A 72,089-nucleotide genomic window follows, 5' to 3' on the forward strand; every position below is an offset into this window, starting at 1 on the left:
TAAACTTAAACATTGTGTCCCACTAATATTATATTTCTGTGAAATCACTAAACTATTATAAAGTCTAACAGACAACATTTTAATGAAAATCATGAAGATAAAGTGTTCAGTATTTGGTATGTCTTCCTTTGGCAGCAATCAAATCTTTAATTCTCCTTGGCATACTCGTAATGCATTTCTTTGATTGTTCTCCAATGAAGGTATCCTGTGTCATGCTCTGGCAGTTTTTTCAGCAACCTGATGTTATTTTTCGGCACATCTCCCTTTCAGGTTTTCCTCTCCCCTTATTGTCAGACAATTTGGCTCATCTTTGAGGAGTTCCCTGACCAGTCCAAAATGAATTCCAGACTCACTCAAATATTTTAGTCACAAATTTTGCCTTGTGGCATGGCACAGCGTTGTGCTTAAAGATGTAATTATTGTCAGGAAAACATTCCTTCACCTGGGTAAATTGATGGTGTGTACTGATCTTGATATATCAACCCTTCCACAATATAAAGGCATCAATTTACTTTGCTGTTGATTACATACCAAACCATTACTGGTGGAGGGCGCTTGACTCACTGAACTATGCAGTCTACTGAATTTTTTCATGGCTACTGCATCTCATAAATTCTGTTTTTGCTTGAAGAACTTTGATACTTGTTTCATTAGAGAAGCAAACCTGAAATGAAATCACACATCGCATTGGCAGGTCTATATTATTATGAAAGGAGGAGTAGAATGGTGTTACATTTTATTTACCTTATTCCAATCATCCACAGTCCAGTTTGTGTACCTTTTGGCCCATATAATCAATATTGTTTTATCACTGGGCTGTTTCTGTTTCTTAGTAGGACGACAGCATCAGAGGTCCATTTCATGGAACCTTTGCTGCAGATTATGGATAGATACAGGCACTCCAACATCCTGCAACATGTTCTTTATCACACATACCAGTTTTCACCTCATTTATTTTTCTGCTATATTTTGAGACTTTCATTATTTTTCAGTTTGTTGTTTGTATTTTGGACAGTGGACTGTGAAATTTCTTCCATATGTGAACATCTCAGTGACTACATTGACAGTGTGAAAAAGTGTCAATATTCTACTCTCTTTCCCATGGGGTGAGGTCAATATCTTTATTCATATCTGAAAACGGTCACAACGAAATCATATTCAGAATTAAGAAATGGATTAAGCAACACATAAGGGTTGAAGCACAGAATACAGTGTACAAAAATTTTTTTACTGAAAATTATATTGAGCTTCTCGATACAATATGCTATACTTCACTTCAGTTGCTGCGAGAGCCACAGCTATTCAATGTTGTTGTTGTTGTTGTCTTCAGCCCTAAGACTGGTTTGATGCAGCTCTCCATGCTACTCTATCCTGTGCAAGCTTCTTCATCTCCCAGTAACTACTGCAACCTACATCCTTCTGAATCTGTTTAGTGTATTCATCTCTTGGTCTCCCTCTACGATTTTTACCCTCCACGCTGCCCTCCAATGCTAACTTTGTGATCCCTTGATTCCTCAGGACATGTCTTACCAACTGATCCCTTCTTCTAGTCAAGTTGTGCCACAAACTTCTCTTCTCTTCAATCCTATTCAACACCTCCTCATTAGTTACGTGATCTACCCACCTAATCTTCTACATTCTTCTGTAGCACAACATTTCGAAAGCTTCTATTCTCTTCTTGTCCAAACTATTTATTGTCCATGTTTCACTTCCTACATAGCTACACTCCATACAAATACTTTCAGAAACGACTTCCTGACACTTAAATCTATACTCGATGTTAACAAATTTCTCTTCTTCAGAAACGATTTCCTTGCCATTGCCAGTCTACATTTTATATCCTCTCTACTTTGACCATCATCAGTTAGTTTGCTCCCCAAATAGCAAAACTCCTTTACTACTTTAAGTGTCTCATTTCCTAATCTAATTCCCTCATCATCACCTGACTTAATTCGACTACATCCCAATATCCTTGTTTTGCTTTTGTTGATGTTCACCTTATATCCTCCTTTCAAGACACTGTCCATTCCATTCAACTGCTCTTCCAAGTCCTTTGCTGTCTCTGACAGAATTACAATGTCATCGCCAAACAACAAAGTTTTTATTTCTTCTCCATGGATTTCAATACCTACTCCAAACTTTTCTTTTGTTTCCATTACTGCTTGCTCAATATACAGATTGAATAGCATCAGGGAGAGGCTACAACCCTGTCTCACTCCCTTCCCAAATACTGCTTCCCTTTCATGTCCCTTGACTCTTATAACTGCCATCTGGTTTCTGTACAAATTGTAAATAGCCTTTCGCTCCCTGTATTTTACCCCTGCCACCTTCAGAATTTGAAAAAGAGTATTCCAGTCAACATTGTCAAAAGCTTTCTCTAAGTCTACAAATGTTAGAAACATAGGTTTCCCCTTTCTTAATCTAGCTTGTAAGATAAGACGTAGGGTCAGTATTGCCTCACATGTTCCAACATTTCTACGGAAACCAAACTGATCTTCCCCCGAGGAGAGCTTCTACCAGTTTTCCCATTCGTCTGTAAAGAATTCGCGTTAGTATTTTGCAGCTGTGACTTATTAAACTGATAGTTCAGTAATTTCACACCTGTCAACACCTGCTTTCTTTGGGATTGGAATTATTATATTCTTCTTGAAGTCTGAGGGTATTTCGCCTGTCTCATACATTTTGCTCAGCAGATGGTAGAGTTTTGTCAGGAATGGCTATCCCAAGGCTATCAGTAGTTCTAATGGAATGTTGTCTACTCCCAGGGCCTTGTTTCGACTTAGGTCTTTCAGTGCTCTGTTGAACTCTTCACGCAGTATTATATGTCCCATTTCATCTTCATCTACATCCTCTTCCATTTCCGTAATATTGTCCACAAGAACATCACCCCTGTATAGACCCTCTATATACTCCTTCCACCTTTCTACTTTCCCTTCTTTGCTTAGAATTGGGTTTCCATCTGAGCTCTTAATATTCGTGCAAGTGGTTCTCTTTTCTCCAAAGGTCTCTTTAATTTTCCTGTAGGCAGTATCTATCTTACCCGTAGTGAGATAAGCCTCTACATCCTTACATTTGTCCTCTAGCCATCCCTGCTTAGCCATTTTGCACTTCCTGTCGATCTCATTTTTGAGATGTTTGTATTCCTTTTTGCCTGCATCATTTTCTGCATTATTGTATTTTCTCCTTTCATCAATTAAATTCAGCTTCTCTTCTGTTACCCAAGGATTTTTACTAGCCCCCATCATTTTACCTACTTGATCCTCTACTGCCCTCACTATTTCATCCCTCAAAGTTACCCATTCTTCTTCTATTGTAATTCTTTCCCCCATTCCTGTCAATTGTTCCCTTATGCTCTCCCTGAAACTCTGTACAACCTCTGGTTCTTTCATTTTATCCAGGTCCCATCTCCTTAAATTCCCACCTTTTTGCATTTTCTTCAGTTTTAATCTACAGTTAATAACAAATAGATTGTGGTCAGAGTCCACATATGCCCCTGGAAATGTCTTACAATTTAAAACCTGGTTCCTAAATCTCTGTCTTATCATTATATAATCTATCTAAAACCTGCTAGTATCTCCAGGCTTCTTCCATGTATACAACCTTCCTTCATGATTCTTGAACCAAGTGTTAGCTATGATTAAGTTATGCTCTGCGCAAAATTCTACCAGGCAGCTTTCTCTTTCATTTCTTTGCCCTAATCTATATTCTCCTACTACGTTTCCTTCTCTTCCTTTTCCTACTGTTGAATTCCAGTCACCCATGACTATTAAATTTTCGTCCCCCTTCACTACCAGAAGAATTTCTTTTATCTCATCATATATTTCATCAATTTCTTCATCATCTGCAGAGCTAGTTGGCATATAAACTTGTACTACTGTAGTAGGTGTGAGCTTCGTGTCTATCTTGGCCACAATAATGCTAGTCAATATCTCAGCAAATATTGGAGTAACAGTCTGAATACACTACTGAATGGACATACATTGTTGTCAAACAAACAATTTAAGTTCATTTAATATTCTACAATGCTGTAGAGACAATACAATTCATGAATCATTGTTTACCTTCTGAACTACATGTGAACATATTAATTGGATCCGCAGTGTAAATGGAGATGGTGGAAGAACACTGTGACACGAAACCGTTATCCACATTGCCAACCATAGTACCCCCTTGCTAACTGGTGTGCTGTGGAGCTGATTGATATGCCTGCGTTAGAGTAATAAGTGTGTGTTTATTCACTGTGAACTAAGTCAGCACCGTCTTGAAGCTTTAAGGTCCATACACAATTGCAAGTAATACGTGCTTCAGTAATGATGCACAGCAGAGGCCACTACGATGAAACCCACAATCATCGTTCATGGTGATGAGATAAGGAAGTGAGCCTTCCAGAGTGGCTGTAGGACAGCAGCAGCTGTGATCTCAGTGAAGGCCACAGGTCCAGTGCAACAGGACCTGGCAGAGTGGCTGACTTATGACCAGCAGTTGCAGTCTTGGCAAAGGTGCTGGACAGCTTGGCTGATGGGTAGCAGCAGTAGCAGGCATTGCGGCCTGATAAGTAGACTCGAGGGCAGCTGGCAGTCAGTTTGGAGCCTGGAGATGAAGTGGCCATCGAGGGTCTGAGCAGTGACCTAAGTACCCACCAGCAGTGTGGTTTCACACGGACATTCGGCTGTGTGGATGCAAGTAGGTGTCTGCAACTGCAGTGCTGTTTACTATGATCTGCAAACTACATACTGGCTTCATTTGCACGACTGGGCACTGTGGTGTCTGCAGGCAGCTTGGCGGTAAACAGCCCAGCAACTGTTCGGTCGATAAACAACTTACGGGGGCTGTGCCTGACCTACAAAGCATATCCACAAGTGTGGTGGCCCAGTCCTGCATTTACTACAGTTTGAGTTCTATGACCATGGTATACTGATCAACAAAATCAGGTATTTCATAATAAAACAATTCCACCATAATGGGATTAAGTTCTACTAGGACCAAACCGATAACTAACTTTTGTAATGAGGTTAGTGAGAGCTGTAGCTATCTGTCTGATGGCAATATACATGGTACGCCTGATATAAAGGTTTTTAGGTATTCCCCTCACCAATATTCCAGACATGTATGGAAGCAAACACTTATGGATACTGTTTCCTCAAATCTACCAAAACAGACAGAGCTATAAGGATCCAACACAAAAGCAGACCTACAGGTATTAACCTTGGATCAGATTCCATTATTTGTGGAGACAGATTCCATCCCTACTACTTGAAAGGCACTGAATTATTCTAAATTTTCATCCATCTACAATATGAGAAAACAATGTTTAATTTTTTTAAATAAATTTTTCTACAGCCCTATTTTACACTGATGATGTGGATGAAGAAACTGCAAAAAGGTGGGAATTTAAGGAGATGGGACCTGGATAAACTGAAAGAACCAGAGGTTGTACAGAGTTTCAGGGAGAGCATAAGGGAATAATTGACAGGAATGGGGGAAAAGGAATACAGTAGAAGAAGAATGGGTAGCTCTGAGGGATGAAGTAGTGAAGGTAGCAGATGATCAAATAGGTAAAAAGACGAGGGCTAATAGACATCCTTGGGTAACAGAATAAATATTGAATTTAATTGATGAAAGGAGAAAATATAAAAATGCAGTAAATGAAGCAGGCAAAAAGGAATACAAACGTCTCAAAAATGAGATCGACAGGAAGTGCAAAATTGCTAAGCAGGGATGGCTAGAGGACAAATGTAAGAATGTAGAGGCTTGTCTCACTAGGGGTAAGATAGATACTGCCTACAGGAAAATTAGAGAGACCTTTGGAGAGAAGAGAACCTCTTGTATGAATGTCAAGAGCTCAGATGGCAACCCAGTTCTAAGCAAACAAGGGAAGGCAGAAAGGTGGAAGGAGTATATAGAGGGTTTATACAAGGGCGATGTACTTGAGGACAATATTATAGAAATGGAAGCGGATGTAGATGAAGACGAAATGGGAGATATGATACTGCGTGAAGAGTTTGACAGCGCACTGAAAAACCCAAGTCGAAACAAGGCCCCAGGAGTAGACAACATTCTATTAGAACTACTGACAGCCTTGGGAGAGCCAGTCATGACAAAACTCTACCATCTGGTGAACAAGATGCATGAGACAGGCAAAATACCCTCAGACTTGAAGAAGAATATAATAATTCCAATCCCAAAGAAAGCAGGTGTTGAAAGATGTGAAAATTACCGAACTATCAGTTTAATAAGTCACAGCTGCAAAATACTAACGCGAATTCTTTACAGACAAATGGAAAAACTGGTAGAAGCGAACCTCGGGGAAGATCAGTTTGGATTCCGTAGAAATGTTGGAACACATGAGGCAATACTAATCTTACGACTTATCTTAGAAGAAAGATTAAGAAAAGGCAAACTTACCTTTCTAGCATTTGTAGACTTAGAGGAAGCTTTCGACAATGTTAACTGGAATACTCTCTTTCAAATTCTGATGGTGGCAGGGGTAAAATACAGGGAGCGAAAGGCTATTTACAATTTGTACAGAAACCAGATGGCAGTTATAAGAGTCGAGGGGCATGAAAGGGAAGCAGTGGTTGGGAAATGCGTGAGACAGGGTTGTAGCCTCTCCCCAATGTTATTCAATCTGTATATTGAGCAAGCAGTAAAGGAAACTAAAGAAAAATTCGGAGTAGGTATTACAATTCATGGAGAAGAAGTAAAAACTTTGAGGTTCGCCGATGACATTGTAATTCTGTCAGAGACAGCAAAGGACTTGGAAGAGCAGTTGAACGGAATGGACAGTGTCTTGAAAGGAGGGTATAAGATGAACATGAACAAAAGCAAAATGAGGATAATGGAATGTAGTCAAACTAAATCGGGTGATGCTGAGGGAATTAGATTAGGAAATGAGACACTTAAAGTAGTAAAGGAGTTTTGCTATTTAGGGAGTAAAATAACTGATGATGGTCGAAGTAGAGAGGATATAAAATGTAGACTGGCAATGGCAAGGAAATCGTTTCTGAAGAAGAGAAATTTGTTAACATCGAGTATAGATTTAAGTGTCAGGAAGTCGTTTCTGAAAGTATTTGTATGGAGTGTAGCCATTTATGGAAGTGAAACATGGACGATAACTAGTTTGGACAAGAAGAGAATAGAAGCTTTCGAAATGTGGTGCTACAGAAGAATGCTGAAGATAAGGTGGGTAGATCATGTAACTAATGAGGAGGTACTGAATAGGATTGGGGAGACGAGAAGTTTGTGGCACAACTTGACTAGAAGAAGGGATCGGTTGGTAGGACATGTTTTGAGGCATCAAGGAATCACAAATTTAGCATTGGAGGGCAGCGTTGAGGGTAAAAATTGTAGAGGGAGACCAAGAGATGAATACACTAAGCAGATTCAGAAGGATGTAGGTTGCAGTAAGTACTGGGAGATGAAGAAGCTTGCACAGGATAGCGTAGCATGGAGAGCTGCATCAAACCAGTCTCAGGACTGAAGACCACAACAACAACATGTGGACTGGGATACAACACTAGCTTATCTGTTTAGTAATACAGTAAACAGCCTCAGTTTTGCAGAAAAAAGATTATTATATGACCAGTTATGACTGTCAAACACTTATTTTGAAGTTTCTTGCAACAATACAAAATCTGATGTTACTGACATTAATGTGGAATCTCTACAAGGAATCTAGTTACACAATCTAACTGGAAAAACCTTTTATTAGTGATGGTTTCACTACTTTATCACAAGCTGGATACCACCATGTTCAGTGATAGCATGTATCTGGTTTGCAGTTGTAGGGCTTTAAAATTACACACAATTTTAAAAGGTTTCCAGTGTAAACTGTGTCTAAAATTATAAGTTGGCACATGGAGTTAAAATTGCTCATGAAGCAATAAGAATATGGTAATCTTAATAAGAAAACCAGCAATAGTGCTGGCATCCTCTTCTTTTGACAGCATTAATATGCAGGCACATTCCTTAATGGCTGTGATTTAAGGTGAATACCAGCTCTTCCTAGCTAAGTCACTGCACTTTGCTAAAGTGTCCACATTTGGTTGGAGATAGAATGTCGGCACATTCTACATGTCCCAACTACAGTCATTCTAAATGATGAAAGAGAAACTATTTATTGGCCGATTAGCAATTCAGGGTTCTTCCTTTTGGCAACAAATATCTCCACTTCCGCAAGTGCATGAATTATTCTATATTGATAATTTTTATTCTATATTCTATATTGATAATTTTTACTTATGGACCATCTGACAGCAACTGAATAAAACACAATTTTAGTGCCATATGCGTTTCGCCTTTATTTTCTGCAAGGCATCATCAGTGGCCTGAAATATGTACTTATGTTAGCTATTTAATTTACATTTTTGTCACTGTGCCTATGTCCATATTCCAGGCCACTGATGATGCCTTACAGAAAATAAAGGCGAAACGCGTATGGCACTAAAATTGTGTTTTATTCAGTTGCTGTCAGACGGTCCATAAGCAAAGATTATCAGTATACCGTAGTATGACACACAACCGAGGAAGACAGGACCAAAAACGTTGAAGTATTCTACATCTCCCTACCATTTGTAGCCTTAAAAACTATTCTGTATGCCTCCACATTTGTGGTCTAGGATTTTGAGATGAGCATCTTAGTGTAGACTGTTAGACTTAAGTAACCTCCATGTGTCCCTTGTATCATACAAAAAGCTCTTCTAGTCTAGCCAACATATATCTTGTAGCATGTCCTACATTTTACAGTATAAACCTCTGTTAAGGTTTGTCATTTCCTTTCCGTACAGCATTGTGTAGCTGACCTGGTGCCTAACTTCTTTGATACAGAAAATGAAATATTTTAATTTCTGTTTCTATGGAGTTTGTCTGAGTCATTAAATGTCATATCTCTCTAAGTTAACAAAAAATACCTCTGTTTTACCAACATCCTTAAGGCAATGTTTTAGGTTTAACAATTGGCCAAGAGCAAGAACAAAAATTTGTAAATATTGGCCCAGCTGATGACAAACCCACCCACAAAAGCTGCAAAAGTATGTTTCGTTCTGCTAGGTACCCTATTGTTTTGGACTGGTGCCCAGTAATATGTAGGAATGTCTTGGTGGGAAATATTTTTTATTCCATATTTATGATACTTTTCAAAATCATGCCTCAGTATGTAACCCTCCTGTTATTTAGTCATTCAGTTCATCATACTACTGATGCTTAATTGGCATATGGTTTCCATGCTGTGCAAAAGCTTTGAGAATCTTAGTTAAGCTGTGAGATCTATGTGTACTTTGATACATTTATTTGGATATGATTTTGAAATGTGCCATGAATATGGAATTAAAAAAAATTGCTCTCCCATTTGCCACAGAATGCCAATCCCCCATGTGTAGATTTATGTGCTTAGCAATGTAATAGCAGTAAAATCATGTCCACCAAAATGTAATTTTTTTACTGATGTAAACATCTTTCGTTTATCTATGCAGAAACCTTGAAAAAGCACCAGAAGAGGGTCCAGTACATAATAGTGGAGAGTGAAGATTCAAATGAGATCTGACCAGTAAGTGTCTCCATCTGCAGCACAGAGAAAGCAGCATAAGAATAAGAATCTTTATTAGCCGTTCAGTATTTTCTTAAACAATGGGATTCGTCAATAAGTTCCATTACAGTATAAAGATGCCTATATTCTCATAATAATGTATATATAAATCATATGAATGTTAGCGTAGTACAATAGCACACATTTGGAATTTTATATATTGTTAATTTTACAATAAAAAAGAAAACATTATACAAATTTATATTAAGCAGGGAGTATTCATAATGATGACATTATGTCATTATCACATACATGTTGATAACACTATGTCATTATCCTAAGATATTGATACAAATATAGAGCACTCAAAATAGGTCTATAATGCCTATATGTTAGATATTGTTTTTCCAAATTTAGGTCCTACTACAGGCAGAGGTACCTTTCTCTATGTTAAAACAGCAAATCTGCCATATTACAACCTTTATATTCATCAACTGAGTAAAATGCTTTCCCTTTGAGCCATTGACCCAATGTTGTCTTAAATTTATTTTTAGATACTGTTTGTACAATTTTAGGGAGGATATTAAACAGTTTGAGGCCGATATATTTATAACTATTATGTATCTTGGACAATCTAGAGTATGGCAAATCGATTGTGTGGTTTCGTCTTGTATTATGGGTGTAGACAGATGACCTAAGGGGATATTGAGCTATGTTTTCTTAAATGTGTAATAAGCAATAATAGATGTACAAACAAGAAATTGTCATGAAGTTTTTTGAAATATTCCCTGCATGTATCCCTAGGAGATAAAACCACTATACATCTAAGAATTTTCTTTTTTTTTTTTTTTTTTTGCCATCTGAAAATTGATACCGAATTGGGAGAATTTCCCCAGAGCTGAATACCATATGAAAGATGGGGGTGGATATAAGCAAAATATGAATGCAGCAGTAATTTTTGGCTGACATTATTCCTAAGCTTATAAAGTAGGAACATAGCACATACAAGTTTAGAATAGATGTATGTGATATGTTTATCCCAGCTAAGTTTCTGGTCAATCATCATTCCTAACAGTTTAACAGGCTTATTTTCTTTGTTTGGTACCTTCAAATTAAAGAATATTTCCTCAGTTTTTGTTTCATTTATGTATAGGGAGTTTGCACTAAACAAATGAACCGATTTTTCAAATATATATTTTTTTTTCTTGTACAGATTCAAGAGTCTGTCCTGAATTGATAAAAGTTGTATCGTCCACATAGAGGACTGTTTTACAGGGTAAATACTGTGTCATATCATTAACATTCATTACAAACAGGAAGGGCCCAAGTATGGAGCCCTGTGGCACACCTCTATTGTTTGTGGGTTTGACAGCTGCCCATTTACGCTAACAAATTGTACTGTGTTGCTTAAGTAGGATTCTAGTAATTTCAGGGTGTCCTCTTCCATGCCGTAGTGTCTTAATTTCATGATCAAAGTACTACGAGATACAGTGTCACATGCTTTACTCAGGTCTAGGAAAGTAGCACAAGAGATTAATTTATTTTCAAAGCCATCATATATATCACTAACAATATTTACAACCGCTTTAACTGTGGACAGTTTAGACCTGAATCCATACTGTGAGTTACTTAACAAGTTATTCCTCTCAAAATAGTGATTCATTTGTTGGTGAACACAGACTTTCATTATTTTAGATATTATTGGAATTAATGAGATAGGGTGATAGTTACTTGGATTTGATTTATCTCCTTTCTTAAATAGGGGAATAGTTACTGCTAGTTTCAAACAGTCAGGGAAAAATCCCTTGCTGTAATATACGGTTAATGAGAGTGGTTAGAGGGGACAGAAGATCACTTGATATCTTCTTTATGACAAAGTTTGACAGACCATATAAGTCCTCTGCTCTGGAACTACTTAGTTTGCCTATTGCTTTGCTAACATTATTTTCAGTAACTGTTGCCCAGCAGAATTTATGAACTATCATTCTTATTTGAACCTAAACGAGTTTTAGCATCAAGCATGGCGTTGGGGGGGGGAAGACAAATCTTGTTGTAAACTGAAGTTAATAAAGGGTGAGTTTAAGATATCTCGGGCTATGGGCATAGCTAGTTAAGTTGTTGGTCTATTTATTTCACTTTTAATTACTTCCCAGGCAGCTTTACAGCTGTTTCTGGATTTAAGAATATAGTTATCATTCGCCCTATGGTTTGCCAAGCTTATTTCAGATCTATACATTTTTCTTATTCTAATGTACATCTCTTGGTACTCGCTGCTGTTATGAGATCTGTCCTTAAACATAAGGAGCATAATCCTGATACTATTGAGATATGGTGTAAATCAATTATTTAGTCTCTGGTTTATGAGCATGGTTATTACTGTCTTTTTACTAATCTGGGACGACACTCCTCAAATATTCTTGCAATTTCCTCTATAAATAATTTGCATGTGTTATTCACACACACATCTTTGTATAAGGTGTCATTCCAGTTAGCTGACCTTAATCTATTTCTAAACTCTCTTATGTTGCACTCATTCATAGGTCTAACAGTTTTGTGTTGTTCATCTGGATTGCTGACTGGAACTGTAATCCATAGGCCATCATGGTCAGCTAGGCCTAACTTGACTACTCCAATTTCAACATCATTTTCATGGATATTACTTATTATATTGTTTAAGCATGCATTATATCTTGTAGGCTTATCATTTAGACAATAGCAATCAAAAGCTCTTAGGCTATCCAAGAATTCCAGTATGATATGACTCTGTACCCTGATATCCATATTAACATCACCAAAAATTAAGATTCTTTGGTACTTATATTTAGGCTTAGTTAGTAAGACTAACAGTTTTTTTTTTTTTTTTTTTTTTTTAAATTTACTATAAATTCATGTTCACTAGAAGATGGTGTGCGATACACAGATGCAATAATAATATTATGTTTAGGTATATGTACAACCTAAACATAATATTATTGTTGCATCTGTGTATCACACACCATCTTCTAGTGAATATGAATTTATGTACAACTATCTTAGAAGAAAGATTAAGGAAAGGCAAACCTACGTTTATAGCATTTGTAGATTTAGAGAAAGCTTTTGACAATGTTGACTGGAATACTCTCTTTCAAATTCTAAAGGTGGCATGGGGTAAAATAAAGGGAGCGAAAGGCTATTTACAATTTGTACAGAAACCAGATGGCAGTTATAAGAGTCAAGGGACATGAAAGGGAAGCAGCGGTTGGGAAGGGAGTGAGACAGGGTTGTAGCCTCTCCCCAATGTTATTCAATCTGTATATTGAGCAAGCAGTAAAGGAAACAAAAGAAAAATTCAGAGTAGGTATTAAAATCCACGGAGAAGAAATAAAAAGTTTGAGGTTCACCGATGACATTGTAATTCTGTCAGAGACAGCAAAGAACTTGGAAGAGCAGTTGAATGGAATGGACAGTGTCTTGAAAGAAGGATATAAGATGAACATCAACAAAAGCAAAATGAGGATAATGGAATGTAGTCAAATCAAGTTGGGTGATGGTGAGGGATTTAGATTAGGAAATGAGACACTTAAAGTAGTAAAGGAGTTTTGCTGTTTGGGGAGCAAAATAATTGATGATGGTCGAAGTAGAGAGGATATAAAATGTAGACAGGCAATGGCAAGAAAAGCGTTTCTGAAGAAGAGAAATTTGTTAACATCGAGTATAGATTTAAGTGTCAGGAAGTCGTTTCTGAAAGTATTTGTATGGAGTGTAGCCATGTATGGAAGTGAAACATGGACAATAAATAGTTTGGACAAGAAGAGAATAGAAGCTTTCGAAATGTGGTGCTACAGAAGAATGCTGAAGACTAGATGGGTAGATCACATAACTAATGAGGAGGTATTGAATAGAATTGGAGGGAAGAGGAGTTTTTGGCACAACTTGACAAGAAGAAGGGAGCGGTTGGTAGGATATGTTCTGAGGCATCAAGGGATCACAAATTTAGCATTGGAGGCCAGTGTGGAGGGTAAAAATCATAGAGGGAGACCAAGAGATGAATACACTAAGTAGATTCAGAAGGATGTAGGTTGCAGTAAGTACTGGGAGATGAAGCTTGCACAGGATAGAGTAGCATGGAGAGCTGCATCAAACCAGTCTCAAGACTGAAGACCACAACAACAACAACAACAACAACATATGTACAACTGCAGCCTCAAAGGTTGTGTCTATACACAGGTCTGTGACATCAATAGTAAAGTATTGTAGATTTTGTCAATTCTTAATATAAATATATATTTTTTGCAACACCCCCATGTCCAATTGTTGATCTGCAGTAGCCACTAGCTAAGGAGTAACCAAATGGAATATTGAGGTCAATTTCGGATGAATATAGCCAGTACTCATTTACGCTAAGTAGACCACAACTGGAAGTTTCTAACCAGTACTGCAATTCAGCCAACTTCGTTCTTAAAGACTTATATTAATATGTAAGAACAGAAGACTATTTTTGCTAACCCTGAGCAGTAGGCAAGTAGATGACACCAAGCAGATGCTTCCCCCATCATAAAGTGAACACTCATGTTTCTAACCCGAAAATCACTTTGAGGGGCATGACAAAGGGTACTTCCAATTCGACCAGTTATTAGGGATTTCTCCCACTTCATACAGTAGGCAGGGCATTAAGAATGATTACTTTATTGCCTCTGTGCACACTGTAATTCGTCTAATCCTGTCTCTGCAGTCTCTGTGGGACCAATGCATAGTTTGTTGTAGTATATGCCTAGATCCATGGCTGAAAGTTGTTTCTAGAAATTTTCTAAGTAGGCTGCTGTGGGATAGTTAGCACCTGTCACCAAACATCTGCCAGCTCAGTTTTATCAGCATCAATGTGACACTTCAATTTGGAGATGGGTTGCATGAATTGGCTGACTGCAGGTGTTGACATTGTGGTCATAAGGTACCACATTCTTTTCTTGTTTTGTGAAGGGGAAAATTTTACATATTTTATGGAAGGATGGGGTGATGGAAGGATGGATGGCTCATCACTCTCCTGACTGGTCTTATACAGCCCACCATGAATTCTTCTCCTGTGCCAGCCTCTTCATCTCAGAGTAGCACTTGCAACCTATGTCCCCAATTATTTGCTGGATGTATTCCAATCTCTTCTTCCTCCCCTAGAGTTTTTACCCTCTACAGCTCCCTCTAGTACTGTGGAAGTTATTCTGTGACATCTTAACAGATGTCCTACCATCCTGTTACTTCTTCCTGTCAGTGTTTTCCATATTTTCCTTTCCTTGTCAATTCTCCTCATTCCTTGCCTTATTAGTCCCTCATTTTCAACATTCTTCTGTACCACCACTTTTCAAATGCTTAGAGCATCTTCTTTTCTGATTTTCCCAAAGTGCATGTTTCACTACCATACAATGCTGTGCTCTTAAACACACATTCTCAGAAATTTCTTCTTCAAATTAAGGCCTATGTTTGATACTAGTAGCCTTCTCTTAGCCAAGAATGCCCTTTATGCCAGTGCTAGTCTGCTTTTTATGTCCTCCCTGCTCTGTACGTCATGGGTCATTTTACTGCCTAGGTAGGAGAATTCTTCAACTTCATCTTCTGTCTGATGTTAAGCTTCTTGCTATTGTCATTTCTGCCACTTATCATTACTTTTGTCTTTCTTTGATTAACTCTCAAACCATATTCTGTACTCGTTAGACTGTTCATTTTACTCAGGAAATCCTGTAACTCTCCTTCACTTTCACTACAATCCAATGTCATCAGAGAATATTATCATTGCATGTTGAGGAATTTGGAGATTGTAACAAGATAAATAAAATAATTTCTTTTTATGGATTATAATAATACATCATATACAAAAACATGTGAAATTCTTGTAGATAAACAGCTGAGATAATATTAACCTATTTAAAAGGCAGAGAGTATTTTGGTATTGATAACTTCTCTTGAATAAAGGTAATGTTAGAGGAGAGTGTCCCTTTATAATATCACCCTCACAAAATTTTTGTACAATATTTTGTGACAGACAATAAGGTTTGCCAATCAGTGTACAACATGATGGCAAAACATATAATATATAATATAGATCTGATACATAACATATTACAGAAAACATAAGAAAAATATCTACTATACAAGTCATAATCTATACATACATCAGGACATGGCATTCACATTTTCAGATCTGTGGAACATACTGTCACAAGACTGTTGATACAAAATCAAAACAACAACATTGAAACACTGAACTATAGAAATAAATACAGAGAAAAGGTAAATTACTAGAATTACAAATGGTAATTTATATCCATACAGTCACATCTTAAAAATCTTCAAAAGAGAAGAGAAAAAGTTCAGAACCTAACTGAAGATGAATAAGCCGACAAACTCATGACGGGTACCATAAAATGAAGTGAATCTGATCAGGTGGTGTCAATCTGATCATTTACCAGTTTTTCCACGTTTGGATAACTGAGCGTAGCATTTTAACAATTAAATTGCAGCTTACTATTTCGTGAACTCTTGACTAATCTATCAACAACAATGGCATGTTGGAGTGCACGAAACCAACAAATTGCATTGTCTGTACGTGTACAATTCTTGTGCCACACTCGTGTAGTCAACACAACAGCACAAAAACTTCTGCAGGTGCCTGTTATTTCCAAAGTGTAACTGGTAAGTTGCAATATTATTGCTTGCATACGATCATCATAAGTGATACAGTTCCATTTTTTTTGTTCATTGCTATTACTGCTTAGTCACTATGCAGGCCTAATTACAAAATTTCATTTTTGTAGCGTGAATCCGATCATGCGAATATACCAAAAGGTTCTGGGACCAACACAAAAATCTAACTACTAACCAGAATTTCTTCTAAATGTGGTGAAAGCTGACGTATCAGGAAAATGAAGTATCCAGTAAAGGCAGCAGTTACTTGAGATACAGTGATTGATTATTTTAAAAATCTTGAGTGATGTCCCTCCCTCCAACATTATAAACTATGCCTATACAAACTTTTGTGATGATCCTGGACAAGTGAAAGTAATAGTGAAGTGAGGCACAAGACATACTGAAAGTATAGTGAATAGTAGTAAGTCAAGTATCAGTGTGATAATAGCAGCAGCTGCCGACAGCTCAGTCCTCCCAGCACACACAGTTTATAGGGCAAAACACCTCTATGATACTTGGGCTGAAGGGGGGGGGGGGGGGGGGGGCATAACTGGTGCAGGTTATAACACGAATCAAAGTGGTTGGTTTGACCTAACAATGTTTGAATCATGGTTTGTTGAAATTCTTTTGCCTTATGCCTGGCAATTAGAGGGACCTAAAGTGATTATAGGTGACACTCTGAAGACATCTGTCGTAGAAGGTGATTAAACTGTGCCAGGAACAGGATATTAAATTTGTGCTTGTACCACCTAATTCTACTCATTTGTGTCAGCCACTTGATGTGGCCTTTTTAGACCTTTAAAACTTGCTTGAACAAATGTGCTAGATGACTGGAAAAGGAAGAATAGAGTTAGTGGTGCCAAAATTCGAATCTCCTAGGATGTTGAAAAAAACTTTTGAAAATATAGCTATCATGTCCAAATAAAATGTTGGGTTCATAAAAGTAGGAATTTTTCCTTTCTGTCCCGATAAAGTCATTCCACAGATTCCAGAAGCAACCAATAACAATGCACATGGCACCAGCTCATTGTAAGTTTCTTTGGCTGCAGCCTTTGAAATGCAATTGAAACATGTTTGCTCTAATAAAACAAAAGGAAAGCCATGCCAAGTAAAGCATTCAGCATTAACTCCAGGAAAAGGGAGTGTTATCAGTGACTTCAGTGAAAATGATAGTGACTGGGCTGCAAACTGAGTCCCTATCTGGAACATCTATCAGTGATCTAGAACAGCATGAGTCAAATGAAAATGAATAAATTTACAAGGAGAAGGATAAAGATTGGCATGAATTTAAAGAATTTGATTTCACCACAGTAACATTTTCTATGAAATATATTTTTTAAAGATCACTCCACTGGAAGTCTGATTCTGTTCCTGCATACAAAATTTGATGATGATTGGTTTCGCCCCAATTGAGGAGGTGAAACTGCTCAACAATTAACTTAAAATAACAACTGCAATTATAAACTAAAAATAATGTAAATATCATTATCAAGGTTGTGAAATTAACATACTGAATTTGTACTCCAATATCACAACACTAAATGGACAACAAAAAAAATTCACCTCATTTTACAGTACATACTAAAAGAATATTGTCAATCATTTGTAGGAATATAGCAAAAAAACAAGAAGCCACATAAACCAGAGTATTTAAGGATATGGTGACTCATGAAAGGACAAAATAATGAAAACCTATGGGGACCAACCCATGGATCCAAACCACATTGGGTAGAAAAAAGCAAAAAGTAAAGGTCATAATCATGTCATTAAGTTCAGTCATGTATAAAGAGAAATTATAAGAAGCATCTAGCATCAATCAGTAGTTGTATGCAAGCAAGCAAACACACACACACACACACACACACACACACACACACACACACACACAAAACTGCAGTCTCATGACACTGTGTGCAGCAGTACCAGTGCATGATGGAAGTGGCAGCTGGGTGGGGGTAAGGAGGAATCTGGAGGGGGAAGGGGAGGAGGGATAGTATGGTGGGGGTGGTGAACAGTAAAGTGTTGTAGGTTAGACAGAGGGCAGGAGTGAGGTGGGGAGGGGTGTGGGGAAGTAGCGGAAAATGAGAGAAATAAAAAGACTGAGTGTAGTGATGGAATGACAGCTGTGTAGTGCTGGACTGGGAACAGGGAAGGGGCTGAATGGGTGAGGACAGTGACAAACGTAGGTTAAGGACAGGAAGGTTATGAGAATGTAGGATGTATTGCAGGGAAAATTCCTACCTGTGCAGTTAAGCTGGTGTTGGTGGGAAGAATCCATATGGCACAGGCTGTGAAGCAGTCATTGAAATGAAGGATACAGTGTTTGGCAGCGTGCTCAACAACAGGGTAGTGCAATTGTTTCTTGGCCACAGTTTGCTGGTGGCCATTCATGCAGACAGTTTGTTGGTGGTCATGCCTGCAGATAATGCAGCACAGTGGTTGCAGCTTAGCTTTTAGACCACGACTGGTTTCACGGGTTGCTCTGCCTTTGATAGGATAGGTGATGTTAGTGGCTGGACCAGTTTAGGTGGTGGAGGGAGGATTTATGGGACAAGTCTTGCATCTACATCTATTACAGGGATGTGAGCCATGGGATTAGGGACTGGGAGCAGGGGTTGTGTAAGGATGGATAAGTATATTGTGTAGGTTCAGTAGACAATGGAATACCACTGTTGGAGGGGTGGGAAGGGTAGTGGGCAGGACATTTCTCATTTCAGGGCATGATGAGAGGTAACTGAAACGCTGGCGGAAAGCTTAATTCAATTGCTCCAGTCCTGGGTAGTACTGAGCTACGAGGGGAATGCTCCTCTGTGGCCAGATGGTGGGATGTTGGGAGGTGGTGGGAGACTGGAAAGATAAGGTATGAAGATTTGTTTTTGTGCAAGGTTGGGATGATAATTATGGTCAGTAAAGGCTTCATTGAGACCTTCAGTATATTTAGAGAGGGAGTGCTTGTCACTGCAGATGTGATGACCATGGGTGGCTAGGCAGTATGGAAAGGACTTCTTGGTATAGAACAGGTGGCAGCTATCAAAGTGGAAGTATTGCTGGTGGTTAGTAGGTTTGATATGGACAGATGTACTGATGTAGCAACATTTGAGGTGGAGATAAATTTCTAGGTAAGTGGCTTGTTGGGATAAGTAGGACCAGGTGAAGCAAATGGGGGAGAAGTTGTTGAGGATCTGGAGGAATGTGGATAGTCAAAGTCCACTGTCAACCCAAATAGCAAAGATGTCATCAATGAATCTGAACCAGGTGAGGGGTTGAGGATCCTGTGTTTGTTTTTCTAGGAAGGATTCCTCTGGATGGCCCATGAATAGGTCGGTATAGGTGGTGGCATGCAGGTGCCCATTGCCATATCGCGGATTTGTTTGCCTTCAAAGGAGACATAATTGTGGGTGAACATATAGTTGGTCATGGCAACTAGGTGCGAGGTTGTTGGTTTGGAATCTTTTGGGCATTGGGAAAAGTAGTATTCAATAGTGGTAAGGCCATGGGCATTAGAAATGTTAGTGTACAGGGAGGCTGCATCAATAGTGATGAGCAGCACACCGTGTGGTAAAGGAACAGGAACTGTGGAGAGTCGGTGGAGGAAATGGTTGGTATCTTTTATATAGGACAGTAGGTTCCGTGTAATAGCTTGAAGGTGATGGTCTAAGAGAGCAGAGATTCTCTCAGTTGGGCACACTAACCGGCCACAATGGGGTGTCCTGGGTGGTTAGGTTTATGGACTTCAGGAGAAGCATGTAGAGGGTACGGGAGTGTGGGGAGTGGTGGGGGTGAGCAAACAGATGGACTCCAGGGAGAGGTTCTGGGATGGGCCTAAGGATTTTAGTAGTGACTGGAGATCCTGCTGGTTCACTGGAATGGGGTCACTGTAGCAAGGTTTGTAGGTGGAAGTACAGGGCAGCTGGCGGAGTACTTCTGCCGGGTAATCCTTACAGTTCAAAACAGCAGTGGTGGATCCTTTGTCCGCAGGTAGGAATATAAGGTTGGGATCAGTCTTTAGATGGTGGGCAGTGGTTCTTTCTGTGGATGTAAGGTCTTGACATCATTCCCCAAATTCCTCAACATTCAAACTAACCTTACATCTGCAGAAAGAACCACAGTCCGCCATCTAAAAACTGATATCAATCATATAATTCTACCCGTGGACAAATGCTCCACCACTGCTGTTTTGAATGTTTAAGTTTATAACAGTGAAGACAATTTGTGACAATATAATTCAATTGTATATATAAAAAATCTACTCACAATGTGGTGGCAGAACACGCATAAAAGTAGGTTATAATTTGGCAAGTTTTTGGAGCCAGCGGCTCCTTCTTCAGGCAGAAGTGTTAAAAGGGAAGGAAAAGAGGTGAAGGAAAAGGACTTGAGAGGTTTAGGAAAAGAGGTAGATTTTGGAAAAGTCACCCAGAAACTGCAGGTCAGGGGAGACTTACCGAACAAGATGAGAGGAGAGAACTGATTGTTGGGGATTGCACCAGACAAGATTTGAAAACCTGAGAGCTTAAAGATGGCAGACATGGTAACATGCAAGACAGATTACTGCTGAAACATCGTGTATGCACTACACCCCGTGGTCTAGGGGTAGCGTCTTTGATTCGTAATGAAAAACGCCTTCGGTCCCGGGTTCGATCCCCGCCACTGCCTAAATTTTGATAAATAGTCAGCATTGGCGGCCGAAGACTTCCGGCATAAGAAATCAGTCTCATTCTGCCAATGGCCTTGTCAAAGAGGGCGGAGGAGCGGATAGAGGTTCAGGGCACTCTCTTCTCCTAGGGGTGGGAAATTGCCCCTAAAGGCGGAAGAATCAGCAATGATCAACGACATGAGGATGCATAAGGTAATGGAAACCACTGCATTAAAGACACGTAACGTGTATCCACAGGACATGTGGCCTGTAATTGAAGAAGTGTCGTGATTGGCAAAAGATTCCGGAATAGTCCCCCATTCGGATCTCCGGGAGGGGACTGCCAAGGGGGAGGTTACCATGAGAAAAAGATTGAATAATCAACGAAAGGATAACGTTCTATGAGTCGGGGCGTGGAATTCAGAAACTTGAACATGGTAGGGAAACCGGAAAATCTGAAAAGGGAAATGCAAAGGCTCAGTCTAGATATAGTAGGGGTCAGTGAAGTGAAGTGGAAGGAAGACAAGGATTTCTGGTCAGATGAGTATCGGGTAATATCAACAGCAGCAGAAAATGGTATAACAGGTGTAGGATTTGTTATGAATAGGAAGTTAGGGCAGAGGGTGTGTTACTGTGAACAGTTCAGTGACCGGGTTGTTCTAATCAGAATTGACAGCAGACCAACACCAACAACGATAGTTCAGGTATACATGCCAACATCGCAAGCTGAAGAAGAACAGATAGAGAAAGTGTAGCAGGATACTGAAAGGGTAATGCAGTATGTAAAGGGGGAAGAAAATCTAATAGTCATGGGCGACTGGAATGCAGTTGTAGGGGAAGGAGTAGAAGAAAAGGTTACAGGAGAATATGGGCTTGGGACAAGGAATGAAAGAGGAGAAAGACTAATTGAGTTCTGTAACAAGTTTCAGCTAGTAATAGCGAATACCCTGTTCTAGAATCACAAGAGGAGGAGGTATACTTGGAAAAGGCCGGGAGATATGAGAAGATTTCAATTATATTACATCATGGTCAGGCAGAGATTCCGAAATCAGATACTGGATTGTAAGGCATACCCAGGAGCAGATATAGACTCAGATCACAATATAGTAGTGATGAAGAGTAGGCTGAAGTTCAAGACATTAGTCAGGAAGAATCAATATGTAAAGAAGTGGGATACAGAAGTACTAAGGAATGACGAGATACGTTTGAAGTTCTCTAACGATATAGATACAGCAATAAGGAATAGCGCAGTAGGCAGTACAGTTGAAGAGGAATGGACATCTCTAAAAAGGGCCATCACAGAAGTTGGGAAGGAAAACATAGGTACAAAGAAGGTAGCTGTGAAGAAACCATGGGTAACAGAAGAAATACTTCAGTTGATTGATGAAAGGAGGAAGCACAAACATGTTCCGGTAAAATCAGGAATACAGAATTACAAGTCACTGAGGAATGAAATAAATAGGAAGTGCAGGGAAGCTAAGATGAAATAGCTACAGGAAAAATGTGAAGACATTGAAAAATATATGATTGTCGGAAGGACAGACTCAGCATACAGGAAAGTCAAAACAACCTTTGGTGACATTAAAAGCAATGGTGGTAACATTAAGAGTGCAATGGGAATTCCACTGTTAAATGCAGAGGAGAGAGCAGATAGGTGGAAAGAATACATTGAAAGCCTCTATGAGGGTGAAGATTTGTCTGATGTGATAGAAGAAGAAACAGGAGTCGATTTAGAAGAGATAGGGGATCCAGTATTAGAATCGGAATTTAAAAGAGCTTTGGAGGACTTACGGTCAAATAAGGCAGAAGGTATAGATAACATTCCATCAGAATTTCTAAAATCATTGGGGGAAGTGGCAACAAAACGACTATTCACGTTGGTGTGTAGAATATATGAGTCTGGCGATATACCATCTGACTTTCGGAAAGCATCATACACACAATTCCGAAGATGGCAAGAGCTGACAAGTGCGAGAATTATCGCACAATCAGCTTAACAGCTCATGCATCGAAGCTGCTTACAAGAATAATATACAGAAGAATGGAAAAGAAAATTGAGAATGCGCTAGGTGACGATCAGTTTGGCTTTAGGAAAAGTAAAGGGGCGAGAGAGGCAATTCTGACGTTACGGCTAATAATGGAAGCAAGGCTAAAGAAAAATCAAGACACTTTCATAGGATTTGTCAACCTGGAAAAAGTGTTCGACAATATAAAATGGTGCAAGCTGTTCGAGATTCTGAAAAAAGTAGGGGTAAGCTATAGGGAGAGACAGGTCATATACAATATGTACAACAACCAAGAGGGAATAATAAGAGTGGATGATCAAGAATGAAGAGCTCCTATTAAGAATGGTGTAAGACAAGGCTGTAGCCTTTCGCCCCTACTCTTCAATCTGTACATTGAGGAAGCAATGATGGAAATAAAAGAAAGGTTCAGGAGTGGAATTAAAATACAAGGTGAAAGGATATCAATGATACGATTCACTGATGACATTGCTATCCTGAGTGAAAGTGAAGAAGAATTAAATGATCTGTTGAACGGAATGAACAGTCTAATGAGTACACAGTATGGTTTGAGAGTAAATCGGAGAAAGACGAAGGTAATGATAAGTAGTAGAAATGAGAACAGCGAGAAACTTAACATCAGGATTTATGGTCACGAAGTCAGTGAAGTTAAGGAATTCTGCTACCTAGGCAGTAAAATAACCAATGAAGGACGGAGCAAGGAGGACATAAAAAACAGACTCGCTATGGCAAAAAAGGCATTTCTGGCCAAGAGAAGTCTACTAATATCAAATACCGGCCTTAATTTGAGGAAGAAATTTCTGAGGATGTACGTCTGGAGTATAGCTTTGTATGGTAGTGAAACATGGACTCTGGGAAAACCAGAACAGAAGAGAATCGAAGCATTTGAGATGTGGTGCTATAGACGAATGTTGAAAATTAGGTGGACTGATAAGGTAAGGAATGAGGAGGTTCTACGCAGAATCGGAGAGGAAAGGAATATGTGGAAAACACTGATTAGGAGAAGGGACAGGATGATAGGACATCTGCTAAGACATGAGGGAATGACTTCCATGGTACTAGAGGGAGCTGTAGAGGGCAAAAACTGTAGAGGAAGACAGAGATTGGAATACGTCAAGCAAATAATTGAGGACGTAGGTTGCAAGTGCTACTCTGAGATGAAGAGGTTAGCACAGAAAAGGAATTTGTGGCGGGCCGCATCAAACCAGTCAGTAGACTGATGACCAAAAAAAAAATGCACTAATAAGAGTGAAATGCTAAGTGCATTATACATGACAGAGATGGGAGTAGGGCTGCGAAAAATACATGTAAGAAAATAAAAGATGTAGAAAACTAAAACGGACTGAAGAAAGTGGTAGTTACTGTGAACAAATGCCGAGACAGAAAAAAATTAACGTGATTTAAGGCCAGGTGGGTGGTGATAACCAAGGACATGTTGTAGCACTACTTCCCACCTGCAGAATTCTGAGAAACTGCTGTCTGGGGGAGGAATCCAGATGGTACGTGTGGTGAAACAGGCACTGAGGTCATGATTGTCATGCTGTAGAGTGTGCTCTACAACAGGATGTTGTGTGTGCCAGTATTCACCCTAACTGATAATTTGCTGGTAGGCATGTCGTAAAAGGCCGAACAGTGTTCACATAACAGCAGCTATATGTCTCGTGTCATTTCTCAAGTGGATCCCTTTGATAGTATATGTTCTGCCAGTTACAGGGCTGCTATAGGTTGTGGTGGGAGTGCGCATAGGGCAGGTCCTACAGTGGGGATGGTGGTGTTTGCATCTGAAAAAATCTGTTTGCCTTGAATGATAAGGCTGTGTGGGAAAAGCTACAATCATGGCCTTGGTGCCTGTTCCACCACACGCATTTGGATTCTTACCCCGAACAGCAGTTTCTCAGAACTCCCCAGGTGGTAACTAGCACTACAACATGTTGTTGGTACTTGCCACCCTCCCGCCCTTAATTTGTTAATTTCTTCTGTCTCAGCACTTCTTCACAGTAACTACTCTTTCCTTTACTCTGTTTCAGTTTTCTAAATCTTTCATTTTCTTAACTGTCTATTTTTTACTGTGTCCCTCCCACCTCTGTTACATACAATGCACCTTAGCCTCTTATTAACGCATTGATGAGGTTTTAGCAGTAATCTCTGTCTTGCATACTACCCTGTCTTCCATCTGTAAGCTCTCAGGTTTTCAAATCTCATCCTGTGCAGGTCCATCAATTAGTCTTTCCTTTTCATCCCATCCAGTAAGTCTCCTCTGACCTGCAGTTCCTGGTGACTTTTCTGAAATCTACCTATTTTCCTAAACCTCTTGTCCTTTTCCTTGAGCCCTCTTCCTTCCCCTTCAATCGTTCTGCTTGAAGGAGGAACCACTGGCTCCAAAAGCTTGTCTCATTATAACCTTATTTTATGTGTGTGTTCTGCCGCAGATTGGTGAGTAGATTTTTTTATCCATCCAATTACAGTATATTTTAAAAAATTGATTGTTTTTGTTGTTTCATTATCCCATGTGGCCATCATTCCTTCTTATATAACCCTCTTGTCAGTCTGTGTTGTCATCAGTCTTGTTCCAACTGTCTTCTGTTTTCTACTTTATGTGCTAATCTGTTTCTTTATTTGTCTTTATGAACACTTCACTCCCATATCTTTTCTAGTCTGATTTCCGTGCGCATAGATGGGTGTGTTCTTATTTGCATATACCACCACCATTGTTGTTGATAAATTTGCCTATAACAATTTGCGGTTCACTACACTGCAGGGTCTTCTCCCGATCATCTTTATTAGGTTTATTCACAAATTTGACAACTATTTTCATTCCCTTATCTTGTTTATACATAATTCTTTCACGTTTTTGTGCATGTGTTTTTTTCGTCATTCCTCTCTTATAAACTTTTACTGCCATCTCCTACATTGCTTCAATTGCCAAGCTATGTAGTTTGTGTTTTCTCCTACTACTTTCTGTTTACACAGTTTTTAAAGTTTTCTCTCTCTTTCACAATTTTCCCAATCCATTTTTTTCTTTTCTAATCATTTTGTTCATATCATATAGACAGCACTTTTTGCGAGAAGTTCTCACCCACTCATTATCTCTTGTTAACCATTGTCTGTTCTCGCAATTTTCTCAAAATTTTTCTGAATTTTTTCTTGGTTTTCTTCTGTTTTTCTATCTTTTATCCTTTTTTGCCACTCTATTACTAACATCCAAATTGTTCTCCCTTGCTATGATCCACTGCATGACATATTACATCTGTTCTTTTCGAAAACATGCTTTTGCACTATCAAAACAATGGTCCCACATTCTCTTTCTTGAAATCTGCTTGTCCCTTGGAGTTACTCCAAAAGGCCTAACACTGGAAGTCCCTGTTTCTGGACAAGTACAGGAATCTTTTGCCCTTACCCAGCTAATCTGTGACCTATATGCCCCATTAGCCAATTTCCACTCCATCAGACTTCTCTCCTTTTTCTTGCAGTTGTCTGCCCTCATGTTTCCTTGGACGGTATCATCTGTCAAGCTAACTTCAAACTGCAACAACATGCCAGACTTCACCTCAAAGAACTGTCCCACCTTCTCCTAAACTAACTGAACAGTGGTGTTTCCCTTCCTATCCTTCTGCACCTCCCTAAAAAACCTCTTCAGCCACCTATCCTCTCCTAAAAAACCAAACTTGACCACTATCCTTAACATTCCACAGCCTTCACACCATGTCCCAGGCCAAGAATAACTTACAATTATGAGAACTAGTCACAACAGCACAGTGTTCTCAACCTCTCATCTAAAGCACTTTCCCCTCCTGAAATACCTGTATTATCCAAGGGTCTCATTTTCAGCCATAAACCCGCATTTGATCATTCTGCTTTGGCAAAGGATCTGCTTTCCTTCGCACAAAATGTCAACTGGAAATATCACTTTGCAACCCAATTCCAAAATCTTTCCAACAGCAAACCTGACACTGAACCCTGCACTGAACAGTTCCAACAATGATCCCAACTTGTTCCACCACCATTACCTCAAAATCATCCCTTACAACCCTGCAAAGAATTCGTCTCATCCTCTTCACAACCCTTCCCCAGGTCCTTACAATATGACCCTAACCTGTCCTCTGCAGAACTCCAGACTCTACATTCATTAAAAACTGATCACTCCATCATTATCCTCCCAGCAGACAAAGGTTCTACCACTGTGGTACTTGACTGAAAGGAGTATCTTAGTGAAGGTCTATGCCAGCTATCTAAAACCTCTACATACCGCATCTGCCATCAAGATCCCATTCCTGCAATTCAAACTGACTTGCTGTGTCTCCTTAAAACCTTGGCCCCTGACAAGAACTAACACCTAAATCCATAGAACTTAATCACCCCACCCAAACCACACATCCCAAGCTTTTGCCTTCTTCCTAAGATTCACAAGCATGATCATCTTGGCCTCCCTATAGTTGCTGGCTTCAGAGCACCAACTGTACTTAGTTGATCAGCACCTGTAACCCATAATACAAAGACTTCCCTCCCATATCAAACATACCAATCATTTCCTAGATCACCTGTAATCCATGCCCATCCCACTCCCACCACACACCTTTCATGTCACCATTAATGCCACCATTGGTGCAACCTTCCCCCACACACATGCCCTGTCTGCTGCTGAGCATTTCCTCAGTCAGTGCCCATCTGATTCCAAACCTATGACATCCTTCCTACTCACCTTAATCAACTCTGTAGTTGATAAATACTACTTCACTTTTGAGGGGAAGACATACAAACAGATCAGGGATACAGCCATGGGAAACAGGATGGCTCCTTCCTATACTGTAATTTTAAGGCACTCAGGGAAAGTAATATTGTCAACAGTTTTGTGGGTTTCTTGGAGGGGCCTTTCCTGGCATTCATAAGTCTTCAACCCCTGGTTTGGTTTAGATCCATTGATGACATCTTTACCATATGGGCTCATGGTGTGGCTGACCTGTTAAAATTCCTGGAATCTCTGAATATTTTCTCCCAATTAAATTTACATGGTCCTATTGCAAATCCCACGCCACTTTTTTGATGTTGATCTCATCCTCACCGAAGGACACTTTAAACCTACTAACAAACAACAGTACTTACATTTTGATAGTTGTATCCTTTCCAAGTCAAACATTCCCTCCCATACAGCCTTGGCATTTGAGGCAAACATTTATTTGGATGCAGACTCTTTACAGCAATACACCACCATTCTCACCTCAGCCATCAATGAACGTAATTACCCCACCAGCCTAGTGCAAAAGTAGGTTTCCTGGGGCATCTCAACTAATCCTGCTACTGCTGACCCCTCCAAAAAACTTGGGAGCACACTACTGCTCACTCAGTATTATCCTGGTCTGGAATGTATTAATCAGCTAATTTGATAAAGCCATGGCTTCTTAAAATCAAGCCCTGAAACGAGATCCATTCTGTCTGAGATTTTGCCCGCCACACCTCAAAAAACTTTTTGTCACCCTCCCGATCTCTACAGTGTTCTTGTCAGACTTTGTGCTCCTTCTACATCAATCTCTATACCCCACTGCAAGTCTTGGCCTGTGCGCTCTCATACCACCATCTATAGCATTGGTGTAATTGGCAAAGCATGTAGTATCAAAGGGAGAGCCACCTGTCAAATGACACATGTAGTAAAACAGCTGTTATGTAAACACCATTTGGACGTTTACATCAGCATGACTACCACCAAATTATCACTTAGGAAGGAAGGGCATCGGCAGAGGGTGTATACTGGCAACATACCATATCCCATTGCAGAGCGTGCTCTATGACCTTACAGTCGTGGCCTCGGTGCCTGTTTTCCCCACACGGATTCTTCCCTCAGACAGGAATTTCTCAGAACTCCACAGGTGGGAACTAACTTTACAAGAAGTCCGTGGTCCTGCCACCTACCTGGCCTTAATTTACGTTAATTATTCTGTCTCAGCATGTCTTCACAGTAACTACCCCTCTCTTCACTCCATTTTTGTTTTTTACATCTTTCATTTTCTTACCTGTCTATTTTTCACTTTCTCACTTCCACCTCTGTTATGTGCAATGCACTTAGCTATTCACTCCTTTTAACACATACACAATATTTTAGCAGCAACCTCTGTCTTGCATATTACCCTGCGTTCCATCTTTAAGCTCTCAGGTTTTATCAAAACTTGCCCAGTGTAGTCCCCAACAGTCAGTCTTCTCTTCTCATCCTGTTTGGTAAGTCTTTCCTGCCCTGCACTTCTGAGGGACTTTTCCAAAATCTACCTCTTAAGTCCTTTTTCTTCACCCCTCTTACTCCTCCTCTTCTGCTTGAAGAAGGAGCCACTGGCTCAAAAAGCTTGCCTAATTATAACCTTATTTTATGTGTGGGTTCCGCTTCTGCTAGGTGTATATACTTTTTATCTATCCAATTACATTATAAGTTTATAACATTTTTGTTCTTAAATCACATTCCAGATGCTGAGTGTGAATGAAACAGTCTGACCCGCCTTCAAAATGATACAAAAATTCCCTGTAACAACACACTTGCATTTACTGATCCAGATATATTAACTAACTAGAACAAAATTGTTAGTAAATGCATATTGTTGAATGGCATACTTTTGACAACATTTATAGAATATTAGTTCTGATTTCAAAGAAAAATTCATTCCAGTATAAGTAACAACATAATTTTGCAAATGATTGTTTACAGAGGAATCATCATATCAACTGTCAAAATAAAAAGGAGAAAAGTATAGCTTGGACACTGCAACGAGGGAACCACAATGCTTCAGTTGGTACTACTGGAGTAGTTTCACCAAAACTGCTGCTCCACAGCAGTGTAAAGAAAGGATAATAATGGTGATGAGATTATAGGGGGAAAATGTGGAAGAAGTGGACTCAGAAATAAACTGACTAGCATCCAACAGTAACTGCACACCAGTGTAAATTTACATTATAGATTGGCAGAAAAGACAATTGTAGTCATGCCCCTTCAGCAGTGTAAGAAGCCATATTGGTGAGAGATTCATCCTAAACAATATATGTGTTTGTGTGTGTGTTTACACACAGATGTTTGGATGTTTATTTATTAGCCTACACACACCATCTCTTCCATTACATATATCTGTATTTTAATTACAGAGTTCCACACATTTTCTTCCATTTGCACATTACATAAGTGGGATATCTATATTATCCATAAATGAAAAAAAAAAACATATGATGGTTACACAGGTGATTTGAGTAAGTATGCAGCTATGATACTCTTCTTTCCTATTAATTAGGGTGTTCTCCCTCATTGTACATGTTCTTCAGGTCACTTTGAAGGTATTCTTCCTCTGAATAATACGCCATATTCTTAAATCATACCTCTAATAATACCTTAAATTTACTTAGATTAAGGATTTTTACTGATTGTGGCAGTCTAATACACATCCTGAGACTTACACGTTTGTGGCTGTTGTGTATCAGTAACAGCCTTGAATATGGTATGCCTAGCATGCAGCTGTTTCTGGTACTGTGCATACATACATACATACATACATTCTCAGAGTAAATTACTGTATATTTTCTTTGACATACATGAAGCAGTTACACACATAAAGACACAGGGGTGTCATTAAACTGAGTTGACTCACTTGCTTTTTACAGGATTCTCTAGGACTCAAGCCTTGAAAACACCTACATGCTTTTCTCTGACATTTGAAAAGGTAGTTTGTACCTAGTGAATTTCCCCACAACAGTACATCATACGAGACCTGTGACTGAAAGAATTTGTAGTAACAGAGAACCAGTAATATTTTGTTGATAGGATACCTTAGCTTATGAAGCAGAAAAATCACATGTACAAGTTTACCAATCATATATTGTATTTCTTCATCTCTTGAGAGTCTTTGGCCCAACAGGTTGAATATTTTCTTTGCGCATCTTTATATTACAATACATTTCCTCTGGTTTTATTTTATTTATACATGGCTTGTTAGCTTTACACCATTGACTACTTTTTTCAGATAGCTTCTTATCTTTGTCTATAACCACCTGTACAATATTCTCACCTGATGAATCATAGTAATATCATTAGCGTAGAAAAAATTTCTGTACATCAAGAGGTCAGAAAGGTCATTAACATAGACAACAAAGGGGAATGGTCCAAGGACAGAGCCTTTTGGAATTCCTCTTAATTTTCATTAGTTCTAACCTCTCCTTGCTGATATGCACTAATTGTTGTCTGTTGCTTAGGTAAGGTATAACTCAATTTAGTAATTTATCTACAGATCCATAGTATTCTAGCTTTTTTTGCAACAGTCTCATGTGAGACAGAATAAAAAACTTTACTATAAGTGTAGCACAGGTGATTAGTTTCCTATCATAACCACTGTGAATTGCAGTTAACAAACTATCAGTAGCCTCTATGGTTGATCGATTTGATTTGAATCCAAATTGGCTTTCATTCAGTAATTTGTTATAGCTCTCTATGGTTTTAGATGTTATAGGGTCAATTGATATTGATCTATAGTTATCTAGTATGGCTCTGTCACATGTTTTGCATATGGAAAGCATTACTGTAATTTTAAGGCACTCAGGGAAAGTAATATTGTCAACAGTTTTGTCTACAAGATAGAGCAGAGGCCTTCTGATTCCCTTAATTATACATTTTAGAACATAGTTACTGAATCTGTCCTCTGTTCTGCACCTGCCCAACTTGTTTACAGCATTAGTAATGTCTGTAGCAGTAATTAATCGCCAACTGATCTTCTGTTTGTTTTAGTGTACGATTTCAAAAGGAAGGACTCAGTATCAGATGTATTATCACTTCATGATAAAGAGAACTTCCAAAACTTACAAAATATTCATTAAGAGAGTATTAAAGTTAATTAGGATACTGCTTTCTTCCTTTCCCATGTTTTTCAGTTTTCACTCCATTCCATGCTGCTTTACATTTATACTTAGAAGTTGAAATGTATTCTTCATTTGCTCTGATTTTTGCTTCTCTAGTTTATTGGCAAATTTTTCTTATGCTTATATAATTGTTCTTGCTCTCACAGTTATCAGTAATTCTGTAGCTCAGCATGAATAAAAGTATCCTGATTTTATTGAGATGTGGTGTGTACAACATTTTTGTATGTTGTTGATCATGCCTACAACTAGTGTTGCACTTTTTAGAAACAAGGGGAAGTTACTGTTTAATGCATGTTTATGAAGAAACTGAATGAGGAGAAGCAGTCATTAATATTTTTCTCACTAGTTAATTTATTGGACCACTCTATTAGCCTCAACTCATTTCTCATTCTTTCAACTTTCTTCTCATGGACAACTCTGTAAGTAGCTAACATTGTGGCATTATCAATAGACAGGTTTCCGATTTTGAACCATATGCCATCATGGTCAATATTCGTATTTCGATGCTGTCACATTCTACTGTTTCGCTAATTATATTGTCGAGGCATGGTTCCATCCTGGTTGATTATTCATTTAAGTAGTAAAAATTTATTGATTTTGACGTATATAGTAACCAAATCACATATTTTCTCTTTAATCTCTTACCTAGGTTAATATCTCCTATGATGAAAACTTCATAGTGCTTATATGAGGCATGTTTGGAAAGTAAGTGCTGTCTTGGAAAAAATACACACAAAAACTTTTTTCAAACCAAAGTTCACTTTTACAAGAGAGAGCATTTCTTAAACTATTTTTCTACATAGTTATGATAGTTCAGACATTTGTAATAGCGGGAAATCAACTTTTATATGCCCTCTTCATAGAAAGATGCCGCCAGTGAAGGCAGCCACTGTCAAACACCATTTTTAGCGTCATCACTGTCAGATCGCCTTCCTCGAACGGGTGATCAAACTGCTACCAACCAAACTGTTGAATAAGGTTTTGAGTGACATTAGCAGAATGGGGATGTGCTTTGTCATAAAGTAAAACAATGCCACTTATTTTGTTTTCAATTGCATGCCAAAGTTTTCTCAATGTTTCGCTGTATCATACTGCACTGATGGCTTCACCTCCGGAAAGGAATTCAACAAGGTGAATGACCTGTCTGTTACAAAACACACTGTACATGATTTTTGTGCAGACAATTTTGTTTTCAATTTTTGTTTTTTGGGATCATGAGTGCCTCATTCTGGAGTGACATGACACACAAGTTTCATCACTGATCTCAGATATGTTTGAGAATTCATCTCCCTCATCATAACGGCACCCATTCAATAATTTGTAGCGGATTGGGGGCTAGACTTGAGGGTACACAGTACTTTGTGTTTTGGAAGATGAATGGTAACTTTTAAGAGGCCATAAAAAGTTACAGTTCTAACCCTGTTAAAAATCTGTTTAAACTGACTTTCAAATCATTTTCTTGAAAGAAAACCACCTCAGTATACTACATGTTTTCCTTTGAGTGCTACGGAGAAGTTGTGCTGCCCTCTGCACCTGTTCCCCGGGTGTGGGCGCCCTTCCTCATTACTGTATTGGGTAAGAAATGTCAAAGCACTGCCAAGTAACCTCATTTTGTGGACATATGTAAGCATTTTCAGAACTCAGTGAGAACACAATTTGTGACAATCTCATGCAAAACAGTTTTCAAAATGTGTGGAAACTCTTCACAAAACGTTCTTATTGTGAACCGGCTTGTTTCATGAGTTTTCTCATTAGTTTACTCAACCAAATCATCACTGACAACTGAAGTCCAGCCATTCTGTTGCTTCATAATGAACATTGGTTTGCCCACCATTGAATTGGCAGGTGGCTCACCGTATTATAGAACACACTTCAGTCAGTGAGCTCAGAGACTGTCTTAAACATTTTGAACAACCACTAAAAAGTGTAAACACAACATGATCCAGTTGTAATCGCATCAACTGAAAGACAGTGAACCAGAGAGATTATTGCAAATGTGCAGAGGTACAACAGAAGTGCTGCAGTAGTAGTAGAATGAAACAGCACTTACTTTCTGGGCACATATGTATTTGGCAGTCATTAAAATTAAAGCAGAGAGTTTTTTGGCAAATTTTGTCAGTCAAAAGCTGGTGTTTGGTAAAGAGATGCAATAATGAGTTCCTAAGTGTGTTGTGCCACAGAATACACTTCAGAAATACATTATATACAAAGGCTATGAGATCTATGTGCGAATATTTCAAATTCATATTTTTATTGCTATAGATGGCAACTGCACTTGGACAATTTTTGGTCTGTAGTAACTTGTTGCCATTAGTAACTAAATGGTATAACCAAGTTTATTTCTGTACTTTCAATCCAGTGTTCACTCACACAGAGAATGCTGCAATTAATTTCATCTGACTAGTACTAGAGTTCAGTAAATTCAGTTCTTAAGAATTGCTCATTTGTGTAACAAAACTAGCTCAATTTTCCCAATGATGAAAATCCTTTAAAATAGCTGTTTGGTCACAAAATAATAGTCACACAATATTTCTTGATACATTTATTATTAATTACACCTTCCAGTCTCTGCCCATCTTCAGATGACTTCGCAAGCAAGTGCTGTGCTGTGGCTGTTGTTTTCTGAAATGGTCTTATTTAACTTCTTCCAATGCCTATGGCAGATAATTCCTTGCTCCAAGCACACATATTTGAACACTAATTTTGAAACACTGTTCAAATAAAATGGTGAAAGAGATGAATGAAGCTGATAAATATTTGCAGGACTACTAGCTAAAGACTTCACTTTATGCATTGTCTTAATCTCACTTTTAATCCAAAATTTCATGTCATTTTTATCATTCATGTTATTCATTTGTGCACTTTATAACAACATGTACATCATCTATTAGAAACCTAATTATTTTGTCTTTACTGTCAGCATTGTTCTCCTTTCGGTGAATTTTGTCTTTGCAGGAATTCAAACAGAACCAGAGTTTTCACTGTGAGCTGACACTTGCACTCTTAAAATGTTAAACTGTTTTACACTTATGGTACATTACTCCTTCAATAATAGACTTCTCATAGTAGCAGTGTGAAGGTACATATCCTGCATAGGAGTGTTCACTAAATGATGATGATGATGCAGCACACATAATAAAATTTATGTACCGCTACTTTTCAGTACTTGCAATTTTTTCAGTTTTTTCTTTTAGGAGATAACATGTCAAACAAACAATATCACAATAAATGCTGACTCTTTTAAATTCTAAAAACTTTTCCTTGTAATTTTTAAATTCGCTTCTGGGACTAATACCCTCACAGTCTTTATTTTGTGCCAAGTGTAATAGAATATATAGAAATATATTAAAAAAGATGCTGTGACTTACCAAACGGGAAAGCGCTGGTAGATAGACACAATAAAAAACACAAACACACACACAAAAATCAAGCTTTCACAACCCACAGTTGCTTCATCACAAAAGAGGGAAGGAGAGGGGAAGACGAAAGGATGTGGCTTTTAAGGGAGAGGGTAAGGAGTCATTCCAATCCCAGGAGTGGAAAGACTTACCTTAGGGGGAAAAAGGGACAGGTATACACTCACGCACACACACATATCCATCCGCACATATACAGACACAAGCAGACATGTCTGCTTGTGTCTGTATATGTGCGGATGGATGTGTGTGTGTGCGCGCGTGAGTGTATACCTGTCCCTTTTTCCCCCTAAGGTAAGTTTATTTCTGTACTTCCAATCCAGTATTCACTCACACAGAGAATGCTGCAATTAATTTCATCTGACTAGTACTAGAGTTCAGTAAATTCAGTTCTTAAGAATTGCTCATTTGTGTAACAAAACTAGCTCAATTTTCCCAATGATGAAAATCCTTTAAAATGTCTGCTTGTCTGCTTGTGTCTGTATATGTGCGGATGGATATGTGTGTGTGCGAGTGTATACTTGTCCCTTTTCCCCCTCTAAGGTAGGTCTTTCCTCTTTCTGCTCCCGGGGTTGGAATGACTCCTTACACTCTCATTTAAAGCCCACATCCTTTCGTCTTTCCCTCTCCTTACCTCTTTCCTGATGAAGCAACCATGGGTTGCGAAAGCTTGATATTTGTGTGTGTGTGTGTGTGTGTTTTTTACTGTGTCTATCTACCAGCACTTTCCTGTTTGGTAAGTTGCAGCATCTTTTTTAATATATTTTTCTCATGTGGAATGTTTCTTTCTATTATAATATATAGAAAATTATATAAAAGTACAAATGGTAACACTCAGCATCTGATTGTGTCACTGTAATGAAAATTGATTTAGTATGCATTACATTGCAAACATACCTGAATTATTGACTAAAACCAGCAAACAAAATAATTCACAAGACAAAAATGTATACATCAAAATCATTACTCTTTCAAATGAAAGTATGATAGTATAGATAGAAAGTGGTAACAATGACTGATTTAAATATGAAAAAAGAGGCTATAACACAGAAAACTAAGAAGAAAACAGTGCTACAGCAGCCTGCCCCTGTTCTCACTTAGCATGTAACATAGTAATTAGTGTATTTTCCTCTAACTGATTCAAGTCCCATGTTCCAAATAGACATACTTGTAAAAGACCTATACAATAAAAGCATAATCTCTGCACCCAGAGGGAGGGAACACCAAGAGGGACAGAACTAAAATGAACACTGCAGTAACACAAAATAGAGGACGCTTAAAAGGAGCAGAGTAGATAGTTGACTAGAGTAAAACAGACTACAGCAGTTGATGGATCAGGTAAAAGGTCAACCTCTCAACTACAAATGAAGAACCTCCAGCTGGAAAGTGTTGATAGAGGTACCAACACAACTTGTTACCATAAAAGACACTATTTTGGTATCCACATTACAATTAAAAGTCACTAGAGTGGGTGTAGCCTGAGAAATCATGCAAGAGCACCCACACTAGAGCGAGTGATAAAACCCAGCTGCATGGATAAAACGTAAAACTTAGTCAGCTATAGAGGTATCGTCACCTAGAATTAAAGGAAGTAGAGCTGGTAAATTAAAGGACTGCCGCAAGGGGGCTAAAAGGGGGCAGTCCATCAGAAGATGGACCACTGTCAGCCCTGCATCACAGCGACACTTGGGCGGGTTCTCACGATGAAGGAGATAGCTGTGGGTCAAACGTGTGTGTCCAATTCGGAGATGGCAGAGAACAACTGACTCCCTATGCGTGCCCCTCAAGGATGAGTTCCATACGGCTGTGGACAACTTGACCATGTGGAGCTTATTTGGCATGTTCAAGACAGACCATTCATAGCTCCAGACGTCGCTGACCTTGTGATGTAGGGCTGACCGGAGGTCGCTTTCCACGAGACCAAGCTCCAGGAGTGGCGATCAACACATTCGTTTCCTAGAATGCCGATGCGGCCCGGGGTCCACACAAACGTCACTGAATGACCACACTTGGCAAGAGCAAAAACAGCATCTTGAATACCGCGCACCAAAGGGTCCCGAGAGAAACACGTCAAGTGCTTGCAATCCACTCGGGGAGTCACTGCATATGACAAATGGCTCCCCAGGGCAGGAGGAAAGGTGGGCAAGTGCACGATAAAGAACAACCAGCTCCACAGTGAAAACACTGCTCCCAAAAGGCAGGGAATGATGCTGAACGTAGTCACCATGGATGAAAGCAAACCCAGTGCATCAATTGACCACAGAACCATCGGTGTACACTACATCTGCATCGCGAAATGAGGCAAGAAGAGCCAGGAATTGTTGACGAAGACTGGCAGGTGGAACAGAGGACTTGGAGTCGCATGACAAATCCAAGCAAAGCTGCAAGCGAAGGCAGGACCAAGGAGGGGTAGAAGAAGAGGGCCAGAAGGATGGAGGAAGGGGAAAGGACTCGGGTGACGATAGAAGGGAACGAACGCGGACCGCGATCGGGAGACCTGACCTAGGCCGCCGTCGTGGGGAGGGGAGTGCAGAAGATGGAAAAAGGAGCCTGCGGTTTGGGTGGTCAGGTGAGGCATGGATGCGGGCAATGTATGACGCAAGCAGCTGTTGTCAGCGGAATTGTAGGAGAGGGATTCCAGCTTCTACCAGAAGGTTAGTCACTGGACTAGTGCGGAAGGCACCTGTCGCCAGTCTAACACCACAATGGAGAGTCGGGTTGAGGATCTGCAATGTTGGAGGTGCTGCTGAGTCATACACCATGCTCCCATAGTCGAGACGGGACTGGACTAAGGCCTTAGAGATATAGGAGGGTTGTTCGTGCAGCCCCCCAAACGGTGTGGCTGGGGCAGCGAAGGATGTTGAGGTGCCGCCAGCACCGTTGTTTAAGCTCGCGAATATGAGGTGTCCAAGTGAGCTGAGCATCAAACAGCATGCCAAGGAAGCAATGCATCTCCTCAATACGAAGGAGTTCATTGGCAAGGTAGAGAGCTCTGGATGGAGGTAGACCGTGTGATGACGACAGAAATGCATCACTCGAGTCTTGGAGGCTGAGGCTTGAAAACCATGGTTGGATTCCCAAAAATGTGCCTTACAGATAGCTCCCTGCAGCTGCCGTTCAGCGAACTGATGCTTGGGGAACTGTAATAAAGACAAAAGTCATCGGCATTTTGAGAGGAACGGACCGATGAGCCCACTGCAGCTGAAAGACCATTAATCGCCACCAAAAAGAGGGGAACACTCAGAACCGAGCCCTGTGGGACACCGTTCTCCTGAATATGAGCAGAGCTAAAATATGTACCAACTCGAACCTGAAAGGAGCGATTGGAGATTAAATTCCATAGAAAAATCTGAAGTGGACCCCGTAAGCCCCATTCATTCAGCGTAGCAAGGACAATGTTGAGTGTTTATGGAAAAAGTTCAAGTCAATCGTAAAATGCATTTTAGACAGGTATATGCCGAGTAAAACTGAGGGATGGGAAAAATCCACCATGGTTCAACAACAAAGTTAGGAAACTACTGCGAAAGCAAAGAGAGATTCACTGCAAGTTTAAACGCAGCCAAAACCTCTCAGACAAACAGAAGCTAAACGATGACAAAGTTAGCGTTAGGAAGGATATGCGTGAAGCGTTCAGTGAATTTGAAACTAAAATTCTATGTACCGACTTGACAGAAAATCCTAGGAAGTTCTGGTCTTACGTTAAATCAGTAAGTGGCTCAAAAAAGCATATCGAGACACTCTGGGATTATGATGGCATTGAAACAGAGGATGACATGCATAAAGCTGAAATACTAAACACCTTTTTACAAAGGCTGACATCGAAATAAGTGTCCAAGGAATAGAAAAGCAACTGAAATCACTCAACAGAGGAAAGTCCACTGGACCTGATGGGATACCCATTCGATTCTACACAGAGTATGTGAAAGAACTTGCCCCACTTGTAACAACCATGTACCGCAAGTCTCTAGAGGAACGGAATGTTCCAATTAATTGGAAAAGAACACAGGTAGTCCCAGTTTTCAAGAAGGGTCGTTGAGCAGATGTGCAAAACTATAGAACCTATATCTCTGACGTCGATCTATAGTAGAATTTTAGAACATGTTTTTTGCTTGTGTATCATGTCATTTCTGGAATCCCAGAATCTACTCTGTAGGAATCAACATGGATTCCAGGAACAGCAATTGTGTGGGACCCAACTCGCTTTATTTGTTCATGAGGCCCAGAAAATATTAGATACAGGCCCCCAGGTATATGCCATTGTCCTTGACTTCCGGAAGGCATTTGACACAGTTCCACACTGTCGCCTGATAAACGAAGTAAGAGCCTACAGAATATCAGACCAGCTGTGTGGCTGGATTGAAGAGCTTTTAGCAAACAGACCATAGCATGTTGTTCTCAATGGAGAGACGTCTACAGACGTTAAAGTAACCTCTGGTGTACCACAGGGGAGTGTTGTGGGACCATTGCTTTTCACAATATATATAAATGACCTAGTAGATAGTGTCGGAAGTTACATGCAGCTTTTTGCAGATGATGCTGTAGTATACAGAGAAGTTGCAGCATTAGAAAATTGCAGCGAAATGCAGGAAGCTCTGCAGTGGATGGGCACTTGGTGCAGGGAGTGGCAACTGACCCTTAACATAAACAAATGTAATGTATTGCGAATACATAGAAAGAAGGATCCTTTATTGTATGATTATAAGATAGCGGAATAAACACTGGTAGTAGTTACTTCTGTAAAATATATGGGAGTATGTGTACAAAACGATTTGAAGTGGAATGATCTTATAAAATTAATTGTTGGTAAGGCGGGTGCCAGGTTGAGATTCATTGGGAGAGTCCTTAGAAAAAGTAGTCCATCAACAAAGGAGGTGGCTTACAAAACACTTGTTCGACCTATACTTGAGTATTGCTCATCAGTGTGGGATCTGTACCAGGTCAGGTTGACAGAGGAGATAGAGAAGCTCCAAAGAAGAGCGGCGCGTTTCGTCACAGGGTTATTTGGTAAGCATGATAGCGTTACAGAGATGTTTAGCAAACTCAAGTGGCAGACTCTTCAAGAGAGGTGCTCTGCATTGCAGTGTAGCTTGTTGTTGAGGTATCGAATATATTGCTTCCCCCTACTTATAACTCCCGAGGAGATCACAATTGTAAAATTAGAGAGATTTGAGCGTGCACGGAGGTTTTCCAGCAGTCGTTATTCCCGCAAACCATACGTGAGTGGAACAGGAATGGGAGGTAATGACAGTGGCACATAAACTGCCGTCTGGCTCACACCACTGGGTGGCTTGCGGAGTATAAATGTTGATGTAGATATAGATATGATGGTGCCAGGTGGTATTGTATGCCTTTCAAAGATCAAAGAAAACAGCAACTAGATGTTCTCACCAAGTAAAAGCTGTACGAATAACCAACTCTAGTGAGACTAAATTGTCGATCACTGAGCAGCCCTAATGGAAGCCCCCCTGTTGCTGGGCTAGAGGCCCCGAGCATCGAGGATCCACATGAGCCGCCGACTCACCATCCGTTCCAGGAGTTTGCACATAATGTTGGTAAGGCTGATAGGGCGATAGTTATCAACCACCAGCAGATCTGCACGAGTTGGGAAAACGCCCTACGTCGAGATGCGGTTAAACAGGGCGAGTAATTCACCCCAACAGTGCGCTGAGAGATGGCTAAAAAACTGGTTGTGAATTCGGTCTGGACCTGGAGAGGTATCGGGACAAGCTGTAAGGGCGGTTTGGAACTCCCATTCACTAAACGGGGTGTTGTATTGTTCCCAACGGTGCGTGTGAAACGACAATTGCGTACACTCAGCCTGCTCCTTATTGGTGCGGAATTCTGCGCTGTAGCCTGCTGTCATGGAAATATGAGTGGAGTACTCTGCCAGAAGTTCAGCGATGGCGGTTGGGTCAGTACAAAGTGTACCCTGAAGAGAAAGCCAAGGGACAGATGCACGAGGGCGAAAGCCAAAAATGCGTGCTCTGCCAGATTAACCGCCGAGCTCGGGCCCACAGCCGTTTAAAGGCTACCAGATTCTCTAGGGAAGGATGACACCGGTGTCATTGCAGGGCTCGACGGCGTTCCTGGATAGTTTCTGCAATCTCTGGTGTCCACCAAGGGACTGACTTACTCCTTAGGGTACTTGAAGAGCAGGGGACAGTTGCCTCGGCAGCAGAAACAATGGCCATAGTTACCTCGTCCACTGACAAATCAATGTCACCAGGAAGCGGAGCAATGGCCATAGCAGCTGAGGTGTAGGCTGCTCAGTCTGCTCCACGAAGAGACTATCGTGGCAGCTGGTCAGGGGGTTGGGATTGAAGAGGAGAAACCAGGATAGGAATGTGGTCGCTACCACAAAGGTCGTCATGGACCCTCCAACTGAGGTATGGAAGAAGACCTTGGCTACTAAGAGAGAGGTCAATGGCCGAGTATGTGCCATGAGTCAAGCTAAAATATGTGGAAGCACCAGTGTTAAGGAGGCAAATGTCCTGCTGTGCCAAGAGAGCCTCAACATGCTTACCCTGGCCTGAGATCTGGGCCCCACCCCGTAAAGGGTAGTGGGCATTAAAGTCCCCCAAAAGGAGGAACGGTGGGGGGAGCTGGGCGAACAAGGCAGCTAGGTCAGCAACAGGGACAACCTAATCCAGGGGAACAGATGGTAAGCTCCATTCCTGCCCGGATTCGAAAAGCCACAGCCTTGAGAGCCATGTGAAGTGGCACTGGGGCACTAGGAACAGTGGCAATAACATAAACACAGACACCTTGTCGTATTCTATGCGGTTCTTATGGTAACCCTGGTAGCCACGGTGGGAGGGGGTCTGCTGAACAGGAAACCAGGTTTCCTGTAGGGCGAGACAAGTGGCAGGGAAGTGGCACAAAAGCTGTTTCAACTCAGCAAGGTGATGGAAAATACCACAGCAATTCCATTGAAGGATAATGGTATCCAACAGTGAAGACATGAAAGAACCTGGGAGGATAGGTTATGCCTTAGAAGCACTCACCGATTGTGAAGTAGCCTGATCAACTTCCATAGGAGCTGTGGGTTGAGTAACATCTAGCTCCTGAGTGGACGATGGATGCTCCACATCAGCTTCAGGTGCAGTGGCGAACTCCTTTTCTGCCTCTATGTCCTTCTCCTTTTGCTTTTTCTTCTTTTTGGTAGGGTCCCGTTTGTATTTCAGTTTATCAGGCTGGGTGGGCTTTTCCGACCCAGTCTCATGGACCGAGGAAGACCTGGAAGCCCTACGGCCCTCAGGTGGCGGCTTTTTCAGCCACTGGCTGACATCTGGAGGGGCAGTAACTGTGGAAGGGAGGGCACCAAGTGATCCCTTCCGTGCGAGCGGAGCCGGAGGAGGTGGGCACTTCTCCGATGCAGAGGTGGGGACTGAAGTCCCCAAAGGAGGAGGGGTCGTTACTCCCAATGTTGATAACAGAGGAGCAACGGAAGAGGGTGTTCCCCAACTACCTGGGGGGCAGGAATAGATGGCCGGGTGGGAGGGCCCACAAAAACTGGCTGAGCTTGTGGGCTCATCACCAGGGATGGCGACATCGAAGCTGCTGCAGCAAATGTCGATGAAATGCGCACAGGGTGAAGTCAGTTATATTTGCATTTAGCCTCTGTATAAGTGAGCCTGCCCAAGGTCTTCATAATCTTCCATTCTTTTTGATAAACCACTCAGTCTGACCAGCAAGATGAATGTTTCTGTCCGCAGTTGACACAAACATGGGGCGGCGAACACGGGACGTTGGGGTGGCAGGCACGTAGACAATCCCGACAGGTAGGGTTGGCATCACATCTCGATGATGTATGCCCAAACCTCCAGCACTTAAAGCAGCGCATGGGAGGAGGGACGTAAGGCTTAACATCACATTGACATACCATCACCTTGACCTTCTCGGGCAAGGTGTCTCCCTTGAAAGCCAAGAAGAAGGTGCCGGTGCCGACCCTACTATTTTTAGGTCCCCTGAAGACACGTCGTATGAAGTGGACTCCACGGCATTCCAGATTTGCGTGAAACTCATCGTCAGACTGCGACAACAGGTCACGATGAAAAATAAGTCCCTGAACCATATTGAGGCTCTTATGAGGCGTAATGGAGACTGCAACATCACCGAGCTTGTCACAAGCAAGCAATGCCCGTGACTGTGCTGGGGATGCTGTCTGTATGAGGACTGTTCCAGACCTCATTTTACACAGGCCCTCAACTTCTCCGAACTTGTCCTCTAAATTTTCCACAAAAAACTGAGGCTTTGTGGTCAGATATGAGTCCCCATCTGTTTGGCTGCAAACCAGAAATCGAGGAGAATACGTCTCACCAAGTAATTTAGACCGTCGTTCCTCCCCTGGTGTGGACAGGGAAGGGAACAATTGGGGTCATACTGTAAAGCATGGACCTTTCCTTTCTTAGAGACTCGTGCTTGTGCACTATTTGTATTCAGTTTCATGGTGGTCCCACGAGCAGCTAGGGGATGGAATGTCCACTCAGACAGAGCCCCACTTGTCTGGGTAACCCTAATACAACCGGGGGAGAGGGGGGGGGGGGGGGGGGGGGGAGTGGAGGGGCGCCAGGTTCCCCAGAGGTCGCCCACTAGGAACTATTCTGCCTCAACAACCATGCGTCTCCTCAGCGCGCAGCACACCTTGAGATTGAGGCTCTTTTTTTTATAGAGGTTTATACCATCCTCACGACCCAGGCTGTTAAGCCAAGATCCCTGGGCTCTGTACCGTACAACGTTCCACCGCCATGCCTTACGGTGGTCATTGAAGCACACTCAGAGCTTACGGTATTGAGGGCTGGTGGCGCTTCCAAGTTCCCAGCTCAGGGACCCCGGAGTCGCCAAGCCCGTACCCAGCAACTAAATGCCGAGCCCCCTGAGGGGTCACTTTGTGGGACATAGGTTGCATATCACTGCTGTCCAAAGTTATTTGTTGATGAAATCTTACTCATCTTAATTTCCTTGATGTCATCATAATTGTTATTACACATTGTCCTGTACCGAAATGGATATGATCTCAGTGCAAGAGTCCTGGATTTGTCACATTTCTTATCAAAATTCACATCCCTGAAACCAGTATCTTATAATAATGTATTCTTCAAACAACTGAGATGATAATCACCTGTTCACATTATCAAAAATGTATCTGATTGAATTATTCAATTAAACTCCTTTTAAATATCATCAGATCCAGAACAGATAGTCAGTATATTCATTGTTATATACCTTCAAAACTTTACAACATGTTTTCCTTAGTTTCCTTCAGGTTTGTCCCCATGAACGAATAATTTTTCAGTGAATCAAAGTAACAATTACCATCCAAGTATCTTACAGAGCTTGGAGCACCATGTGGTGTTTGCTGAAAAAGCAAAGGAACTAAGCAAATGCTTGTTGAAACCCTATGTTCTGGTGTTTTATATAAATCTTAAAATGTTTCAAGGCTACTAAATAAACACTATGGCACCAAATGGACCACTAACCAGAGCTTAAGTTTTACAAAGAACTGCTGGAGTCTTCTAAGTTTAAGAAAGAAGAGCTAGTTTGTTAGAGATTAAATTATAAATTACAGTTAATTTTCAGTAATAACAAGTGTATCTTAAGTGGGTGCATCATTAATGCCCAAAGTATTTCACATGGACAGATAAAACCCTTCTGAATTTTGATCCAGAAGGCAGTGTGTAAACTGTACTCAGAGAAGCAATTTTTATTTTTTTATTCCATTAAGGCAGAAATGATTATGAAATATGTATATTGTACAGGATGTCCCACATAAGATTGGTTTGCCTCATGCCCGAGATTCAAGTAACAATGAACTAACTAAAAAAAGAGTGGATAATAGTAATGTTAAAAAAATGTAGTTACCTGTTTATAAGAGATGCTGGAAGTGGTGGCATCCAGGCATTGCTGACTTCATGTGATGTTGTTCCCAGTGACACACCGTAATTCTGCAGAAGTGATGTTGTTAATGTGTCTTCTAAAGTTCCATTTAAAATCGCCTATTGTGCAAGGATTGACAGCATACACTTTGCTATTTACTGCACTCAATAAATAAAAATCACAAATCCAGGGACCTTGGGGTCAGAGGCCTCTACTGACACGTCTATCTTCAGGAAATATGTTAGTGATGTGATCCATACTTTGGTTGGGTTTGTGAGTGGTTGCTCCATCATGTTGGAATACTACTTGCAGCTCCTCTGCATCTATTAATTGTGCATAGAAAGAGTCAAAGATCTCTACATACCTGGCACTGTGTAAGGTATAACTGAAAAACCTGGAGTCAATAATGCACTAATCCGACAACACATACCAAACACCTATCTTCTCTGACAGGAGAGATTATTCTTGCAGAATATGTAGGTTGTCCTGTGATCTGTATCTGTTATCCTGGAACAATTGAAGCTAGTTTCATCTGACACAGTGAAAGCAAGAGGTCCAAGTAACGATTAGCAATTAACGTTAACAGCCACTCACAATAGTACTCTTTTTTCCTGGTCCTCGAATTTCAACTCTTGCACCACATACACACGATATGCTTTTAATTTCATATCTTCTTGTATACAATGACAAGATGTATGAGATACACCAACCTGCTGTGACTTTTGAGGTCTTCTTGTAATGCCCATTTGAATTATGTCTGTATTTTCAGGGGTTCTCACTGTTGGTCACTCATTCCTCTGCACATTCTGAATGGATGCTACAGCTCTCCATGTATGGTACAAATTTTGAATTGTGCAGTTTGTGGGTAGTATCAGTATGCTACCAGGATACTTCATTTGAAACATTTCTTTACATTCCTTGATGGGGCCTGTAACACTCCACAATATCAGTTCACTGTTCTAATGGAAACTGACCCATTTCTGTAACAACTCAAAAATATGGGCTTCTTGCAGCAACTGATGCACAAACAAAGAGCTGCACTCAACTTTCCAGTAAAATGCAGTGTAGCCAATTTTTGATCCAGTGTTGGCACTTCACAAGTAATTTGACTAAAGATGATTAACTAGTACCTGAGGCATACTCTGTGTGTGTGTGTGTGTGTGTGTGTGTGTGTGTGTGTGTGTGTGTGTGTGTGAGAGAGAGAGAGAGAGAGAGAGAGAGAGAGAGAGAGAGAGAGAGAGCGAGAGAGATACCCCATACATGGTAAATATGTTATTCATTTAAATATTTTATAATTATATTACAAATGAGAATGTATTTTACAGTTCTTGTGAACATTTCATGGTTTTCAGAAACCTTCGTGTTTTATCCATCCCAAAAACTGTTATGTGAGTATTTGTTGATTCCACAATTAAACATGTCCTCTTGTAGTTTACAAAAGTTAACATGTCAATTAAACATTTGTTATTGTTTATGAAAACTAGCAATGTATTTTGTGGAAACTGTCACACACCTTTTGAAACAATTGTCTGCTCTTAATACTGATCTGTTCATTTTTGGAACTAACTGTCACATATAAACAGACCCAGTGAAGACAGGTTAATTAAACAAGTAATCAGTTATGAACACCTATGTCTACACATTCACACAAACAAATCACAAATGCATGCAAGCTGTGTGTGGCTGCTGTGGCTATGCTGAGTCACCGTAAGTGTGCCTGATGGAAGCTGCAATCCGGTGTTGGAATGAGGTTGTGAAGGGGAAGGAATAGTGAGTTTGGGTGGGGGAAGGCCTAGTGCTGCTTCTGGGAGCAGAGAGCATGCAGGGATGTGGTGGGGACAGGGTAAGGCTCTAGGTGCAGTTGGAAGGTTTGATGGGAATTTGTGGTGGAAAAGAAGGGAAACAGAGAGGAGGACATGGACTTGTGGGCACATTAGTGGAATAGAAGGCAATGTTGCGCTGGAGTGGGTGCAAGAAAGGGATAGGTAAGTGGAGGACAGGGACCAGCAGAGGTTGCAGCCAGGTGGTTTATGGGAACATAGGATATATTGCAGGGAGTGCTCCTATCTGGTTGGTTTGTGGGATTAAAGGGACCAGACTGCAACGGTCATCGGTCCCTTGTTCCAAAACTTAAAAACACCCACACAGAGAAAAAAACGGATAATAGAGACAACAGACGACACAGTACAAGAAAAACTCGGACAAAGAACAGACAAAACAAATTTAAATCATACGGAGTGTGGTGGTGATTGGCCGACCATAGAGAAAAAAAGGGAAAAGCCAACCACCGAGAGACACATTAAAAACTCAGTCTACAATCGTAGGCCAAAGGCCAGAATCAACAAAATAACATAATAAACACTCAGATTAAACGATAAAAACCCCTGCCTGAATAAAACGTAAAACTAAGCCAGCCATAGCAGGGTCATCAGTTAAAAGGGCAGGGAGCGTATCAGGCAGCACAAATGTCTGCCTGACCACAGCTAAAAGGGGGCAGGCCAACAAAATGTGGGCCACTGTCAAAGCCGCCCCGCAGCAACATAGAGGAGGGTCCTCCTAGCGCAGTAAATAACTGTGTGTCAGCCGGGAGTGGCCAATGCAGAGCCAGCAAAGGACTACGGAGTTCCTGCGAGTGGCTCGCAGGGATGACCGCCACACAGCTGTCGTCTCCTTGACAGCACGGAGTTTATTACGTGTGGTCACTTCATGCCATTCATCGGCCCATAGCGCAAAAACTTTGCGGCATAAGACTGCCCTCAAATCAGTCTCCGGGAGGCCAACGTCCAGAGATGGTTTACTGGTGGCCTCTTTCGCCAGTCGGTCAACATGTTCATTGCCCGGGATACCGACATGACCGGGGGTCCACACAAAGACCACAGAGCGGCTGCAATGGGCAAGAGTATGCAGGGACACCTGGATAGCCATCACCAGATGAGAACGAGGGAAACACTGGTTGATAGCTGGTAAACGAGTCAGGGAATCACTACAGATAATGAAGGACTCACCTGAGCAGGATCGGATATACTCTAGGGCACAAAAATGGCGACCAGCTCAGCAGTAAAAATGCTGCAGCCAGCTGGCAAGGATCGTTGTTCGTAGCGGTCCCCTAGAGTGAGAGCATAACCGACCCAACCAGCAACCATCGAACCATCAGAGTATACAATGCCAGAGCCCTGATACACGGTTAGCATGGAATAAAAGCGGCGGCGGAAGGCCTCCAGAGGGACTGAGTCCTTCGGGCCCTGTGCCAATTCGAGCCGAAGGCAAGGGCGGTGGACGCACCACGGTGGTGTACGCAAAGGGGCCCGGAAAGGAGGTGGAACAGGGAAAACCCGAAGCCCGGAGAGAAGCTCTTTGATGCAGACCGCGATCGTACTACCTGACCGGGGCCGACGTTCTGGCAGATGGACGACCGATTGCGGGAACAGAAGACGATAATTTGGATGCCTGGGCAAGCTAAAAACATGGGCAGCATAAGCGGCCAGGAAATGTTGGCACCGCAACTGCAGTGGAGGGACACCTGCCTCCACAAGTATGCCGTCCACAGGGCTGGTCCGGAAGGCACCACTGGCAAGTCGTATCCCGCTGTGTAGTATTGGGTCCGGCTACCGCAACGCAGATGGGGATGCTGAGCCATAAGCCAGACTCCCATAATTCAGACAGGACTGGATTAATGCCTGGTAGAGCCGTAAGACGGTAGATCGGTCGGTGCCCCAGCTGCTGTGGCTCAGCCATCGCAGAGCATTTAGATGCCGCCAACACGTCTGTTTAAGCTGCCGAATATGAGGCAGCCAAGTCAACCAGGCATCAAAAACAACTCCCAAAAACCTATGTGTGTCCACCACAGCAAGAAGTTCTCTGGCAAGATAAAGCCGCAGCTCAGGGTGGACTGTTCGGCGCCGGCAGAAATGCATAACGCAGGTCTTGGCAGCTGAAAACTGAAAATCACGCGCTACAGCCCAAGATTGCGCCTTGCGGATAGCGCCCTGCAGCTGATGTTCAGCGGCTGCAGTGCCAATAGAGCTATAGCAAAGGCAGAAGTCGTCAGCATACAAGGACGCTGAGACAAACGTTCCCACCGCCGCAGCGAGCCCGTTAATTGCTATTAAAAACAGGCACACACTTAAAACAGATCCCTGTGGCACCCCGTTCTCCTGAACTCGGGACAAGCTATGTGAGGCTGCGACTTGCACGCGGTAGGCTCGATGCGACAGAAAATTCCGGATGAAAATCGGCAGTGGAGCGTGGATACCCCATCCATGAAGTATAGAAAGGATGTCGTATCATACGCCTTCCGCATGTCGAAAAAGACAGCGACCAGGTGCTGTCGGCGGGCAAAGGCAGTATAGATGGCCAACTCCAGGCTCACCAGACTGTCGGCGGTGGAGCGACCTTTACGGAACCCACCCTGAGACGGAGCCAGAAGGCCCCGAGACTCCAGTACCCAATTCAAGCGCCGGCTCACCATCCGTTCAATCAACTTGCAAAGAACGTTGGTGAGGCTAATGGGACGGTAGCTGTCCACCTCCAAAGGGTTCTTGCGAGCTTTCAAAATGGGGATAACAATACTTTCCCGCCATTGCGATGGAAACTCACCCTCGACCCAAATACAGTTGTAAAGGTCGAGGATGCGTCGCCGGCAGTCCACTGAAAGGTGTTTCAGCATCTGACAGTGGATGCAATCTGGCCCAGGAGCGGTATCAGGGAAAGTGGCGAGGGCACTGTGAAATTCTTCCGTCACGCTGAAAAGCTTCTCGAAGGATCTTCTTAACGTCGGTCATTGGCTCTTGGAATGTAGGCGAGGGCCTTTGCTCACATGCGACAACTGAGAAACACGTGAGCCGGTCGGGCGATGCCCTGACTGCTGAATCGACAGCGCCCGCTTATGTGGAACTTGCTGACTTCACGGTCATTGTCTCTTCTGTTCTGCTGTTCAGCCCGCTGAATGCGAGTATGTAACTCTCTAAACTAAACCAAGTTTTCCATTTATATTCTAATTTCTAGTTCACTTTGATTTCACTTAATTATTTACTTAAGTACCACTCCACATTCCTCCACCCTTCGGAGAAATTCGCCCTCGAATTTACCACTCAACATTCCTCCACTCTTCACACGGAAAAAGCACAAAGCACTGAAAACTCTCCACTTAGAAGATTACACACGCTTCACATTAAGTATGTGGAAAATACTTTATCACTTTACAAAAGCACTGTACGGTCATGAATCACATAATTCTTAGATAAATGGTTGTAATAAGTGTAACAAATGTTGATGACAATGAATAAACAAAAAATAGATTTTGCACTTAGAAAATTACATAGCAACAGCTGTTTAATCTACGCTATACTAATGCAAGAATATCTATTCTACAGTATTGTTTATTTTAACATGAGACTGTTTCATAAAGATTGAAGAACAATAAACAAAATTAATACACTAATGCTCAAAAAGTAACTACTGAAGTACACCATTTAAGAGTGTGGTATCCAGTTAACGGGGATTTGATGAATTGGTATATTATTATTTGGCTTATTTTTTCGTCTTAAATAAAAGGAAACTGTACAAAGCAGAAACACCAACACAAAGGTTGCAGATATACCCGTTTCTAGCATTATAATTTTAGTTTTGTTCACCTTTTAATTGTAAGACATGTTGCATCATAACATTGGCATCAATTTTGCCTTGCTGCGAGTTTATGAACATATCTAATGACTTCAGAAGGGAACTGTCAAGGGAGTCATTGAGGTAGGATAGGTTTTGTGTAGGAAATGCTTGCATGGCGTTGTCTGAAAAAAGCAAACATGGTTATAGACCTACGAACCTAGTAAAAACAAAAATAAAGAAAAGAGGAAATACATTGTTAACTACAAGATCTACATCAATCTACGTTCAACTTTCTTTTTCTTAAAAAATAAACCATTATCATTTATTAATTATTTACATATGTCTACTACAGTCTACTAAGATTCAACTAGGACATTCGCACCCTTGATCGAAGATTGTATGGTGCCACGTCTGTATGTTGTGCTGGCGTGGCCACTCTTTTTCCTTTACAGGAACTTCCTCCACCCTTCGGAAAAGCAGACACTATTGTTGAAGGAATTACATCTGGAGCGCCCTTAAAAGGTTTTAAACGACTTGCATGGACAATGGTAGTTCAGGTGGGCAGTTGCAATTTAACATTGACTGGTGACGTGATCTCAATAATTTGATAAGGACCTCTGTAGTGTGTTACAAATTTCTTCGTTTTTCCTTTCGCTGTGTAAGGAGTTGAAAGCATAACCCACTGACCGATTTTGTAATTTGGATATTTAGCTTGGGTATTACCTAATCTTTCCTGTCATTCCAAAGCCTTTGTATTAGATTTTTGAACCTTTTTCCATACATCCTTCATCATTCGACTGAAATCTCTTACAGTTTCTCCAACTTCTCCGTTTTTCTGCCTGATTACATCAAAAGGGGACGGCATTTTTTTCCCATAGACCACTTCATAAGGTGACATGCCAGTTGCTTCATGCGTTTTGGCGTTTTATACCGACACGATTATTGGTAAATACGTATCCCAATTAGAATGTTGTTCGTTAATATAATAACTAAGCATCTTGCCAATTGTCCAATGAACTCTTTCTGTGCGCCCGTTGCACTGAGGGTGCAACGGAGTTGTGCGTAATTTAAGTATTTTTAGTAAGTGGCATAGCTGTTTCATTAATTCAGACATAAAATTAGATCCCTGGTCTGTGATAATAGCTTCAGGTACTCCAAATTTAAGTATCCAGTTGTTAACTAAAGCTTGGGCAACTGTATTTGCTTGCTGATCTGGGAGACTCACCATAGCTAGATAGCGTGAAAAGTGATCGATAATTTTCCACCGTGTCCTGCAAGGATATGATCGTGGGCCTCTGCCATTATTTCTTGTCTAAGGTGTTGGGGAACAACAATTCGCGGTCCAAGTTTTGTTTTACGGCATAATACACCATCTTCAAAGCAAAATTGTTTTTGAGTTGCATATTTTTTACATTCTGTATCCTCATCTTGTGCCTTTCTCCAGTCCTCAGTATCTCGGCCTGTTGCTTCCAAAAGTGCTATTTTCCGACTTAGGCAATCTGCATTCGTGTGTTTTTTGCCTGGTTTATGGATAACTTCGAAATCCATTTCGGAAAGGCATAGGACCCAACGGGTAAGACGACTAGATGGATCCTTTACTCCAAGCAACCATTTTAAAGCTGCATGGTCTGTAATGACCTTGAATTTCCTACCATACAAGTAGCATTTAAAGTATTTGATACCATAATAACACTTAACAAATCTTTCTCCGTTGTGGAATAATTTCTTTCTGCCGTTGTTAGTTGTCTCGAAGCGTAGGCTATGGGGTGTTAAGTACCACTCAACAGTTGCAACTGACCCACCCCACAGAGGGTTGTGGGCATTGAAGTCACCCAGAAACAAGAAAGGTGGCGGCAATTGGGCTATCAGCGCAGCCAGGACATGCTGCGAGACATCACCATCCGGTGGAAGGTAAAGACTGCAGATGGTAACAGCCTGTGGCATCCACACCCGAACAGAGACAGCCTCTAAAGGTGTTTGTAGAGGGACAGACTCGCTGTGAAGAGAGTGAAGGACATAGATGCAGGCGCCACCAGACACCCTTTCATAAGCTGCCCGGTTCTTATAATAACCCCGATAGCCACGGAGGGGGAGGGGGGGGGGGGGGGTTGCATTGCTGGAAACCAAGTTTCCTGAAGAGCAATGCAGAAGAAAGGGTGAAGGCTGATAAGTTGTCTGAGCTCAGCTAGATGTTGGAAAAAACCACTGCAGTTCCACTGGAGTATGAAATTGTCCATGGCTGAGAAAGGCGTGAAGGGACTGGGAAGGCAATTTACGCCGCTTGATCACTCGCTGCCACCGATTCAGAACCCACACGAGTGACATCCATGGCGTCTGAGGGACCGGCGAGATCCAGGTCTTCAGCAGACGCCAGAATCTTGACCTCGTCCTCAGAAGCTGAGCTTGTAGGAAGCAGTGGGATGGGTGCCACCGCAACGTTGGGATTCTTGGGCACCTTTTTCTTTTTCAGCTTACTTCACTGTGCCTTCAGTGATTCAAGCTGTGAGGGCTTCACTGGGTCAGTCTCAGAGACGGACGACGACAGGGACCGGTGGTTGTTTGAGCCACTTGCGGGTGTCTGCTTTTCTACTGGTCAGAACTTGCGAAGGGAGGTCCCCAAGGGACCCCTTCCTGGCGAGAGGAGCCAAAGAAGTCTTAAGCTTCTCCGGCTGGGAAGGGGGAACTGATGTCCCCTATGGTTGGGTGGGCATTGCTCCTGAACTAGATGGAACAGGAGCAACAGGGAGTGAAATGCTCCCCACCATCAAGGGAGCAGGTGTGGCTCTCTTGCTCTGAGAGCTAACGGTGTGTGGTGCAGCCATGGGAACTGTAACAGGAGCGACAGTGGCAGCGTAAGTGGATGTCATGCGTACTGGATGCAGTCGTTCAAACTTACACTTAGCCTCAGTGTAGGTCAGCCTATCCAGGGTCTTGTATTCCATTATTTTGCGATCCTTCTGGAGAATCTTACAGTCGGGCGAGCAAGGGGGATGGTGCTCCCTGCAGTTGACACAGATGGGAGGCGGGGCACATGGAGTATCAGGATGGGACGGTCGACCACAATCGCGACAGATGAGGGTGGAAGCACAGCGAGAAGACATATGGCCAAACTTCCAACACTTGAAGCACCGCATCGGGGGAGGGATATAGGGTTTGACATCACAACGATAGACCATCACCTTGACCTTCTCAGGTAATGTGTCACCCTCAAAGACCAAGATGAAGGCACAGGTGGCAACTTGATGATCCCTTGGACCCCAGTGGATGCGCCTGACAAAATGGACACCTCGTCGCTCTAAGTTGGCGATCAGCTCGTCATCGGACTGTAAAAGGAGATCCCTGTGGAAAATAATGCCCTGGACCATATTTAAACTTTTATGGGGCGTGACAGTAACGGAAATGTTCCCCAGCTTATTACAAGCGAGCAAGGCCCGTGACTGGGCGGAGGATGCGGTTTTTATCAATACCGAACCGGACCGCATTTTGGACAAGCCCTCCACCTCTCTGAACTTGTCCTCTAAATGCTCCACAAAGAACTGAGGCTTCACGGATAGAAAGGATTCCCCATCAGCTCTGGTACAGACAAGATACCTCAGCGAATACGATTCACTCTCATTCATTGCCTTTTGTTCCTCCCATGGTGTGGGCAGGGAGGGGAACGATTTGGGGTCATAAACGTCACCTTTAAAATGAGCCCCCTAACGCTTAGAGACTGCTGGTGGCTGGCCACCAGCAAGAGATGATGTGCCATGCTTCATTGCGTGTCATCCACCCTGCTGCCACCTACTCCAACCAAGGGCCCTCCGCATGGGCGCCACCCAGCCACAGCAATAGCCACCTGGCAGGATGGCCATTGCCGGGAGTCCTGATGCCCCAGGGAGATGGGCATCTACTCCTTGGCATACATGTGGAGTAAACGGCGCAGGCATCAGCAGAGAGATCCCCGTGTTGTCAGGGGCTACAACCAACAGGGTACATGGCGGCCCCACCACAACGGACTGGCTACCGTGCTGCAGAAAGTCCATTAGTGCAGAGAGTGGCACTGCACATTGCATGGCGGAAACTGCATGCAGGAATATATCCATGCCCAATAGTTGGAGAGCAGGCAGGACTGCAATGCAGCAACGAATAAGCTGGTGAAAGATCTCAACACAAGATGGACACAATGCACCAAGTAAGGCGCCCTTCCCCAATCGGCTTGCTCTTTGGAAAAATTTTGAGAGATGGAGGTCAAACCCAACAGGGACCATCACATAAGGTTGAAAAGTTTGAGACTCCTTTTAGTCGCCTCTTATGACAGGCAGGAATACCACAGGCCTTTTCTTACACCCGAACCTGCAGGGGGGGTGCTCCTGTCTGTGCAGTTCAGAGAAACTGGTATTGATATGAAGGATCCAAATGGCACAGGCTTTAAAGCAGTCATGGATGTGAAGCATATTGTGTTGGGCAGCATGTTTAGCAGCTGGGTGGTCCAGCTGTCTCTTGACCACAGTTTGTCAATGGCAATTAATGTAGACAGACAGCTTCTTAGTTATCATGGCAAAATGGAAAACAGCAGAGTGTTTGCAGCTTGGTTTGTAGATCACATGTCCACTTTCACAGATAGCTGTGCCTTTTATGGCGTATGAGGTACCTATGAGCTGACGAGTGGGTGGTGGTTGTGGTTGTGGTGGTGGTGGTGGTGGTGGTGGGAGAATTATTGGACAGGTTTTGCATCTAGGTCTACTACAGGGATATGAGCCATTAGGTAAGAGGTTGGGGGCAGTGATGAAGTATGGATGGACAAGGCTATTATGTAGGTACTTGGGTGGCAGTGGAAAAGGTGGGAAGGATGTGAGATAGGATATTCCTCATGAGCCTTGACGGGGCATCACATCTCATACACTGCATTGCCAGCACAGTTGAGCTCTACTACCCACGGTGCAGGCAACAGGATGGAGCAGCCAGCTGCAGGTGGGCTCGAGTGTGTAAATGTGGCATGATGCACGGCTCCAGTGTACATCTTTGTTCTGTAATAGTTTGCCTCTTTTCAAGAGGATGTCTCTAGTGAAAAAAGATAGTTTAATAAATGATCAAGCTCAGAACATTCAGAACACCCAAGATCAGTAAAACGAAATTTAATGCCACAGATTATTCTTAGAGCTCTTTTCTGTATTCTGAAAGCCTTTACACTTTGAGTGTCCCCAGAAAATGACCCCAGACAGAGGCAGTGAGAGGAACTGCACATAGTATGCCTGCAGTACTGTTCTTTTTTTTTTTTTTTTTTTTTTTTTTTGTAGACTTTAATATTCTTAGACCACAGCACATGGATGGGAGTTTCTTAGACAAATTATTTACATGAGAGTCCCACTTTAAGCCTTGCTGCTCCCAAAGATCCAATAATTTTTTGTCACATTTGATAGGGGATCGTTTTTAACTGTATTTGAACAGACATTTGAGTAGATGGAGCAAGTAAAGGAAAGTTGACACCCACAGTTTGCCAGTATATACAGTGAGTTTTGTTTTGGTGAATGACTCAGAAAGTCAATTCATAGAATTTTCTGCTTTTGCCTGCAAGGTTTCTGGGCTGTATCCAATAAGCAGTAGGCAGCATAGGATGGTTCTTTGGGACTCATATATTCAATAAAGTCATCTACATAAATCATGAAGAGTAGTGGACTTAAGATTGAGCAATGAAGTATCTCATATTTTATTGGTAATTAGGTAGAAAGGGAGGAGGTGTTATTCTTACTATAGAATTCATACTGACATGATACATCCTGCCTGTGGCTTTTTGAGGTGTGGACACAAAGAGCTATGTGCTACATCTCTTACTCCTCGTTTTGCTGATTTTTCAAGCAAAATGTTGTGTTCCAGGATGTCAAAGGCTTTTGACAGGTCTAGAAAAATACCTGCAACTATTACAGTATATTGGTAATTTTTACATATGGACCGTCTGACAGCAACTGAATAAAACACAATTTTAGTGCCATACGCATTTCGCCTTTATTTTCTGCAAGGCATCATCAGTGGCAGGTTGCGGGGACAATTTCTTACATGTTATACTCCTGTCGCGTTTTTGGTGTTGTTCTTCAGATGGTTCATAAGTAAAAATGATCAATATACCGTAATATTACACGCAACTGAGGAAGACAGGACTACAAAAGTTGAAGATAACTGCAACTAATTTATGTCAATCAAGGGATTTTAAAGAACAATCTAAGAATTAATAGTACTAGTACACAATCTCAGAGGTATTAATTGTATATCATGGGAATAATGACCATCTGTTTGATAGTCAATAAGTAGTTTTTGTAACTGTAATTATTTTATAATGAACTTTATTTTCAGATTAATCTCAATAAACCCATTTGTATTTTGTAGAAGTTTGCAGTAAGGTTTTCTTTGTTAGATACTGTAAATGTTGAAAATTAACATTTAAAACAAGAAAAGCATGTGACAAGGATGAAAGGGCCAGTATGTTCATTTTTTTCCTATTTATGTTTGACACATTTTGGTTCACTGTACAACAAAACGACAAATTTTATCATTACACATGCGAAAGACTCCTACTTCTTGACATTTTAGCTGCATGTTTTTAGTCCCACTGGCAAACAATTATCTTAAGATTTAAATGCTCACATTTAACATTATACTGTGAGTTATTGATTTTGCAGAAAGTCTATTGCCAAGAATGTGATCCTCTTGAAAGCAAGCATCTAGTTGTTAAATTACTAATAACACCTGTTTATTACAGAATCAAAATATTTCAACAAGTTTCTCTATTTGCAGTATGATTCATAAGGAAACAAACTCATGGGTTAACAAACTCTTTGTGCTTTCCTTTAAGAGGGTTCAGTTGTCCACAAACTATGAGGGCATCATATGCAGTCTATGTTAACAAAAACTACTATACTTTCTAAGGTATAATATGGTGCCCGTAGGATTGTGTAGTGTCACAAAGCTCCAGAAACAGTCAAAATTAAGTAGTTCTTTGAGTTGGAAGTGTAATAAACATGTAGCAAAAGGAATTCGGTGCTAAGTGTGTAACTTCTGGCTGCATGAGAAATGAGCCAAAGTGTGTTTAAAATTTGTAAGTGAGGATATACAGATGACATGCTCCTGGTGTTTAAGTGATCAACAGTTGCGATTGACTTCTACCGTAAGTACAAAAGACGAAATTATTCGTATCCTGCAAAATGATACAAACGCATTAAAAGCAAAATTGTCGTCGCTACAGGAAGAAAATAGTTTGCTGAAAAAGACAAAAGATTGTATTTGTAAAAAAACTGAAGAGTTAGAAGAAAATAGGACCAAATCCTTGCACCTGCGGAGGGATACATGTGAACAAAAAGACTCAGTTCCTATTACAGTACAAACTGATTTAGACATAAAAAACGAAAATAAGTGGGCAAGTGATAGAATTGCTGAAAATGAAACAAAACGTCCCATGAGTACTGTAAATGCAAATAAGTTTTTAATAATAGACGACTCCATATTGAAAAACATCGTAGTTCCAAACTCTAAAATAGACGTTCGCCCTGGAATCAGGACAAAGCAGTTACAGAAACATTTCAGCAATATCCTAATATCAGCAGCAAGGCCTACTAAGATATGTGATAGAAATCGCAAAGGTGTATTTATTCATGTTGGAATGAACTGTCTATGAAGAAGCAGTGAAGAAGAAATCATCAACATGAGAAACCTAGTAAGAACTACCAGAAACATCTACAACACCTGGAGAATTGTAATCAGTGGCATTGTGTACAGAAGGTCAGTAAGTGACAGATACATACACAAAATAAACGACAATATTAAAGAGGAATGTAATAAACTGGGTGTAATATTCATTGATCTAAACAAATTTCTTAATGACAGGTGTCTTGGTAAAGATGGATTGCATCTTAACAGACTAGGCTCTAGAACATTTAGTAAGATGTTCATAGATGTTTGTCATCAGATTATAATGAACAAGGGAAACTTATAAGCAGTAATAGGGGTGAAAACACATGCATGCAAATATATTATAGAGAAATGTTAAATTCCCATTGTAAAACATCTCCTTGGAAAGAAAGTTCAAAAAATACCAGAAATGATGTATCAGATGAAATCCAGACCTCCACTTCACAGCCAGGATTTTCTGCGGCAACACAAAATAAAAACTCACAGGTAAAACACAAAAATATGAACTTTGTTCTTTTTCACCAAAATGTGCAATTACTAACTAGTAAAACAAGTGAAATCCAAATCCTATTAGAAAACAAAAAGTACCTCATTATTGTGTCCCACAGAACATTGGCTTGATGAGGACAAGTTACATATTGTGTCCCTATCTAACTTTGTGCTACGTGGTTATTTCTGTAGAAAAATTCTTAAACATGGTGACTGTTGTATATTCATAAGAAATAATATAAACCTTGTAAATGTAAAATTTCCTGTTGAAGTAGTGAAGGAAAAAGATGCAGAGCTATTAGGAGTTGAGATAGTAGACATTAAACTAGCTGTTATTTGTTTACACAGAGCTCCAACTGGTAACATAAATACTCTCCTAAAAAGTTTGGAATATTCACTCAACAGACTAACACAAAGAAACAGAAGAGTTATTCTATGTGCTGATTTTAAAATTGACTTTGCAAAGGACACCAAAGAAAAGAATGAATTACTGAATCTCTTGCAAACTTTTAACATGAAATCCGCCATAGAAACAACAACTCATGTCCCGAAGACTTCACGTACCATGATTGATCATATATTTGTAAATGTAGAAATTAAGTATACAATAGAAACACTAAACACAGACTTTGGAGATCACACAGCTCAAAAAATTTGAGTATGGAAACTGAGCTACAGCTTAATCCCTGCCTAGCAACCACCAGTAGAAACTGCAGTAATGACAATATAAATCATTTTCTCCATTACTTGAGCAAAGAAAGATGGGAAGAGATTTACAACTGCAAACACATAGATGGAAAATATAACAACTTTATTAATAATTTTTCCTACTATTTTGAACTGTGCTTCCCTCCAACCCAGAGGAAAAAACACACAATGAAAACAAAAAATAAATGGATTACTCCTGGGAATCTAGTACCTTCAAACAAAAAAAGATTACTGCACAGATTGTCCAAACAACTCACAATACCAGAATTTGACTCTTATTACAAAACCTATAAAAAGATATTCAAAAATGTTGTCAAACAAGCAAAAATAATGGCAGATGACACATACATAAAAAAATTCCCCCAATAAGACGAAAGATAAATGGAATATTGTCAGAAAAGAAACTGCAGCAGAACAGATAGACTTCCATAACATCAACTGCCTAAAGGAGAACTCAACTGTGATAACTGAACCTACAAAAATTGCAAATAAATTTAATTCCTACTTTACACAGATAGCTGAACGTCTTATAAATCAAAATTTACAGTCTACTCCTATAAATCAATCCAGATGTACTATAATTAACGAATCTATTTTTCTACACCCTACCAATGAAAAGGAAATACTTAATATAATCAAAGAACTGAAGCCCAAATTCACCTTTGGTACTGACAATATCCCTGACTGTATCTTGAAGAAATGTGCTCCCCTCATAGCCAGGTCACTTGTCAACATCAGTAACTGGTCTCTATCAGAAGTGGTGTTCCCAGAAAAATTGAAGATACCAAAAGTAAAACCTCTGTTCATGAAAGGGATAAAAACAGAAGTATCAAACTACAAGCCCATCTCACTATTATCTGGTTTTTCAAAAATAATTGAAAAATCTATTATAAAAGATTAATCAATTTCATGGAAAAAAATAATTATTTCTCAAATACTCAACATGGATTCCAAAAATCTAAATCTACTGAGACAGCTATCTTTGCATTCCTAAATGAAGCCTTAAATGCTATAGACAATAAAGAAAATATCTCAGCCATATTTCTAGATCTCTCTAAAGCATTCAATGTCATCAGTCACAACATCTTGCTTCAGAAACTTGCATCTGTAGGTATTAGAAGCACAGCCTGTGAATAGATAAAATCATACCTCCAAAATAGAGAGCAATTAGTTGAGCTTGCTATCCAAGAAGGGAACAAGATGATGTCGTCCTGTTCAGAAAAGCATAGCATCAAGCAACCACAAGGCCCCATTCTAGGACCATTTCTGTTTCTACTCTTTGTAAATGACTTGGAACCAACTAGTCCATGTCATAATTACATAAAATTTGCAGATGACACAAATGTGATGATAAAATGAAGGACCAAAGAAGAATTACTACATGAGATTGAAAATTGTACCACCCACATTACAGACTGGTTTTCTGGTAACAACTTAGTAATAAACACAGAAAAAAACAGTTACAATGCACATAAACGCAGTACAAAATAAATGTCCACTAGCACCAAACAGTTTTTTACTAGAACCCTCAAAAATGTAAGTTCTACAAAATTTCTTGGGATATGGATCAAAGAAGATCCAAGGTGGGTCCAACGTACAAAATCCATTACAAATAAATTAAATAACATTTGCTATACTATCAAAATTCTTTCTGATTGCACATCAAAAGGGACACTAAAAGATGTATACTTCGCCCAGGCAGAATCCTTACTGTGATATGGTATAATCTTTTGGGGAAACACATCTGCTAGCAAAAGTTGTTTTATATGCCAAAAGAGAATTGTAAGAGCAATAGAAAACGCTGCATCAAGAAGCTCATGCAAGCCCTTATTCAAGAAATTACATATCCTTTCACTAACATTTCTTTACATTTTACACGTAATCATATTTGTAAGGAAAATCTTAGAAAATAGCAACAATCTTGTGTCAGCCAACCAGAGTATTCACCTGTATAACACAAGGAGAAAGCAGGACATACACGTTCAACATGCACACACAACACTCAAACAGAATGGACCACTGCAAACAGGCAACAGACTGTACAATAAGCTACTTACAAACATTAAAACAATAAAAGACACTTCAAAATTTAAAACTGCTGTCCATAAACATTTATTGCACAAATGTTATTATAATGTAGATGAATATCTCAAAACACAAAAATTTATTGCCAATGTTAAATAAAATGTATGGGAGCTCAACTTTCAGTTGTGATAATATTAAACCTAAATCAATGTAAATATTCTTGTATGATTTAAAAACATGTACTGTAAATCACAATGAGTTGTCCAATATCATATTGTATACCTTGTACAACAAATGATCAAAAATACCAATAAAAATGTAATGTAATGTAATAATCAACAAAAACAGACTGGAGATAGCATTTGATATAAAGCATATGCTACTATAAACATGACAAGTTGCAACTATGTGACAGCTCTGGGCATGAATTTGTGTTTTTCAGTCATTTGTTGAAATCTGATGAGTAGGAGCTAGTACAGTATTTTCAGAAACAAATTGTAGCTGTATAGAAAAAAGAACACTTACTTTTTTCAAGGTATTCATATATGCCAGCCACTGTGTCTCACCAAACTCCTCTACAGCATTACATAATTCAACTGTGCTGTCACTTATGACACTTTTATATAAATTTTTGGCATAGCTGTAGTCACAACATTCAATCTGTGAAGGAACTGATGAGGATGCAGATGCCCTGGAAGACATTTCTCGTTTGCTTCCCTTTGCACAATGTGGCAAGTTGTCCATTATTCCTGCAATAAATAAATGACTGAGTATGTGGTCCACAATGTAACACAAAATTTACTTCTAATTACATATCCAGTATTCAATAAAAAGTAATAAATTAAAAACCAGTACTCCATTATAATGTTGTAAGTCTAATCCTAAAACTTTGTCCTGCACTGTGAACACTGAGCAAATTGAAAAATATTCTCTGTTGGAAAAAAATTTTTTTATGACACAAGCACTGCACTGGCTCATGTTCATTAATATTTTATGGAACTGGAGAAGTATGAGGTATTAAATTTGTTAATGATTATTTCCTTTCAGTGCATACATCTCAGAAAACCACAGCTGTTATGAAGCAAGCTGGGAATTTTTTACTTCCCCTCTTGTTTTGCATCTGCCTGCTTCAAATTCATTTTTTTCACTTTTAAGTAATTAGCATTAACATACATGAGTATAATCTGAATTTTCAAATAAGAAAAAGGTTGGCCCTCAGTTTTAAAGAATTTAACACCAGATCTAACTTTGTGCTTAGTTTATATATAAAAACAAAGATGAGGTGACTTACCGAACAAAAGCGCTGGCAGGTCGATAGACACACAAACAAACACAAACACACACACACAAAATTCAAGCTTTCGCAACAAACTGTTGCCTCATCAGGAAAGAGGGAAGGAGAGGGGAAGACAAAAGGAAGTGGGTTTTAAGGGAGAGGGTAAGGAGTCATTCCAATCCCGGGAGCGGAAAGACTTACCTTAGGGGGAAAAAAGGACAGGTATACACTCGCACACACGCACATATCCATCCACACATACAGATGTGTGGATGGATATGTGCGTGTGTGCGAGTGTATACCTGTCCTTTTTTCCCCCTAAGGTAAGTCTTTCCGCTCCCGGGATTGGAATGACTCCTTACCCTCTCCCTTAAAACCCACTTCCTTTTGTCTTCCCCTCTCCTTCCCTCTTTCCTGATGAGGCAACAGTTTGTTGCGAAAGCTTGAATTTTGTGTGTGTGTGTGTTTGTGTTTGTTTGTGTGTCTATCGACCTGCCAGCGCTTTTGTTCGGTAAGTCACCTCATCTTTGTTTTTATATATAATTTTTCCCACGTGGAATGTTTCCTTCCATTATATTGATATCATTAATTTGTGCTTAGTTTTATGTATGTAATTGACTTTCTGATTTATTTTGACTATTCCTAGTTAGTATCTTTTGTTATAGGGTGAAATCAGTAACTGTTTCTTAACCTAAATTCTACTGTTGACAACAAATATAAATTCTGTAATAATTGTAAACATTTGGAAGATGAAATCCTAGTACGGTAATCTTGAAGTATTTATTTGACTCTATTTGAAAACATGTTAGCAAAGCTAGCCCTTAATTAATTCCAAAGTATGTAACAGTTTTGTCAAAAGTATTGTTTGCACAACTATATATATTAATTTCATGATTTAAACAAACATTTTTGCTTAAATTTTGTAGTAGAAGAAACTCTTTAAAATTTTTTTTTAAGTATTCAATTAATTTAATGCGTTAAGTTTTAATAGTAATTTCTGTAAATTAAACTTTGAATAATGTGTAGTTTCAGCACCTATTATTGTAAGGAGATATAAGGGCCCGATTTTTGGTCCCGAGACAGTCAGTCCACGGCCGAGTTTCAGACAAGGAACCCGTGTTGGTTAGAACGACAACAATGCATCAACTGAACAGTGAAATAAGTGTTACACCAATAGGCCACGTGTTAAAGTAATGACAGTGTCTGCTCCATACATACCTTTCTATTCTTCAAGAACAGTGAACTTTGTGGTTAGGTTTTTACTGCTCGTAGATGTTCAACAGAAAACTATTGTAGCAATACGTCGATGTTCACCTGCAACCTATTAATGAGGCTTATCTAAAGTTAAAAAATAGTGCACTGGCCATATATAACTGTGTATTATTGGGTAGTTGTAAACACTGAAAGCTGTGAAATGCAGCTGCACAACTGTCAGCTACATTATTTGAATTAGTCAGTGTTGGACTTCAACACCACTTTTCAGCCAGTATCACAACACAGTACATTGACACCGAGGACAACAAATGAAGAAACAAAGCAGGCAAGCGTCATTACACACCAAAAGCTACTTCAAAATAAAAGGCCACAAAATATATGAAAATAAAAGATTTGATAACTATCCACTACAAAAAATTAGCTGCAACATCTGTTATGATTAATAAACTTGATATACTGATCAGTAGAAGTTTTGCTACATTGGAATTTTGAGCCTTTGAGTCAATGCCATTTAATTACAGAACTGTTGTACACATTGCAACCCCAAAAGGTCACCGGTGAGTGAAATGCGCTTCATACAACCAATCATGTGAACTACAAGACACAAATGATTATGATTACAGCATTGCATATTACTTCCACCTGTGAGAATTTTGAAGACCCTACATGCTGAAATCAGATCAAGTGAGTGCCACAGGACACAATCTAAGACAGGTTGGGTACACTGGTTGGAAATCTCTCTCCATGCCATTTCTATCAGAATCAGTCAGTTGTATTCACTTAAGAAGGGTACACTCAACAAGCAAGCTGCCAACTGAACTTATGGCACACACATTCTGCAGGTGACATGTCACATACACATTGCAGAAAATTAAGTTTTATAATGTCACTATTCAAAGAGGGTTTGTGTATCCTCACCATGGGTGGTTGGGCATTATTCTATTTGAGTAAGGTATGTGAGCTTGCTAGAAGGAGATGAACTATGTTGCACTCAAAAACATACAAGTGCAGCACTTTCCATTCATATTGCCACAGTAGCTACGAGCTGATGCTTTATAGTGTACTGAATGATGCCCCCAACTATCAAACTATGTCACTCAACAACAAAATCAGCTGTAATGATGGCTCAGTACATAAGGTAACAAGGTATCTCAGAGTTGCACAAATATGGCATGAAAAATCTATTCCATGTCTAGACAGATGACATGATCAAAGATTTTAAATACTGCTGACACGCAGAGGTAGCTCTATCACCGAGCTTTGAAATTCTGTTTCATGTTCAAAGCATAGACAGATACATGGTAACCGAAGTGTAATAAGGCAGTGGAAGTTTACAGAGTGTGTGTGTAATGTTACAAAAACATTTGCACTGTTGTGCCACAAATTTGATACAACCACTGAACTTGTATGAGATGGCAGATGTCAGTGCAGCTAAGTACATCCACTTCAGATGACAATGTGTGCCATGCCAAACACACAATTCGAGCCCATTGTTGAACATGTGTGATGCAGAGTGTACACAAACTTGACACTGGTTGTGCGGTGCATGTTGTATACAATACACAAATTACTGGAAAATGAAGTGAAATTCACACACTTGGGCATCGCAGCTTGACTCATCACATGCCAGTGACAAAAGAAATGTCTCACAAAATTTCATCGGACAAGCACATCCAGCAGAAAAGCGACATTAAAGAGTGGCAATCTGGCAACACTGTAACCACATGTACAGTAACTACCTCTGTCAGCACGTAACTGTTGTCCTCTACAGTTAACACGGTGGATAGAGTTTTGGGGTAGCATGCAGGAGGTCGAGGGTTCAATCCTGGGTTAAGGTGCATTTTTTTATTTGCTGATTTCATTCTGACATTTCATATACATCATTTCTTAGGTCATATGTATCCTAAATTTACAACATTTTGTAACATTAAACCCAACATATACATGGTTAGACAAATAAGAGAGTTGAAACAAATGACCTGCGATAGGACAGAATAACTGCAAAAACATTATCAATTTCTGGATGCTAAAAATGATCGCACAGTAAAATAATACAACATCTACCTGTCATTTATACTACATGTAATATGAGTGCTCAGATGTCTTACATTAGCAACCAGTGACAATAACAATGTCCAAATTAATGACGTTCACAACACGTTGTCCTCAGAACAACAGATGCTTAAAGCGACCTCCAGCAGACCAAACGTTGTGCAACCCGCCGGATCACACAGCTGTGGTCCCTTTGCAGCAACGATTCATCCGCAGTAACAAGAGGAGCATGAACACGTGCTACCAATTCTTCCACATTTGTCAGCAGAGTACAGTACATATGCTCCTTCAGGTGTACCCACAATAAGAAATCCAAGTCAGATGAATGTGGTGGCCACACAATTGGACCTCAAAATCCAAGCCATTTCTGTGGAAATGTTCAGTCCAAATACTGTAACACATTAATTCCAGCGTATGGAGGTGCAGCATCATCTTCCAGCACATCAGGCAGATAGTGTGAGAGGAATGCACAATACCTTTGTGCAGTCAACCGGTCAGGCAACATGTAGGTGCCCAAACACGTCACCAAATATTCCGGTCCAGACATTCATACCAAAGCGAACTTGATATCCACAGGTGTGGGTGACGTGCAGGTTAACTTCACACAAATGGTGGGCACTGTGCATATTGAAGACACCCTCACGAGTGAATGCTGCTTCATCTGACCATACTACAGTGTTCACAAAGTCATCCATCCTGTTGTTGTTGGAACCATACACAGAATTGACTCTGCTGATGGCGATCTGCAGGATGAAGGTCTTGCTTGAAAGGGATGCACCCCACACTCGTGTAGCACATTAATGACTGTGCATTGCGAGACACACAGCTGCCTTGCTACTCTACAGGTACTTCATGAGGTTCTTGGTGTACAACCTCCATAATAGCTTCCTCGGTAGCTAGAGTAAGGCAAATCGGTGGACGACCTCTGTCACGCGACTGTGTAAGGAGAGAACCTGACTCCTGAAGGCAGATCTCTAGACGACGAAATACATTTTTATCTGTATTGTGTCAATAAGGATATCTAGCAGCATATTCATGAGTGGCAACACCAGTCTAGTAATCAGATGCAACAATGACCAGAAGCATATCCACACATTCATTGTTTCCATATGTCAGCCACACTGGTTTAAAGGTTTACAATGAGAAAATTCGATGTGTGTATGCATGTACATTGGAGTCTATCACAGATGCATTACTTCACTCACAACTAATCCCTATCTGGTGAACAGCACATACAGTATAAACATGCTGTTCCAACTAATGTGCATTACCCCTCTGACAGACATTGTTCTGCATGATACATCTCTACATCCCTAATTGTGAAATGTTCGTTTTCGAACTACACTGTTTCCCTAACAGTAATAGACGTGATGTTTCTACAATCCCATTGATATAATAATAATAATAATAACCCGTGGAGGCCCGGGAAAAAAATAGGCCTCCGGTATGTTCTGCCAGTCGTAAAAGGCGACGAAAAGAACAAACCACTAATAAGGCTAACCCCCCTTTTAGTGTGATTAGTTGGTTCAGGACAGAACTAAAGAAGCCTCAGACAAGTGCCGTCATGGTCGGGGACGACGCTTGAACCCTATGCCCGCTCACAATGGTAACGACACTGCTAGCCAACTGGAAAATGATTTAAATCCAAATAGAGGTGTTTTGTAGGATATGCTTCCTGCAACCACCCTAGAAGGAAAACAAAGACAGAGGATGAGATGGTCAGATGAAGTTAATGGACACCTCATGTTCTGTTATTACCAAGCAACAAACCTAGGAACCAACACAACTGGATACAGATCACAAGTATACACAACATTTATTAGCAGATACCCAGAATTAAAATTTTTAACAGAACAACGACTAGCTGATCAGATCCATGTAATAATCAAAAATAACAGGATACCCCAGTCAGAATTAGAAAACATCAAACAACAAGTACAACAAATACTGGAACAAAATAATGTGCAGTCAGAAGAAGAAGAAAATACAGTAATGGACTCAAACATCCCAGGGCAAACAAACAAAGAACAACACACATCAATTAAACAATCAGAGCAAAACGAAATCTTAAGGCAGCCACCAGAACAAACACAAATAGAACACGAAGTGACACACATGTTAGATATAGAAGAAAAATTTCAGCTGACATATACAGAATACAAAGACACAAATACAGACATTACACCATTCTTGCATAGACCGCCAAATAACCCACAAGTCAAAACAACAATAACAACTATGAGCACAATCATACACAACAAAATAAATGAAAATACAACTATGGAAGAGTTACAACTACTGGTTTATGTAGCAGCACTCACTACGCTAAATACACACACTAGGCAGACATCAGAACCAACCAACACACAGAAGAAACCCACAACCAGCACGGCAACACAGGCTACAGATCAGAATAGAAAAACTGAGAAAAGACGTCAGACAGCTAACACAATTTATAAGAAATGAAATGTCAGAAAAAAAAAATGAAAAAGGTTAGGTAAAATCTCACGACAAGAAGCGATAGAGCAATTAGATGAAAAGAAGCAGAAATTACAAGCGTTGGCCAAACGACTTAGAAGATACCAAAAAAAGTTAAAATAGAAGGAAACAAAACCAAACATTCAACACAAACCAAAAGAAATTTTACCAGACAATAGATAACACACACATTAAAATAGACAATCCACCAAACATAACAGACACTGAACACTTCTGGAGCAACATATGGTCAAACCTGGTACAACATAACAGGCATGCACGGTGGATACAAGCAGAAACTGACACTTACAAGATGATACCTCAAATGCCTGAAGTGATAACTTTGCAACATGAAGTCGCCCAAGCAATTAATTCTACTCACAATTGGAAAGCCCCTGGAAAAGATAAAACAGCAAATTTCTGGCTAAAGAAGTTCACCTCAACACATTCACATCTAACTAAATTATTTAACAGTTACATTGCAGACCCATACACATTCCCTGATACACTTACACATGGAATAACTTATCTGAAACCTAAAGATCAAGCAGACACAGCAAACCCAGCTAAATATCGCCCCATAACATGCCTACCAACAATATACAACATATTAACTTCAGTCATTACACAGAAATTAATGACACATACAACACAGAACAAAATTATAAATGAAGAACAAAAAGGCTGTTGCAAAGGAGCACGAGGATGTAAAGAGCAACTGATAATAGATGCAGAGGTGACATATCAAGCTAAAACTAAACAAAGGTTGCTGCACTACGCATACATTGATTACCAAAAAGCTTTTGATAGTGTACCCCACTCATGGTTACTACAAATATTGGAAATATACAAAGTAGATCCTAAATTGATACAGTTCCTAAACATAGTAATGAAAAATTTGAAAACCACACTTAATATCCAAACTAATTCAAACAATATCACATCACAGCCAATACAGATTAAGCGTGGAATATACCAAGGAGACTCATTAAGTACTTTCTGGTTCTGCCTTGCTCTGAACCCACTATCCAACATGCTAAATAATACAAATTATGGATATAATATTACTGGAACATACCAACACAAAATCACACATTTGCTATACATGGATGATCTAAAACTACTGGCAGCAACAAATCAACAACTCAACCAATTACTAAAGATAACAGAAATATTCAGCAATGATATAAATATGGCTTTTGGAACAGAAAAATGTAAGAAAAATAGCATTTTCAAGGGAAAACACACTAAACAAGAAGATTACATATTGGATAACCACAGCAACTGCATAGAAGCGATGGAAAAATCAGATGCCTATAAACTTCTTGGATACAGGCAAAAATTAGGAATAGATAATACAAATATTAAAGAAGAACTAAAAGAAAAATATAGACAAAGACTAACAAAAATACTGAAAACAGAATTGACAGCAAGAAACAAGACAAAAGCTATAAATACTTATGCTATACCAATATTGACCTACTCAGTTGGAGTAGTGAAATGGGGTAACACAGACCTAGAAGCACTCAATACACTTACACGATCACAATGCCACAAATATAGAATACATCACATACATTCAGCAACTGAAACATTCACATTAAGCAGAAAGGAAGGAGGAAGGGGATTTATAGACATAAAAAACCTACATTATGGACAGGTAGACAATTTAAGAAAATTCTTTACAGAACGAGCAGAAACTAGCAAAATACACAAAGCAATCACTCATATAAATACATCGGCTACACCACTGCAATTTCATAACCACTTCTACAACCCTTTAGATCACATAACATCAACAGATACGAAGAAAGTAAATTGGAAAAAGAAAACACTACATGGCAAGCACCCGTATCATCTAACACAGCCACACATCGATCTAGACACATCCAACACATGGCTAAGAAAAGGCAATATATACAGTGAGACGGAAGGATTCATGATTGCAATACAGGATCAAACAATAAACACCAGATATTACAGCAAGCATATTATTAAAGATCCCAATACCACAACAGATAAATGCAGACATTGCAAACAACAAATAGAAACAGTAGATCACATCACAAGTGGATGTACAATACTAGCAAATACAGACTACCCCAGAAGACATGACAATGTAGCAAAAATAATACATCAACAGCTTGCCTTACAACATAAACTTATAAAACAACATGTTCCCACATACAAGTATGCACCACAACATGTACTGGAGAATGATGAATATAAATTATACTGGAACAGAACCATTATAAAAGATAAAACAACACCACATAACAAACCTGACATCATACTCACCAATAAAAAGAAGAAATTAACACAACAAATCGAAATATCCATACACACTACAACAAATATACAAAAGAAAACAGGAGAAAAAATTGAAAAATGCCACATTGAAAAAGGACATGTGGCATCAGGATAAAGTTGACATTATACCAATTATACTATCAACTACAGGAGTCATACCACACAATATCCACCAGTACATCAATGCAATACAGCTACATCCAAACATACATATACAACTACAGAAATCTGTAATTATTGATACATGTTCAATTACTCGAAAGTTCCTGAATGCAATGTAAGATATACCGTACAGTTAAAAGGAAGTCACGCTTGATAAAGGTCTGCGTCACCTTCCATTGTTAACCAGACATAATGTCTGAGACAAGAAATAAATAATAATAATAATAATAATGCTTTGAGATACATACTAAACAGCATGTGGTTAACAGACTCGGTGATGAAAGGCATAATTCGTGGGACCATGGTGATAACACACACAAATAGTAACCGAGTTTGGACATTATCTGCAAAGCACGATACTAGTCCTATTGGTAATGTAAGGTCCTAACGAAATGTAATGGACCTGAACAAAGAAAGGATAATAGTTGGTTCTAATCTATGGGACCACTGGAGGAGCATACATAGACAGTTTCTGCATCTAGTAGATGAAGTGGTGCAAAAATAATTGACAACCACAATGTAGAAAGGGCTTCTTTCAAAGCTGACCAATCTTCCCTTTCTACAATTTTAGTATGTAAGTGCAAATGTTTTCTAGAGGACCCGCTGCAATCGCTGTTGATGATTAAGATGCCGGATACCATATCACGTGGACTTTATTTACCAAATAAAAAAATGCCTCAACCCAGGATTGCACCATTGACCTAATACAGGATCAAACCATTGACCTACATGCTAACCCAAAACTGTATCCACTGCACTAACTGTACAGCATGACAAACATGTGCTGACAGAGGTACTTACAATACAAGTGGTTAGTGTTGCTAGACTGTCACTCTAACGTCATTTTTCTGCTGGAGGCACTTGCTGGATAAAATTTTGTGAGAGACATTTTTTTATCATTGGCGTGTGAGGAGTCGCGCTATGAAACCCAGTGCGTGAATTTAACATCACCCTGTATAGCAATTTATACCACGTCCTGATACTACAATACTGAATGAGGTTGTATATTGGATAGTACAATACTATTCACATATACTGGGTACTACAATACAAGTTCGTACTCTTAAATGTTGGCAAATGAAACCTATAAATGAAAGAATGTCCATTA

This window comes from Schistocerca serialis, chromosome 10, assembly GCF_023864345.2.
Source record: "Schistocerca serialis cubense isolate TAMUIC-IGC-003099 chromosome 10, iqSchSeri2.2, whole genome shotgun sequence".
In the NCBI taxonomy this organism is placed as follows: domain Eukaryota; kingdom Metazoa; phylum Arthropoda; class Insecta; order Orthoptera; family Acrididae; genus Schistocerca; species Schistocerca serialis.